A 72,089-nucleotide genomic window follows, 5' to 3' on the forward strand; every position below is an offset into this window, starting at 1 on the left:
TGGTTACTGCAGGTTGTAGGCTTGTCGGAAGAGGTAGGTCTTCAGGGGATTAAGGCTATAATTTAGAGCATCATTCCCCTGATGATGCCAGTTTTATGAAACATATTATGAAGGCTATGAGCTGTCAATATAATACTTTTATAAACAGCTCATAGCCTCACTGACATGTTTCACCCTATCGGCATCATCAGGGGACGTAGACTATAATTTACAGTCTCATTCCCCTTGATGATGCCAGTTTTATGAAACATATTGGGAAGGCTATGAGCTGTCAATATAATACTGTTATAAACAGCTCATAGCATTACCGATATGTTTTGCCTTACCGGCATCATCAGGGGAGCGAGGCTATAATTTAGAGCCTCATTCCCTTGATGATGCCAGTATTATGAAACATATTGGGAAGGCTATGATCTGTCAATATCATACTGTTACAAACAACTCTTAGGCTCACTGATATGTTTCACCCTACTGGCATCATCAGGGGACCGAGACTATAATTTAGATCCTCATTTCCCTGATGATGCCAGTATTTTGAAACATATTGGGAAGGCGCTGTCAATATCATACTGTTACAAACAGCTCATAGCCTCACAAAAATGTTTCGCCTTACCGGCATCATCAGAGGACCGAGGGTATAATTTAGATCCTAGTTCCCTTGATGATGCCAGTATTGTGAAACAGATCAGGAAGCCTATGAGCTGTGAATATCATACTGTCACAAACAGCTCATAGCCCTACATGCGCTAACATCGGTTTAATCCACGGGTTTCAGTACTGATATGTTATTTAGGCCTATGATATACGGTATATTGGGTACAAAATTTACTGTGAACTAGCAGGATTTCTCATGGTACACCAAGGTACATATATGATTCCTCTTTCTCCAAAATGCATAGAACTGAACAATCTTGATCCTTATATTCCACTGCTTTTTTTCTGAAAACCATCCTTGGGGATGTACACGACTGATTAATTAACATAACTACTTATCATTCTAGATACTTCTGTTAAATTCTGTAAAAAATGGGCTTTTGTTGGCATATGGCATGAAAACCAACACCCATGAAATTCCTTCCTGAAATTAAAGAAATCTTACACTGATACTTTTACACCCACACATCACGCGCCGGTTGCCAATACAATCAAACTGTAGGGAATTAATTACAGGCGCTCATCCACTGCTCAAAAGAACAAGAACCTATTAATGCACAGGGACTAAAATACGACAAAAGACAGAAAATGAGAAAAGTAGACCAATAAGTAAATATATAATCCGACGATGTGGATCTATGAAATGTGTTTACATATTTTAATAGCATTTTATAGACATTATCATCACTGTCCCCATTGGGGCTCACAATCTACATTCCCTATCAGTATGAAATTGGAATGTGAGAGGAAACCGGAGAAACCCATGCAAACACGGGGAGAACATACAAACTCCTTGCAGATGTTGTCCTTGGTGGGATTTGAACCCAGGATCTCAGTGCTGCAAGGCTGCAGCGCTAATCACTGAGCCACCGTGTTACCCTTAAATTAAAAAAAAACCTTTTATAAGAACAATTATGTAGTAAACATTAATAGCTGACTAATGCATAAGGTAAATGAGAATTACCAAAAGATAAATGATAAATTTGGAAAAAAATAGAGGGTCTCTTCCATCTTGAGCACCCGATTTAGGTGAAGGTGTCATAAGTGAAATCCTGCTTGGTAGCCAGATGAAGCAACACCTTTAAGGGAGCTTTCCAATCTTAGGCTGGTTTCACATTTGCGTTTTTTTTCGCAGTAATTTAGCGCTAAATAGCGCATGCGTTTTTTTTTCCTATACTTTGCATGGGATGCGCTTATGTGCGCATACACACGCGTTTGTATGCGTTTTACCGCGCATGCGTTTTTTTGCGGTATGCGCTCGGGCACACAAAATGCAACTTGTTGCATTTTTTGTGCGTCCGATTTGCCTCAAAAAAACGCATGCGCGCGCAATGCGTTTTTTTACAGCAAGACACCCAATATAAGTCTATGGGTGCGCATATGTGCGCATTGGCATGCTTATGTATGCATTTTTTTTGCACATGCGTTTTTTTTTGTTAACCATGGAATTTAGGGGTTTGGGTTAGAGTTAGGGTTAGTTAAGGGGGTTTAGGGTTATTGTTAGGGTCAGGGTTAGGGTTAGGGTTAGGGTCAGGGTTAGGGTTAAGTATGGTTTGGTTAAGGGTTAGGGTCAGGGTTAGGGTTAGGGTTAGGGTCAGGGTTAGGGTTAGGGTTAAGTATGGTTTGGTTAAGGGTTAGGGTCAGGGTTAGGGTTAGGGTCAGGGTTAGGGTCAGGGTTAGGGTTAAGTATGGTTTGGTTAAGGGTTAGGGTCAGGGTTAGGGTTAGGGTCAGGGTTAGGGTTAGGGTTAAGTATGGTTTGGTTAAGGGTTAGGGTTAGGGTCAGGGTTAGGGTTAGGGTTAGGGTCAGGGTTAGGGTTAGGGTTAAGGTTAGTTAGGGTTTGGGTTAGGGTTAAGTATGGTTTGGTTAAGGGTTAGGGTCAGGGTTAGGGTTAAGTATGGTTTGGTTAAGGGTTAGGGTCAGGGTTAGGGTTAGGGTTAGGGTCAGGGTTAGGGTTAAGTATGGTTTGGTTAAGGGTTAGGGTCAGGGTTAGGGTTAGGGTTAGGGTCAGGGTTAGGGTTAGGGTTAAGGTTAGTTAGGGTTTGGGTTAGGGTTAAGTATGGTTTGGTTAAGGGTTAGGGTTAGGGTTAGGGTCAGGGTTAGGGTCAGGGTTAGGGTTAGTAAAGTCATGGTTTGGGTTAGTGTGAGGGGCCACCTAATGTTGGAAAAAAACGCAAACGCGGTAAAAACGCACTAAAAACGCATACAAACGCATAAAAACGCTGCGTTTTTTTCATGCATGCTCATAAAAATGCTTGAAAAAAACGCAGCAGTTGTATGCTTTTGTATGCGTTTTTCAATGCGTTTTTTTGCGGGAAAAACGCGCTGCAAAAAAAAGCAAGTGTGAAGAGGTTAAAACAAGTTATTATCACCTATCCACAGGTTAAATAATAACGTGTTGGGCAGTAGAGGTCCAACCCCTGGGACCCACATCCATCAAGAGGAGGGGGGACATTTATCTCCATTAGAATGTGGATTCACTTATGCCCCATTCGTTCCCGATGGGGCTGTTGAGTACTTCACTCGACTTTTTTCGCTAGCCCCATAGAGAATGAATGGCGGGTGTGCATCCAACCTGCTGCACTATTTTATAATGGAGGTATAAGTTCCCCGTTGGAAATAAAACTTCCCCGATTTGCAGATCGGTAGGAACCTCCCCGATCAGCAATTATCACCTATCCTTTGGATTGGTAATGCCTTGTGTTAACTGGACAACTGGTTTACTTATTTTTCATTATCTCTTACTTCTCTGTGCAGAACCTTTGTTTTGATGCCAATACAGCTTGCTATGGATGGGATTATCAATGTGAAAGGCTAAAGTTTCAGGATTGTTCTCTCTTCTCACTGCTCTTTGCAGCTGCCTTTAAGCCCTGTTGTCACGGGGACATAGTGAAAGAGAGGGACCAGAAGATCGCGGCGTCTACACGAACTCTTGCACTTATTAGAACTGCTTCACCATCCTATTAAAACAGTGCACATTTGCTTGCTGCCATGGCAAGGGTTCATCAGTTCAGTTGATCTCCTGGAGTTCTCCATTCCGAGTTGTCTCAGCTGTTCTGTGTTGACCACTCCTTTCTGGGATATACAGTATGCTCATCACTGGCAATTGGGAGTTGCCAGTGATAGTTCTACTTCCTTGTTTGGTGACGAAGGAGAAAGTTCCGTGTTTGGAGTTGGCGGTGGGAGAGTTTTTCTGGAGATTGCTGCGAGGAGTTTATTTGGTTGTTTTTCCTTATTCTCTCACATTTGATTTCCCCTTCCTATACCTCTTCTGTTTCCCACTCCATTGTTTTGTGAGTGTATTTGTATGATTGAAGTTTTGTTTTATCCCTATCAGTTACCCTGTCTGTCTGGTTAGTGTTTTTCTGTACACTTCAGCCCCTCATCTTCCTGACTGGGGTAGGGATCAGATAAGGGTTAAGTTAGGAACATAAATAGGTACGAGAACCCGGCATCTTCACCTTCAGGAGTAATCTGGGGGACAGGGACAGACTAGGGTGCCCCTAGCTTGAGGGATCGAGTAGGTGCCCACAGTCCCTTGACACTAAGTGACACCTGTATTACAATCTGTAAGAAGGTGCTAAAAGTACTCCTGGTCTGTATGGTTATTTTGTTTGCTACTGATTCATAGAATCATAGAATCGTAGAGTTGGAAGGGACCTCCTGGGCCATCTGGTCCAACGCCCTGCTCAAAGCAGGATTCGCTAAATAATCCCAGTCAGATGTCTGTCCAGCCTCTGTTTGAAGACTTCCATTGAAGGAGAACTCACCACTTCTCGTGTCAGCTTGTTCCACTCATTGATCACTCTAACTGTCAAAAAGTTTTTTCTAATATCTAATCTGTGTCTTAACTCTCTGCTGCCCAGCATGTGAAACACAATTCCTACAAAGACAGCAAGGGATGAGAAGAGCAGGGAGCAATGGACATAAGAGGTGTATCATGTGTAACATCATGGACCACATGTGAGAGGAAGAAGGGAGAAAAGTAGGTGTTTAGAAGACAGAAACTCCCCTTTAAAAGATTTATCTTGCTGATATTTCTTTTTAAATACTATAAAAAAAATGTGTTAAGCCGCACGCGCCCCAATGATTTCCTGCTTTTCCTGTTCCAAAACTTCCAGGTTCCCTGTCGCTCTCTTTTTCCTGGTCCTTCTTCCTTCCACACAGAAAAATGGAAAAAAAAAACTAAAAACTATGTGAGTTGGGTTGCCTCAGTGGCCATTGAGTCGTTGTTTTCGTAGAATTCTCCAAGTCAGCCAACTTGAAAATTTGGCAACTATTCCCATATAGCAGCCACCACACCTTATGGGGCTAAATTTGATTTATTAAAGTCCATGGATGGCAACAAGAACAAACAAATCAATCTTGGAACTAATCAAGCCAGATATGTCACCTGAAGCAAGGATCACCGAGCTACGACTTGCCTACATTAGACACATCATACGAAAAGAGCAATCATTGGAGAAGGACATCATGGTCAGAAGAAAAGAAGCAACAACACGAAGAGGAAGACCAGCAACCCGATGGCTTGACACTATCGAGATTATGGCAGAGAAGACCCTGCTGGACCTATCTAGGCTTGCACAAGATGGATCTTCCTACAGATCTTTCATCCATCCAGTCGCCATGACTCAAGATCGAGCCAAAGGCTATTAAGTAAAGAACTGCAGGGGTCCATACGGTGCAGCCATAATACGAACCCCATAATGTGCTGTATTAGGTAAAATGCTCTACGGCTTCAATCAAGATTCACGCTGCAGCACTAATAAATCTACTATGTAAATTGAGAACCTCATTAATTCCTCTTTAATTTCATTAGTCGAGCAGACCCCGGTATTCATCATCCTTCCCTCTTTACTATACAGACAGCACATAATCTTGAACATCGCGGCATGAATATGACGGATGAGACTCCATTAAAATGTAATCTTGGAAAATTGGTTCCAAGCCGTTTCCAATCATAAAGCAAAGCAACGATCAAAGGCCGCCAATTATTTAAGTATCCCTCGTACGTTGCACCCTATTCCACCGTCATGTAGAGGACTCTTTATCCTATAAGAGAAGTAACCTGGCCTCAATATGTTGCATTTTAGTGCCGATGAGACATAACACTAAATCACGGCACTATAAAGGAAGGGTAATGCGTATGATAGCGGGACATGTCTGTATGGCTTGCATGGCTTATTATAATTTACAGAGAGAGCTCGTTTCTATAGGACATGATTTATTTATTGGCTCAGCAAATGTAAGCGTTCCAGAGACCATTTGTTTTCCTGGCAAATCCTAAGTAAAATATATTATCCAAGGTCTGAATCTAAATAATTTTGCTAATGCTCCGATGTGTTTGGGCATCAGGCAGGGTCACAGACGCAGCACGTTCCACCACAGTCACTTCTGTGCAGAAATCCCTTACCGAGGGGCTCATATATTGGCCGAGCACTTACTCATCCTGCCATTTAACTGTTTGGTCGGTGCATGGTCGTAATGGTAGGTTCACACTGCGTTCGTTCAGACATCTTTATGAGACAACCTTTTCCCATGTGTCCTCTTGGGGTATATAGATGTCATAAAGGGGGGACTGTTATGAATGGGTCACCAAGGAGGAGAGCGCAATAGGCTATGCCACCAGAACACCAGAGAGGTTGGTCGCTCAGCGGATGGCAGACCCCTGATCTTAACAACACAACTAGCAGCAGCCGTGGAGTGTTCCTACGTTGTCCTAGACGCCTCATCACAGCCAGAGGACTAACTAAGCCTAAAGACAAAAAGGTGAAATCTAAACTGCCCCGGAGCAGATCCCCAAAGGAATAGACCGCCCCCAAACATATATTGTCAGTGAGACAAGATGAAGCACAAACACAGACAGAAAATAGACTGAGCAAATGATGGGGCCCAAACTGACTAGATAGGACAGGACAGAAAAGGCACTGTCTGCAGTCACATAAAAACCCTAATAATTCCAACACGACTGATGTACAAAAATACTGAGGTTTGGACAACCTCGCCCCCACTATATCAGCACTCAGGTGTGAACTGGCGGCTAGCAACAGGCTAATACAGCAGGGGAATGAACAAACAAACACAAGATACAAAAATACAGGGCAGGAGCCAGCAGCCCCAGGGGGAGCAAGCTGAATCCTGACAGCAAGGCAAAAACAGATGCAAAGGGTTTAGCAAATGACACTTAGCTGAAAAAATGCAGGATGCCTATGAAGCTCTTGAGTTTGGGTCAGGAGAACTGAGGCCGATCGGGACATCACATTCCATAGTAGAATCGTGAATGTCAGAGGTATGAAATGGGCCACCGGGGTTCTATGTGGTGAGTCAACTCCTTTATGTTTGGTGAGATTGTACATATACAGTACGGTCTGTTTGCATGTCGTATTGAAAAGTAATTGTGCTTTTCAATACAGGAGAGACTGTGGCACACGTGTCCTTCCACACCATGAAGAAATCCATGGAAAGTTATTACCCGAGAGCTGTGCCATGGCATACGATTGGCCAGTGATGCTCTATGGGAATGATCTTATTAATGAGCTCCGTTCATGGGTCATATCATAATTCAGGGAAGGACAGGGTTGCAGCTCGGGGGTGTAGAGGAAGTAGTTGCACCTGAGCCATGGTGTCTGGGAATTAGGTGAGGGGAAAATTTGTCCCATATGAACTGTTTCATTAAAATTACCGCATGTTCCTTAGTGGGGTTGTCCTGGCTTTAAGAACTTAAAGGAGTACTTTAAAACATAATATAAACATAGTATAAATTATTATTATTATTATTACTATTATTATTTATTTATATAGCACCATTGATTCCATGGTTCTGTACATGAGAAGGAGTTACATACAAATTACAGATATCACTTACAGTAAACAAACTAACAATGATAGACTGATACAGAGGGGAGAGAGGACCCTGCCCTTACGGGCTTACATGCTACAGGATGGTGGGGAAGGAGACAGTAGGTTGGGGGGTTGCAGTAGTTCCGGTGTGGATTGAGGTGATATCACCGGTAGTAACATAGCAACATAGTTATTAAGGTTGAAGGAAGACTTTAAGTCCATCTAGTTCAACCCATATCCTATCCTAACTTGCCCTAACATGTTGATCCAGAGGAAGGCAAAAAAAACCCATGTGGCAAACAGTAAGCTTCACATTGGGGAAAAAAATTTCTTCCCGACTCCACATACAGCAATCAGACTAGCTCCCTGGATCAACGCAATATTAAGGAAACTAGTGTACAGTGGGGAAAAAAAGTATTTAGTCAGTCAGCAATAGTGCAAGTTCCACCACTTAAAAAGATGAGAGGCGTCTGTAATTTACATCATAGGTAGACCTCAACTATGGGAGATAAACTGAGAAAAAAAAATCCAGAAAATCACATTGTCTGTTTTTTTTTTCATTTTATTTGCATATTATGGTGGAAAATAAGTATTTGGTCAGAAACAAGCAATCAAGATTTCTGGCTCTCACAGACCTGTAACTTCTTCTTTAAGAGTCTCCTCTTTCCTCCACTCATTACCTGTAGTAATGGCACCTGTTTAAACTTGTTATCAGTATAAAAAGACACCTGTGCACACCCTCAAACAGTCTGACTCCAAACTCCACTATGGTGAAGACCAAAGAGCTGTCAAAGGACACCAGAAACAAAATTGTAGCCCTGCACCAGGCTGGGAAGACTGAATCTGCAATAGCCAACCAGCTTGGAGTGAAGAAATCAACTGTGGGAGCAATAATTAGAAAATGGAAGACATACAAGACCACTGATAATCTCCCTCGATCTGGTGCTCCACGCAAAATCCCACCCCGTGGGGTCAGAATGATCACAAGAACGGTGAGCAAAAATCCCAGAACCACGCGGGGGGACCTAGTGAATGAACTGCAGAGAGCTGGGACCAATGTAACAAGGCCTACCATAAGTAACACACTACGCCACCATGGACTCAGATCCTGCAGTGCCAGACGTGTCCCACTGCTTAAGCCTGTACATGTCCGGGCCCGTCTGAAGTTTGCTAGAGAGCATTTGGATGATCCAGAGGAGTTTTGGGAGAATGTCCTATGGTCTGATGAAACCAAACTGGAACTGTTTGGTAGAAACACAACTTGTCGTGTTTGGAGGAAAAAGAATACTGAGTTGCATCCATCAAACACCATACCTACTGTAAAGCATGGTGGTGGAAACATCATGCTTTGGGGCTGTTTCTCTGCAAAGGGGCCAGGACGACTGATCCGGGTACATGAAAGAATGAATGGGGCCATGTATCGTGAGATTTTGAGTGCAAACCTCCTTCCATCAGCAAGGGCATTGAAGATGAAACGTGGCTGGGTCTTTCAACATGACAATGATCCAAAGCACACCGCCAGGGCAACGAAGGAGTGGCTTCGTAAGAAGCATTTCAAGGTCCTGGAGTGGCCTAGCCAGTCTCCAGATCTCAACCCTATAGAAAACCTTTGGAGGGAGTTGAAAGTCCGTGTTGCCAAGCGAAAAGCCAAAAACATCACTGCTCTAGAGGAGATCTGCATGGAGGAATGGGCCAACATACCAACAACAGTGTGTGGCAACCTTGTGAAGACTTACAGAAAACGTTTGACCTCTGTCATTGCCAGCAAAGGATATATCACAAAGTATTGAGATGAAATTTTGTTTCTGACCAAATACTTATTTTCCACCATAATATGCAAATAAAATGAAAAAAAAACAGACAATGTGATTTTCTGGATTTTTTTTTCTCAGTTTGTCTCCCATAGTTGAGGTCTACCTATGATGTAAATTACAGACGCCTCTCATCTTTTTAAGTGGTGGAACTTGCACTATTGCTGACTGACTAAATACTTTTTTTCCCCACTGTATATACCCTGTAATATTATACTTTTGAAGAAAGGTATCCGGTCCCTTCTTAAATTTTAGTAGGGAATCACTCATTACAACATCATATGGCAGAGAGTTCCATAGTCTCACTGCTCTTACAGTAAAGAATCTGCGTCTGTTAGTATGCTTAAACCTTCTTTCCTCAAGACGTAGAGGATGCCCCCTTGTCCCCGTCACAGGTCTAATAGTAAAAAGATCATTAGAGAGGTCTTGGTATTGTCCACGCATATATTTATACATTGTAATAAGATCACCCCTAAGCCTTCGATTCTCCAAACTAAATAACCCCAAGTGTAATAACCTGTCTTGGTATTGCAGACCCCCTAGTTCCCTAATAACCTTGGTTGCTCTTCTCTTCACCCACTCCAGTTCAGCTATGTCTTTCTTATACACCGGAGACCAGAACTGTACACAGTATTCTAAGTGTGGTCGCACTAGTGACTTATATAGAGGTAAAATTATGTTCTCCTCATGAGCATCTATGCCTCTTTTAATGCATCCCATTATTTTATTTGCTTTTGCAGCAGCTGTCTGACACTGGCCACTAAATGTGAGTTTGTCGTCCACCCATACACCCAGGTCTTTTTCAGTGACAGTTTTGCCTAGTGTTTTACAATTAAGCACATAATAATACATCTTATTCGTTCTACCCAAGTGCATGACCTTACATTTATCCCCATTAAAGCTCATTTGCCATTTATCAGCCCAAGCTTCTAGTTTACATAAATCCTCCTGTAATATAAAATTGTCCTCCTCTGTATTGATTACCCTGCAGAGTTTAGTGTCATCTGCAAATATTGAAATTCTACTCTCTATGCCCCTTACAAGGTCATTAATAAATATGTTAAAAAGAAGCGGGCCCAAAACTGACCCATGTGGTACCCCACTGCTAACCGTGACCCAGTCCAAGTGTGCTCCATAAATAACCACCCTTTGTTTCCTATTCCTGAGCCAGCTCTTAACCCACCTACACATATTTTCCCCTATTCCCATTGTTCTCATTTTATGTATCAACCTTTTGTGTGGCACCGTATCAAAAGCTTTTGAAAAGTCCATGTACACCACGTCCACTGCATTCCCTTGGTCCAGTCCTGAACTTACCTCTTCATAAAAGCTTATCAGATTAGTCTGACAGGAACGGTCCCTTGTAAACCCATGTTGATATTGGGTCATGAGGTTATTCTTCTCCAGATACTCCAGTATAGTATCTATTAGAAAACCCTCCAGGATTTTACCCACAGTTGAGGTTAAACTTAATGGCCTATAATTTCCAAGTTCAGTTTTTGTCCCCTTTTTTGAATATTGGCACCACATTTGCTATACGCCAGTCCTGTGGTACAGACCCTGTTATTATGGAATCTTTAAAGATTAAAAATAATGGTCTATCTATGACTGTGCTTAATTCCTGCAGTACTCGGGGGTGTATCCCACCCGGGCCCGGGGATTTGTCAATTTTAGTGATTTGTAGACGCCGCCGTACTTCCTGCTGGGTTAAGCAGGTGACATTTAATGGAGAATTTTTTATCTCTGATCATGTTATCCGTCATGGGATTTTCTTGTGTAAATACTGTTGAAAAAAAGTCATTTAGCATATTGGCTTTTCCCTCATCCTCATCCACCATTTCACCCAGACTATTTTTAAGGGGGCCAACACTATCATTTTTTAGCTTCTTACTATTTATGTAGCTAAAGAATATTTTGGGATTATTTTTACTTTCTCTGGCAATGAGTCTCTCTGTCTCAATCTTTGCTGCCTTGATTTGCTTTTAACAGAATTTAATTAATTTTCTGTATTTATTTAATGCCTCATCACTACCTACTTGCTTTAATTCTCTAAATGCTTTATTTTTATCTCTTATTGCGCCCCTTACAGCTCTATTTAGCCATAGTGGTTTCCTCCTATTTCTCGCATGTTTATTCCCATACGGTATATATTGTGCACAGGTCCTATTCAGGATGCTAATAAACGTCTCCCATTTTCTTTGTGTATTTTTATGTCTCAGGATATCGTCCCAGTTAATTGCACCAAGATCATCTCTCATCCGTTGGAAATTTGCCTTCCTGAAGTTTAGTGTCCTTGTAACCCCTCTACTACACATCTTATTAAAGGATACATGAAAACTTATTAATTTGTGATCACTATTACCCAAGTGACCCTCAACCCTTACATTTGATATGCGGTCTGGTGAGAGAGAAGGAGGTAGCGGGGTCATTGAAGGCTGTAGGCTTTCTTGAAAAAGTGGGCTTAAATGAGCCCAGGGTGGTGGAAAAATAACATAAATCAATATTTACCTGACCAGCACTGCTCCTCCATACTCCTCATGTTGCCCCCCGGTGGTCTCCTGACTTTTTTTTCAGCAGGAGGTGTTACATGACCAATGGAGCTAAACAGTAGCCTTTGCTTTCTATCTGTTCAGGGAGATCAATGGTGTCACAAGGAGGTTTTTGCAAACATTGCCGACTGCCATGGAAGCGTCAGGATCTGGGAATAGGTGGGCATTGTCGTAAAGACTTGTAGCTTGTAGACAGGTTGCGAAGAGTTAAAGCTCTGCTGGGTTAGCATGTTAGTACTCCTTGGTCACATGCTAGGAGAGAACCAGTCATATCTTCTCTCCCACTATATATGTGTGCTGGACAAATCAGGTAGTGCCAATCGTAGCTTGTCTTAATCTGGTCTGGAGAGGTGGACATACTCAGGCATCTTTGGTGGTTGCTCTGATTGTTGGGTGAGGTTTTTGGTGAGAACCTTTTCTTTCCCCTTTGTTGTTTCATGTAGTTTATTTTCCTCTCATCCTTCTATTCTTGTACCTCAGTGTTTATTCCTGTACGAGTTCTGTGTCTGTTTTCCTCTGTCTGTCTTCTCAGTGTTTTCACTCTTTTCTTTCTTCCCTTTTCTTCCCTGGGTGGAGTGAGGGGATCAGATTAGTATGGTGCAAGAGTTGAGCGAGGTACGTGACCCAGGCATCCCCACCATCAGGGGTAATTCTGGGGACTGGGATAGCCTTTCTGCACCCTTTCTTCCCTGGGTGGGGTGAGGAAATCAGATTAGTACAGTGCAACAGTTGAGCGAGGTATGCGACCCAGGCATCCCCACTATCAGGGGTAATCCTGGGACCAGGGATAATATACGGCCCCTTTAGCTCAAGGGACTAAAATAGGGTCCACAGTCCTAGCTGCCCTACAGTTACATCATGAGAAATTGGTACTGATTGGCTGCAGTGGTTACATGATGCCCCGCCAATAGAAGCAACAAAGAAACCATTGGGATACGTGGTGCAGAAAAAAGTGACGTACTGGTTTGGTAGGTATCAACCAACCTGATCCAACTTAGAATATGTTTTAAAAAAAAGTAGACGACAGCTCCTTTAAGAAAGTGTAAAACGCAAAAGTAATAAATATATATATATATATATATATATATATAGCAAAACAAATTGAAAAAATGAAATAATAACAGTAATATGGATATAATGATGAGATTCGTCCTTTCTGATATAGAAAGTACCAAATTCAATGTTAAAGTAAAAGCCATTTTTATGTTTCCTCAATAGAACAAGGTCAAAGAGATTAGATAGATAAAAAGAGCCAGAAATACAAAAAAAAAAGTTCTATGAAAAGGGGAAAAATGAGCTGATTAAATATTTAGCAAGAGGAGGGAATCCATCCGAGGTAAAGTGCAATAGTGATGGATTGCATGAAGAAAGTCTAGCAGTTAGCACTAAAATACGTTACACATGCTATCCAATTACCACCTTATTGATGTGACACCCATTAGTGCTTGACGCGATAATTTCCTAAAAAAAAAAAATATATCCAACCCTACGAGCATGCAAAGTGATCCAGCAAGTAAATGTAGCCAGTAGCCACCATAATTAAAGCCTGGTACGCTTCTCGTCACTTCCTGCAGAGGTAATATGTCCAGGAGGAAACGCTTCGATGCAACGTTCCAGGTAATGTTCCATTACAAACCTCAAAAAATCTGCTCCCGTCATTATGTACAATTAGCACCTCGGCTTCTAATGGGGCTGTTTAATCCTATAGGCCGTGGCGGCAGTGCGGCCGCTAAGTGCATTTCTTAGCAATTATGCAATGAAATGCTTTTAACAATGGTCTAAACTGGACGTAAAAAGTAAAGGCGTGGTCAACGTTTAACTCATTTCCTTCCGGGGGTATGATGGATTAATTAACCCCTATAAGAATGAGCATCTGTGGCCGTTGATCTCCGTAAGGATAAGAAAATGTATTATTTTTTATTTTATTGTTCATTTTTTTCTAATTTTTTTTTTTTAGGAAGTTTTAATTGACGTTTTTATCGATCGATGGGAAGTTTTGCTACTTTTTTTTTTTAAATCAAGTCAATGAACAACAATAAAGGGGATGTGCAGGATCCAGGATGCTTTTATGTGGGCAGATACAGCAAATCGTCTATCCCTTACTATTTATTATGATCGTTCGTGGTATCAGGCTCCTCAGAACCAGAAATCATAATTTGGCACATCTCCCAAGGATATTTAAAGAAGTTTGCAGCTAAGAAAGCAAAGGATCCAAGACAATCCATTTTTGATTGACCCTTTCTGCTCTCCTTCCATACATTATTTAATTCAGGTTCGTTAATACCATAATATTGGACCTCAAGATGGCACCATGAGACATAAGAAAGAGAAAACTGCGGACTAAATTTCATCTTTGGAAGGTTACGTTGTTTGCTGGTCAACAGTTCCATTCCTTGCAAAGTGTAAAAACATATGAAATTTAGAATCGGGTAAATCCAGCCCTCCAAGAATCTAGTACCACTTAACCATCAGGACCCCCAGGATTTAGGCTTCATGGACTGTTTTGGTTTTGTTCAGGCTCACCTGGTAAAATGGATCCTTTATGCCTCAGGTCCAGATGGGCACACGGACTCTCGATGTTGGTGCAGCAAACAGTAAAGACTTGGCACACTCAGGATAAAGTGGAACCCAGCAGAGATGGAAGCAAGCGGAAGCACAGTGTGTTCAGAGGGTGGAGTACACTAAATGAAAGTCTTCAAACTCAATCCTAAGACGCATATGTGTGTCCTAGTGGGCCTTAAATAGGATTAGGAACATGATGTCACTGAGCCACGCCAAACAACCTGCAAAACCCCACGTGGAGCGCAACAGAGGGCAGCGGACTGAGGTGAAGGAAGCAGAGCTCAGGAAAACCGGAACAGATGTGTAGCAGGTTTGATGCCTGTCATTTTTGCTCTAGAAGAATTACTGTATATCACAGCAGGACCAGTTAGTCCTTCCTGACAGTTAGGGCGCCGTCACACATAGCGACTCACCAGCGATCCCGACAACAATATCAACATGTCAGGATCGCTGGTGAGTCGCTACATAATCGCTGGTGAGCTGTCACACAGGCAGCTTCACCAGTGATCAGCACCAGCGACGCCGAGCGTGCGGCGTCGCTGTGTACTTTAGTTACCAGCGCGCTGATGCAGGGAGCTGGTAACTAAGGTACACATCGGGTTTCTAAGGGGCGTGCGTCTCTTAGAAACCCGATGTGTACCTTGGTTACCAGCTCCCTGCATCAGCGCGCTGGTAACTAAGGTACACATCGGGTTTCTAGGCACAGCGCGCCCCCTTAGAGACCCGATGTGTACCTTAGTTACCAGCTCCTGCTCGCTGGTCTCCCACCTGTCACACGCAGCGATGCGTGCTGACCAGCGGGAGACCAGCGACCAAAAAAATGTTCAGGGCTTTCCATCAACGATCAGCGATACCGGTAGGGGGGCCGGTCGCTGATCGCTGTCACACACAGCGATCTCGCTGTTGCGTCACAAAACTAGTGACTCAGCAGCGATCTTGCTAGCGAGATCGCTATGTGTGACGGGGCCCTAAGTCCATGCTCACACTATCAGTATTTTGTCAGTATTTCACATCAGTATTTGTAAGCCAAAACCAGGAGTGGGTGATAAATACAGAAGTGGTGACGGGTTTCTATTATACTTTTCCTCTGATTGTTCCACTCCTGGTTTTAACTTACAAATACTGATGTAAAATACTGATCAAATACTGAACATGTGAACGTGGCCTTATAGTGAGGGAACCTGTATTCTGATTGATCAGGCACCAGCTCCTGCATACTCCTATGTTATACTCTGAAATGCTGCAGCGTCGACTAGTCCAAGAGGTGTATCCATGCCCGGCTCCCGGTGTATGTCGGCCCTTGGGAGACTCAGTCCCTATGGACCTCTCTTCCCTTTCAATTGTCCTCCCTCTTCTTCCTAAGAGCTATCACTTTTTTTACTTTTTAGTTAGTAGACTTGTATTAGGGCACATTTTTTAGTCGTACAATCTGCTGTTTTTTGCATTCAAACAACTTTCTGATCTCTTTTTATCCCATGTCTTCGGAGCGATTGTGCCATTTTGATTTATTTTTAATTCTGACTTTTGCCTTATGGATACATTCATCATGTGGGATAAAAAATGATGATTTTTTTTTACTGTGGACAGTTGCACACGAAGCAATAACTATGCAATTTTATTTTCTCTTTTAGATTACATTTCCGTTTGGACTTCATAGGTGGTAGACACGGGGGCGTTCAGGAGGATCATTGACACCCTGCAATCATGTTGAAAGGTGGGTTGACTGAATGGACTCGAAAGGGACACCCTCCCCCAATTTCAACCTATTAAATGCTGCTGTCACAACTAAAAGCGACATCTAAGAGGTTTAACCGCAGCGTTCAGATTTCAGGGTCTAACGCTATTGGAACCCATAATGATCAGGTGTAATCAGCAGTTATTTCCGCTACAGCACCCCCAGAGGTGCAAAGAAGTACTGCACAGTGATCATTGAGATGAATGAGCACATCATATAATTAGTGGACATGCTGGATCACTTTTCTTTTTTTTATCTTGTGGCATTTGTTGCAATTTTTTAATGTTTTTGGCTCCAAATTCTTTGAAATGGCGCACACAGTTCATGAATTTTGAGCAAAGTTTAAAAAAAAAGTTTCGACTTTTTAGTATAAAAAGTTACATGTCACAAAATGGCACAAAAATTACATTAAAAAATGGGAATTACTGGATGTGATGAAGCAGAGGTGAGAAAACGACTACAGGCATAAAAGAGGTGTAGTTCACAATCAGAAGGAAGCACAGGAGACTCAACGATAAGGAACAGATCTGTTCTAAAACAGAATTGGACCAGCAGTGTAGCACAACTAACTCGATAAAGTAGTAGAGCTGAATCTGTATTGGAGTCCAATGCAGTGCTAGATGCGTAATGGTGGAGTTGACTCCGAGATATAGCAGAGGTTAGTTTGTCACAGAGTCCAGTGCAGAGATTGAGGTTTAACAGTAGAGTTAACTCAGCAATTACAGAGCTGAGATTGTTACAGTGCTCAGTGTAAGACTGACAGCTGTATGGAAGAGTGGACTCAGCAATATAGCAGAGCTGAGGTTGTAACAGAGTCCCATGCATAGTTGACAGAGGTATGGCAAATTTCAGTGATATGACAGAGCTTTATTTGTTACAGAGTGCAGTGCAGAGCTGGGGTTTTTAGTGTTGAGCTTTTCAATGGCTCGAGGAGCAGAGGGAGTCTATGGTAGCGGAAGGCAGCCAACTACCTGAATACTCAGGCAGAGAATGGCCCCCTGAGTCAGAATGGTGCCAGAGGTGCACACTGGCAACAGAGAGAGATGGTGGCAGGTGGAGGATTTGCTACCCAGCGCTGGATCCAGGAGAGGTGAGTAAGAAAGTTTTGAACATATGTAGCAAGGTAGAAAATGGTTTAATTGCATGATACATAATATATCCAAATGCGGACAAGGCACAGCTCTGACATAAATCACATAACGACATGCTATATGTCTGGCCGCTTAAACAGTGAAGTGAGAATTTATGATCACAGGGAGGGATAAGTAATTAATGATTTAGCCATCATTAACACCGCTCTCAATGGTCTGTGTCATTTCTTTATCATAGCTGTGAGGGTGATTGACACTTTTATTAGTTAATTGCACATCATTTACAGTTCCGCTTCCTGAAGCTGGACACTCAGAGCTGCTTGCTAAATTTACACTCTGGTCCCTCAGGTATCATTTACAGCGACCTTCAGACAGTGCCCCATGGGAAATATATGTAAATAAAATCAAGACAAAAAACATAAAAGTCAATATGGTAAAAATGACATCTGTGCGTGTGCCTGAGAACAGCTCAAAAATAATGCAATGCCCAAAATTTCCCAAATCTACAAATAAGACAATCTCTCTGTATCCATCATTCCATTTGTGACAAGTCTGTTTGATCTTCACTCGCCTGATAGGTGTTTTTTTTTTATTCGCCTCTATGGCTGGTTAGGCTTTCCAGATATTTTCACCCTCATTCAATTTTGATAAAAGTATATCTGTATCTATCTATCTATCTATCTATCTATCTATCTATCTATCTACCTATTATTTATCTATTATCTATCTATCATCAATTATCTATCTATCTATATATCAATTTGTCTATTTCTTTTTTTATTGCACAAACCCTTTTTAAAACATTTGAATGTTATAAAGGTGTTTCCCTTATCTGTAAATAAGAGCAAAAAGCCAGTGCAAAAAAAGAACTTGGCGTGGCGCCCCTGAGGGTTCAGTCGCCACAGAGGTACTGCATCTCACCCAGAGGTGTGGTACCCCACTCTCAGGTAAGGAGGGAGCACTACCCAGGACTCTAACACCTGCACCCAACGCAGACTATTGCAACAAGGCACCCTGCACCTACCCTAAGGGAGGATAGTCTCTTCCCAGGTTGGGTAGTAAAGGGTGTTGGGGGAGTGGGTGGAGATGGTAGGAAAAGGGGAGGAGCTTAGAGAGCAGGACAGAGAGTGGAAGGAAAGTGGAGAGATGTGTTATGGAGCAGCTCCTTGTGAGAAGGAGCTGCAGAAAGGAGACCAGATTGAAAGAAACTCCCAGAAGAGGGAAGGAGTCCTAGGGGAACGGATAGTGAACATTCCACTCATGGGGCCCGATCCAGTATTGGAGGGACCAGGTCGCAGTGGGGTACCAGCCCCCGAGCCTAGTGGAGAAATCACCAGACTCAGCTAAGAAGCCGGAGGCAGGGGCATCTCTAGGTGCTTCAGTCACAGCCACAGTTATCTTCTCCTAAAGGCAGCCATATAGGAGCAAGGGGACGCAGAGAGGACGTCACCCAACAAGGTCCGCGGCTGCTGGTTTGGGACACTGACTATGAGGTGTTGAGCAGGAAGGGAGGAAAGCCAGCGCAGTGGGATGGCCAAGAAAGGCACATACAGAAAGGAGTCCTGGAAGAGTGTATCCTAATCTACCTGGGAGTTTGCTGGACCCCTCACCTGGAGGACATGGCACCAAGCGGGCATCTGTGCACACCAGAACTGTGAGTAAAGCTTTAGAAACTGCACCCAGCTGTGTCCTCTGAGCATTCCTGTGTCACCTACCCTGCACCACATTCACCAACCTCACCTTTAACATCATCATCCAAACTGCCCTGGGATCCTGGAATACAGCTCTACCTGTGGAGGGCTAAACCATCTCTGCTGCTCTTTCACCATCCCAGAGGATCTGCATAGCAGCGTCGGTCCCCTGACCGAATACCACAGGTGGCATCACGAACACTTTATTATAAATTTTATTTCCTTGTAAATATCCCTTTAATTGGACGCCCAGGGCCACGGACCGGGTCACTGCCGCTGTGACATTTCCCCTTTAAGAAGCGGCCCAGTACCGAGTATCCCCACTGCCCTGGCGGGCGATCCATTGGCATAACACGTTTTCAGTGGAGCCAGTACATCTAAAAGACATAATGCATGGTGTGAAAGACAGCTTTTTTACTTAAATTCTTAAATTGTGCCAGAATTCCTGCGCATGTAGCTTAGTAGATCTCTCCCAATGTACTGTTACCTTCCATCTGGCTGGTAAATTATAGCATTTAGCAAAAAAAATCATTGAATCGATGTAGGAGAGTGGGTCCAGGAAAGAGGACCAACGGTGTGCCTGGGCCGGAACTAGGAGGGCTGTCACCTGTGTTCCCGGGGGGTACAATTTCAGGCCAAGGCCGACCTGTAACCAGGCCAAAAGGGGGCGGGTCGATGATAGAGTGAGGGACACACAACAGGAGAAGCTGGGTGGGAAGAGGGTCTGCACATAGATGGGAGGAGCCGAGTAAGTCCCTCCCTTCAACAGTGAGTCAGCACATTGGTCAGAGGAGCATGAACGCCCGACCTGACAAGACGTACAGCCCAGACTGCGTGACCAGACCAGAGGCCTCCTCGAGACCCGCTGCAGAGCGAGGCCCATGGTGTACCCCTGAGCGCGGCACCCCCAATGCATTGGACAGAATTTCCCCACGGGTATCCCGCCCGGGGCAACTGGCCCCGATAGACTCGGGGAAAAGCACCGCGACTGCGGGTCCCTCCCTGGGATCCGCGAGCTCTTCTGTGGTGCTCCTCACAGCGGCTACGAACCCCTCCCTGGGATCTGTGGGCTCCTCCATGCCGCTTCTCACCACGCCTGCAGCTCCCTCCCCAGGATCCGCGGGCCTCGCTGCTCCGCTCTCCATTGCGGGAGCCCCGTCCTCAGGAACGCTACGTGGGGCCTGTATACACCTCGCGCCATCGGAGCGCAAGGACTTCCTGACCCTCTGGCAACGCTTCCTCGGCTGGGCACGGTGACTAAGGCATTGCCAGAACAGTTCCCGGAACCACCTCTGCAGGACGTCAGAGACCGATAAGTGACTCGCTGTTGTTCATTCCGCTGTCACCATGGCCGCATAACGGTCACTTACCGCCCCATGTTAGTTATCCTGTTTGGAGTTTGTATCTTTGTATTTTGCCTCCCTGTGTGAAGAATTTGTTGTCAACTTTATTATATATATATTCATATAAAACTACAGTTCAACCCTTGCTCTACCTCCTGCTCGTCGTTGCATCCCGCGTACCTGCTAGTTACCACATCTACAGCATGCCATTCCATACAATGGTGGAAATGAGCAAATTGATTCACAGGACCTGATCCTGCGCCATATGAATATTCCGTGAGCGCTGGCCAAGAGCCCGGAGAATCACCTCCTACCTACAAAATGCCCGGATCATTGCTTCATAAACCAGCCTGGCACAACGTCACTGTTACAGCGCGATACACAAGATGTCGCACCATACCGGCTAATCAAAAGAGGATGCGGGGATGTCGGGTGGTAGGAGGCGGTTCCCAGGACTCCTATCCATCGCTCATGGAATACTGACCCGGCCGTAGAGCCGAGGACCTGAGGAATTATATGCTCATCGTTTGTATCCAGTAAAAGCATTAACTGAGAAATTCATCAGTGTTGATCAACAGTCCTCTGGTAAGGTGCACCATACTGTGCACATCTCTTAATAAATTAGGGACTTTTTTTCGGACTACCAGTACTCCAGAATCAGAAATGGGTACATATTTTACGCCATTCTCTGGCATAACTTAGTGAATCTTTCAGGCTCCTTCTCAACAAATTCTGCCAACTTATTAGAAACCACACGTTTTGCAAATAACTTGTATATAGCAGTTTTTTTTTGAGTAAAGTGTCCGGTGACGTCATCCCTAAACATATACAGAACTTTTCCTTTACAATGTGGCCACCGTATAGCACTTCTCGGACGTATAACATTTATCAGGAACATATATGATAAATTAAGGCAATCAATATGAAAAGACCCTTAGATGAGGAGCTGTGTTAGAGGTTTCGGGGCCCACAACAGGGACCCTTCTTTTGAGTAGAAGATGTTCAATTTTTTTAAAGAGGTATTCCCATCTCAGACATTTATGCCTCATCTAATGGATTCACTTTAAATGTGTAGTATATACAAATCCAACCATCACGTTGCTTTTGTAAGAATGTCGACCAGACCGCGGGTACCTGCATGCCGAGTCCGGAACTAAAAAGGCTGCATCCTCTGTTTCTGGGGGGAAGCCTGAGAGAGGCGGACCTTCACCTGTTGCCGGGGGGGAAGCCTGAGTGAACCGGACCGACCTCTGAACCCAAGAGGGTAGGGAGAGCCTAAAAGCCACTAGAAAAGACATCGCACCTGCTGTGGCCGGTGCTATTAAGTTCCCAGCAGGAGCTGCAGTGTTAGGACTTCTTGATACGCTTGCTACCGAATTGCCGTTATTTGAACCATTGCACTTCTCTTTGCCATTTATACTGCTTAACTCTTTACCTCCCTGCATGGAGTTTTCCCTTGTAAATAAACCTGTTAACCCTTGCTCTGTCTCCTGTCCATCACTGCATCCCGCATTCCTGCGATTTCTACACTTTCAGTGGAATTCCATGCAAATAGATTGGAAATTCCAACATCTCCACTGACAGCGGCGTATGATGGGGCCCTGTTCTCGAGATGGATGTAGATCCCATTGTTAGGACCCACATTTTACTGTACATTTATGGCATATCCTGTGGATAGACTCATAGAAATTGAGAAGTTGTAGCAAATTACTAAAACAGGCTATTCCCAAGATCATAAGTTATGTCGTGTCCATAGGATAGGAGATATAGAATCATAGAATCGTAGAGTTGGAAGGGACCTCCTGGGCCATCTGGTCCAACTCCCTCCTCAATTCAGGATTCGCTAAACCATCTCAGACAGATGTCTGTCCAGCCTCTGTTTGAAGACTTCTATTGAATGAGAACTCACCACCTCTCATGGCAGCCTGTTCCACTCATTGATAACTCTAACAGTCAAAAAGTTTTTTCTAATATCTAATCTGTGTCTCCTTCCATTCAGTTTCATTCCGTTGCTTCTAGTCTTTCCTGGTGTAAATGAGAATAAAGATGATCCTTCTACAATGTGACAGTGAGATATTTGTAGACAGCTATTAAGTCTCCTCTCAGTCTTCTCTTTTGCAAGCTAAACATTCCCAAATAATGCAACCTTTCCTCATAAGACAGGGTTTGCAGACCGGTCACCATTCTGGTCGCTCTTTTCTGAACTTGCTCCAGTTTGTTGATGTCTTTTTTTAAAACGTGGCGCCCAGAACTGGACACAGTATTCCAGATGAGGTCTGACCAAAGAGGAGTAGAGGGCAATAATGACTTCACGTGATCTAGACTGTATGCTTCTGTTAATACATCCTAGAATTGCATTTGCCTTTTTTTACAGCTGCATCACACTGTTGACTCATATTCAGTCTGTGATCTATTAGTATACCCAAGTCTTTTTCACATGTGCTGTTGCTTAGGCCTATTCCTCCCATTCTGTATATGCTTTTTTCATTTTTATTGCCCAGATGTAGTACTTTGAATTTTTCCCTGTTAAAAGCCATTCTGTTAGTTGCTGCCCACTGCTCCAGTTTATTTGTCTTTTTGAATCCTCTCTCTCTCTTCTCTAGTATTAGCTATCCCTCCTAGCTTTGTGTCATCAGCAAATTTAATCAGTTTACCCTCAATTCCTTCATCTAAATCATTGATAAAGGTGTTGGACAATACAGGGCCCAGGACAGAGCCCTGTGGTACCCCACTTGAGACATTCTTCCAACTGGATGTGCAGCCATTTACAACCACTCTTTGGGTCCTATCACTAAGCCAGTTTTGAATCCACCTAACAGTTGCCTTGTCCATTCTAAACTTAGACATTTTTTCAATAACGATTGTGTGAGATGCTTTGCTGAAGTCAAGATATACTATATCTACAGCATTTCCCTGATTCACCCAATCAGTGATTCTGTCATAGCAGAAAATTAAGTTTGTCTGACAAGACTTATTAGTTACAAACCCATGCTGACTCTGTTTAATCACTTTATTCTTATCCAGGTACTTACATACATGTTGTTTAATAATTTGTTCAAAGATCTTTCCTGGTATAGAAGTCAAACTCACCGGCCTATAGTTGCATGGGTCCACCTTCTTCCCCTTTTTGAAGATAGGAACAACATTTGCTCTTCTCCAGTCTTCTGGGACTTGTCCTGTTCTCCAAGAATTTTCAAAGATTATGGAGAGGGGTTCAAAAATTTCTTCTGCTATCTCCTTCGGTACTCTGGGATGTAATTCATCTGAACCTGGAGACTTGAATTCATTTAGGTTAGCTAAGTGTTTCCTCACTATCTTTCTGTTTATAGATATCCTGGATTCTTCTATTCCCTTAATAGGACAGTGAAGAACAGTTGATGTTACCTTTCCTTTCTGAGAGAAAACAGATGCAAAATAGGAATTTAAAAGTTTGGCTGTTGTGAACATTTTCTGGTCTGCCTCTGGTTTCTGGTGAGGGAGCTGGTTGTGCTGACAGAGGAGTTGTGAGTTTTCTTTCCGGGCTCCTTCTGGTGGTGGCAGGAGGTAGTGAAGCTGATCTAATTAACAGAGACCTGATAATGAGGAAGAGGAGTGGACATCTGGAGTCTCAGACTGGATTTAAGACAGCCGACTCCCTATTCCCATGCTGGTGATTTTTTCCTGCCTCCTGAGGTCTTAGTTTCCAGCTCAGTTTCTGCCTTCTCAAGCTAAGTTGTTCTCTGCTTATGTTCACATTTGATTTGGTTTGGTCTATTCAGTTTTTTGTGTGGTCAGCCAGCCCCGGCTGGGGCTGTGCTGAATTTCCACTCTTATGTCATTGTATGTGCTAGTTTGCTTTTTGTCCCTTATTAGATTGGCCTCTTTTTGCTCTGTTCTCAGAATATGCCAGAGTGCTGATATAGTGGGAGAAGTCTAGTGACTTCAGGGTATTTTTTGCTATCAGAAGGGTTGGACATTTTTGCAGGGTATTTTGGCATGATTGCAGACAGTATCTTTCCTTTCCTGTCCTTTCTAGTTAGTGTGGGCCCCATCGTTTGCTCAGCCTATTTTCCTACCTGTGTTTGTGCTTTCATCTTGTCTCACCGTCAATACATGTGTGGGGGCTGTCTATTCCTTTGGGGTCTGCTCTGGGGCAGTTTAGATTTCCCCTTTTCTTGCTTTAGGCTTATTTAGTCCTCCGGCTGTGACGAGGCATCTAGAATCATCGTAGGCACGCTCCACGGCTACTGCTAGTTGTGTGGATAGGATAAGGGGTCTGCAATCCGCGTAGTTACCAACCTCTCTGGTTTTCTGTGACTTAGCTTGTTCTTGTTTACCTCCTCGGTGACCCATTCATAACATTCGGCCTTCTCAACATCCTGTCTTACCATTTCATCATTGTCATCCTGTAAAAATCCTATAGCATCTTTAACTTTTCTTTTACTTTTGACATATCCCCAAAATCCTTTATTATTACTTTTGACATCTCTTGCAAGCCTCCATTCATTGTCAGCTTTAGATAATCTGATTTGTGCCTTGCAGGTTCTGGAGACAGCGCTATATTCTTCTTTAGATATGCCTCCCTCTTTCCATTTTATAAACCTTTCTTCCTTTTTAGCATTTGCTTAAGTTCTGTGTTCATCCATCCTGGTTTCCTTAAATGCTTCCTTTTCTTCCCTCTTTTCGGAATTGTCAACAATTGTGCTTTGAGAATTTCATTTTTCAAGATTTCCCATCCTTCCTGGACATTTTTGTCCTTAAAGATATCCAGCCATTGGATCCCTCCAATTCTCTTTCTAAATCCCTTAAAATCTGCCTTTCTGAAATCTAACCTTGACGTCTGAGTCTTCACAGGTCTTCCTCATCTAGTTATCCAAAATTCTAAAATAGCATGGTTGCTACCTCCTAGAGTCCCAGCCACTTTTACCTCCTCAACCATTTCCTCCCTGTTTATAAGGATTAGATCCAAGGTAGCAGTTCCCCTTGTTTTCTCCCATACCTTACTGATTACTGGGGGCCCGACTCCTGGGACTTCGTGGAATGCTGTTCTCACTATATCAGGCAGCAGAAGTCAAACAATGTGAACCTCCGCTCTATTCAGTGTTCAGTAAGTTATCCTAAGGATAGAGGATAACCTAATATCTAAGTGATAACCTATGAAAGTGGACCTGTCCCCAGGTAAAAAAAAGTGTCCAGTTTTTACTCTTATTTTATTCTGCTCCCCTAAGTACTCTCTTTGCTTTTTAATCTACCACACGATTCCAGAGATATGGGCCTTTTTATTTAGAGCTAATAGTTATGATTCTTTCCTCAGGGGCGTGGCTTACAGAGTAATTATGCAGATCAGACCAAAGACACACCCATGAGGAATCATCTGAGCCACAAGACCCATATCTCTGGAAAAGTATGGCGGATTTAAAAAAATCTCAACACAGCGTTTTCAATGGAGCAGCGGGGGGGGGGGGGGGGAGCAAAAAGTGGCCAATTCTGACAGGTCCTGTTTAGCCACTGTTTTACTTATTTTAAGGGTAAGTGCTTCTTTACATGCATGGCTTTAATATCTGGACTACAAAGCTAGTTCCCTATCTTTGAAATCTATGTAAGTCTGTTTAATAGAGAATATCTGCTGATCAGGTCCCGGTTATCTGTGGAAAGACGTCTTACTGTCTCGTCCGGGTTCACTGTGAAATATTCGGTTATGATTTCAGAGCAATTGATATAAATTGCTTTAATCTGGGCCCATAAACTGACGTCTCGTAAAGTTGATGCTTCAGACAGAATCTTACACAGTGTAAGTCTCTGTGAGGCCATTCATCTCCCGGCTTTGATTAGCGTCACGATAATGAATCTGTGCCACACATGTGTATGATGAGGGATGGTTTATTTTCTCTGCTCTGGTTACAAGTAGCAATATTGCAGTACTACATGAAGGACATCGAGGCACGATAAAGGCTAAATTTATTAAAACTGTACACCAGTAAAACGTTTTTTTTTTACCCATTGCAACCAATCACAGCACAGCTTTCATTTCTTAAACTGATCTGGAAAACTGAAAGATGCAGCCTTACATCACCAAGCGCAATACCGAGAGTCGGATGTAGTGGTGTAAATCCGTAACCACTGGACTCTGAAGGAGACATGTTCTGTGCAGTGATGGATCACTTTTCTCTGATGGAGGAGTCTGGGTTTGGTGATTCCAGAAGAACGTTACCCCCTGACTGCATTTCGCCCGCTCTACAGATGGTGGAGGAGGGATAATACTATGGACTTGATAGCAGGAACTCTTAGTTCCAGCGAAGGGAAATCAGAAGACATTGTGGACAATTGGAGCTTCCAGCTTTGTGGGAACAGTTTGGGGAAGGCCCTCTTCTGTTCCCCATGGCTGTGCCCGCTGCACAAGTTCCAAACAGACATGGTTGACGAAGCTTGGTTCTGGAATGACACGATCGTTCATGAAAAGTCCGGACCTCAACTCCATCCAACACCTTTTCAATTAAATAGACCAGAGATAGTGATTCGGGGTAGACGACCAACTAATGGACATCCTAAGAGAACATTGAGTTCAGAAGGAAGAGCACGTTGAATTAACAGCAATATCGATATACCAGACACTCACGTTGCCTTCTATCATGGTGGCATTTGGGTTTTCGTGACCTAAACATCAATGACCTCCTGGAGTGAAGCATCCAGGGGCGTATCTAGGGGGGGCAGCCGGGGCAGTTGCCCCGGGCGCAGCCGGCAGGGGGCCCAGTCCGGGCCGCCTAATGCAGCGGTCCGCAGTGTCCTCCCTGGCGGCTGCGTTCTGCCGCCCCCCCGGCCTGGGAGTCGGTGGTTCTCTGTGTCAGCTGTCAAGCTGACAGCTGGCGCAGAGAAGGTGCGGCATGCCGGCTCCCAGGGAGCAATTGTACTGGCGTCTGTATAGACGCCAGAACAATTGCAGCTCTGACCGCCGGGCCAGAGCGACGTCAACAGCGTGACATATCATGTGATCACGCTGCTGACGTCACTCCCCGGCGCCCAGAGCGAACGCTCAGCGCTGGTGGTAAGTGTGCTCCAATGTGGAGCTGAAGAAACCACCGGCGATGGGGGTTAATGAGTGGGGATGGGGTTAATGAGTGGAGATGAGGTTAATATGGGGATGGGGATTAATGAGTGGGGGGGTTAATGAGTGGGGATGGGGTTAATGTGTAGTGGGGTTAATAAGTGGGGATGGGGGTTACTGTGTGGGGGGTAAAGAGTGGGGATGGGGTTAATGAGTGGGTATGGGGGTTAATGTGTGGGGGGTTAATGAGTGGGGATGGGGGTTAATGTGTGGGGGATTTGGAGTGGGGGGTACATAATGTGTGGGGGGGATTTGGGAGTATGGACGGGGGGGTTAATGAGTGGGGATGGAATTAATGAGTGGGGATGGGGGTTATTGTTTGGGGGGGGTTAATGAGTAGGGATGGGGTTAATATGTGGGGGATTTGGAGTGGGGGGTACGTAATGTGTGGGGGGGGATTTGGGAGTGGGGATGGGGGTTATTTAATGTGTGGGGGGGATTTGGGAGTGGGGATGGAGGTTATTTAATGTGTGGGGGATTTGGAGTGGGGGGTACATAATGTGTGGAGGGGATTTGGGTGTGGGGATGGGGGGTTATTTAATGTGTGTGAGGGATTTGGAGTGTGGATGGGGGTTATTTAATGTGTGGGGGATTTGGAGTGTTGATGGGGGGTTATTTAATGTGTGTGAAGGATTTGGAGTGGGGATGGGGGGATTTAATGTGTGTGGGGACATTTGAGGACACAGTATGTATGAGGAAACAGTATGGGGGTTGGGTGCAGACAATATGGGGAGCGAACGGGTTGATGTATGTGGACACAGTATGGGGAGTCAGGGGTATGTGTGAGCAGACAGTATAGAGAGTGAGGGGGTAAATATATGAGGAGACAGTATGGTGAACAGAGGGATGTTAGAGGAGACAGTATGAGGAAGGAGGGGAATAGTGTGAGGTGACAGTATATTGCAGATATTTGTATTTAGGGGCATTATAATGACACTTCTATCTTTAAGGGCGTCGTGTGGAGATTTGCTGCAGAAGACCGGAGAAGATGGAAGTCTGCAGAGACGGCTGTGGATGAGAAAACTCATCATGGGGTTTGGACAAGAAGAAGAAAAGGAGAACGACTCCAGAGACGCCATCTATAAGGTACCTGGATGTAAATGTTATTTGTGATACTGACTAATTCTCATGTTTTTATTTGTTAGGAACATTAAAGGGGTTGTCCAGGTTTGTACGGAGTCTGCAGTCATTCTATGTGACTGCAGACTTCTGAATTCTCACAGTGCTCACTGAACGCTGTCAGGATTCTCTCGTGCCGGTAATTTACATTCAATGAGAATGAACAGAGCGAGGCCGGGCACGTCTAGTCGGAATGTGGCCAGAAGTATATAAATCACATGCTTGTGCTGACATGACTGTACATCGGCAAGGGAGAATGCTAAAAGTGTGCAGTGCATTCGTTGTGAGAATTCAGAAGCTGCAATGTCAGGACTCAGCTCTGCAGGTTCCAGTAGTCATCACACGGACACTTCACTCATATGCGATTTTCATACTTGACAAAGAGCTTCTCTTCCTGCTTACAGTTTTTTACTGAACATTGAGAGCATTAGGGAGAGCAGCTCGTGGGTACATGGCTAAGTGTGCAAGTCGCATATGTACTTGGTGTGGGGGGGGGGCGCCGAACCAAATTCTTGCCCCGGGTGCCAGGAAGCCTAGATACGCCTCTGGAAGTATCCGTTACCTCTGTACTTCTTACAGCTACGGTCTTGCAAATGTCCACATGAAAGTTGACAGCAGCGTCCATGGCGAATATAACGTCTCGTGATTATGTCAGTAACGTAATATACGAGCTGCAGAAATTGACGTAAAATGTTTATTTTTCTCGCATCGTCGATCAGTCATCATTGGTAAATGCATAAAATCCTCTTAATGCTCAGCGCTCGGCTACTCTCAGCTCTTGGCCAGGCTGATCTATAAGATGCACTTATCATTAATACAGTAACTACATGTCTTTAAGACGTCCCCGAAGATTTCTAAAGAACCCCCCTGGGATCACGTCCTCACCAGGGAAGATCCTTAAAATCGCTCTCGGCTCTTCTTCATCAATAGCACAATAGTTAAAGTATATTTAATTAAAGATGACGAACACCGTACAAGGCTTTCAATGATGAATGGGCTCCGAGAGGCAATATATACAGAATAAGTCAGCGAATAAAGGGTTGAGTAAGAAACACGGAGCAATTTCTAATGATGTCATTATGAAATATGGCTGCTTGCTGCTAGAAACAGCACCACTCCTGTCTGGTGGCTGCGTGTGGAATTGCAGCTTTCAAATAAATATGGAAGGGCTGCAATACCAGACACAGACTATGGGCTCTCTCACACGAGCATATAAATCGGACGGATGCATCGCAGGAGATCATCGCAATCCCCTCGCACCAATGTTATGCAATGAGGCAGCGCTCATCTGTGAGTTTTTCTTCAGCTCTAATCGGACAGAGGGAAAAATCTGCAGAATGGAGGCGAATATAGGATGAGACTCGCCGATGGGTGCAAGAAAAAAAAGGACGGCACACGGACCATGTGCATGCCGCCTTATTTTATATGCAAACCCAAAATTTCATCAACTAAGTACAGTAAATTCACAACCAGAACACTTACAATAGAAAGATAGATAATAGATAGATACAGGCCCGGATTGATAATCTGGCGAACCGGGCAGATTCCCGGTGGGCCGGCGGCTCTGAACTACAAAATGGGCTGCTGGCCCTTTAAGGCTGAGTGCAGACGGAGTTTTGAGCCCTGCGGATTTTTCCGTGCAGAATGGAAGAAAACCGCAGGTCAAATGACCTGCATTTTTCCTGCGGATTTCTTCCATTTTTCACGCGGTTTTCATGCGGTTTTTGTGCGGTTTTCCATTGCGGTTTTCCCCCTGCGGATTTGGTAACAGGGGAGATAGAAAACCGCACAAAAGAAGTAACATGCTGCGGATTTTGTACCGCAGGAAAACCGCGCGGAAAAATGCGCAGCGTCTGCACAGCGTTTTTTTTTTCCATTCATTTTAAAGGTACTGTACATCACAATGCGGATATGCAACGTTTCTGCGCGGTAAAATCCGCTGCGGAAACGCTGCAAATCTGCATCGTGTGCACATGGCCTAAAACTTCTGACTAGGCTCTGTGTGCGCTCGCGCTCCTGTTGGTGCACGCGCTGATAAGGGCCGCAGCGGCCCGCGTCAGTGCGTGAGCGCGGCCGCGGCCTCTTCAGTGCGGGCGAGCAGGAGAGTGCGCGCACACAGGGCCCAGGTCAGAAATTTGAAAGGGCCGCCTGGGCGCGCACAGGACGCCTCTCTGCTCTCCTCCAAGGGCGTCGCTATGAAAGCTCTGGGGCTGGTGTCCTCCTGTGCAGCTCTGAGGGAGAGCCAGCAGCAATCAAGATGAAATCAGCATAAGGTCAGCATAGGTGGCTGCTCCCAGGGAGAGATAAGCTCCTGTCAGCAGCTGCCCCTGCTCTCATCTACTAGTATCCCGGTAGAGCTGCTGTCAGCAGGAGAAGCTGAAAAGCTGCAGGTGGACACCAGCCTCCCCTGCACCACAGAGGAGAGTGTGTGAGGCTGTGTGTGTATGTATGTGTGTGTGTGGCTGTGTGTGTATGTATGTGTGTGTGGCTGTGTGTGTGAGCTGTATGTGTGTGGCTGTGTGTGTATGTATGTGTGTGTGGCTGTGTGTGTATGTGTGTGTGTGTGGCTGTGTGTGTATGTGTGTGTGTGTGGCTGTGTGATTGAGCTGTATGTGTGTGGCTGTGTGTGTATGTATGTGTGTGTGGCTGTGTGTGTATGTGTGTGTGTATGTGGCTGTGTGTGTATGTATGTGTGTGTGGCTGTGTGTGTGAGCTGTATGTGTGTGGCTGTGTGTGTATGTGTGTGTGTATGTGGCTGTGTGTGTATGTATGTGTGAGGCTGTGTGTGTGTATGTGTGGGTATGTGGCTGTGTGTGTATGTATGTGTGAGGCTGTGTGTGTGTATGTATGTGTGTGTGGCTGTGTGTGTATGTATGTGTGTGTGGCTGTGTGTGTGAGCTGTATGTGTGTGGCTGTGTGTGTATGTGTGTGTGTATGTGGCTGTGTGTGTGTATGGATGTGTGTGTATGTATGTGTGTGTGGCTGTGTGTCATGAACTCATTTTCTGCTCCACCAGTTGAGAGTTCCCCTTCCATTCTCCCTCTGGTGGTGACAGGAGGTAGTGCGGTTGGTTTAAGTGGTAGTGATCTGCACCTGATGAGGAAGATAACGATTGGATCTCTGGAGTATCAGACTGGATATAAGACAGCCGACGCCCTATCCTGGTGCTGGTTATTCAGTCTGCTTCTCAGGTCCTGGACTTCAGCTCTCTCCAGTCTTCTCAAGTTAAGTTTGTTTTTTGCTAATGTTCACACTTGCACTTGTTGGTCAATTCAGTTTTTGTGTAATCAGCCTGCCCCTGCTGGGGCTATGCTGAATTTCCACTCCTATTAATCAGTATTTGCCAATCTGCTGTTTGTTCCTTATTAGATTGGCCTCTTTTTTGCTCTGTCTCAGAATATTTCAGAGTGCTGATATACAATAGGTTCAGAAGTCTAGTGACTTCAGGGTTAATTTTGCTATCAGAAGTGTTGGACAATATTTTTGTAGGTTTTTTTTGGCAGATTGCAGACAGTGTCTTTCCTTTCCTGTCCTTTTTAGTTAGCCGGGCCCAATCGTTTGCTCAGCCTTTTTTCCTTCCTTTGTTTGTATTTTCATCTTGTTTCACCGTCAATACATGTGGGGGGCTGTCTTTCCTTTGGGGTCTGCTCTGGGGCAGTTAGTTTTCCTCTTTTCCTGCTTTAGGCTTATGTAGCTCTCCGGTTGTGACAAGGCGTCTAGGACCATCGTAGGAACGCTCCACGACTGCTGCTAGTTGTGCGGTTAAGATCAGGGATCTGCAATCTGCATAGTTACCAACTTCTCTGGTTTTCTGAGACTTAGCTTGTTGTCTTTTTTTCCTCCTTGGTTACCCATTCATAACAGCTGTGTGTGTGTATGTATGTGTGTGTGGCTGTGTGTGTATGTATGTGTGTGTGGCTGTGTGTGTGTGAGCTGTGTGTGTGTGTGGCTGTGTGTGTATGTGCCTGTGTGTGTGACTGTGTGTGTGTGTGGCTGTGTGTGTGAGCTGTGTGTGTGTGTGTGGCTGTGTGTGTGGCTGTGTATGTGGCTGTGTGTGTGACTGTGTGTGGCTGTGTGTGTGTATGTATGTGTGTGTGTGTGGCTGTGTGTGTGTATGTGTGTGTGGCTGTGTGTATGTGTGTGTATGTGGGTGTGTGTGTGTGGCTGTGTGTGTGTGTATGTGGATGTGTGTGTATGTATGTGTATGTGGCTGTATATGTGAGCTGTGTGTGTGTGTGGCTGTGTTTGTGAGCTGTGTGTGTGGCTGTGTGTGTGAGCTGTGTGTGTGTGATACGTGTGAGTTGTTTAATACGTGTGTGTGTGAGCTAAAGGAAAAGTTGGCATAACTTGCCAGTGTTCTATGATTTGGGTGATGACATTCATTGTATGTAGGCTGGTGAATTTTTTTGTGCCAGGGCTGCTTTTTGGTCTCAGTCCGGCGATAGATAGATAGATATGGGTCGCCCAGGGCAGCGGGGGTTACTCGGTACCGGGCCGGTGTCAAGGCGGGAATGTGTCACAGCAGCAGTGACCCGGTCCGTGGCCCTGGGCACCCAATATCAATGGTGGCGATCTTAATGGTGTTAGAGTTAGTTAGAATAGTTCGTGAGTCGTGACGCCACCCGTGGTGTTTGGCAAGTAAGATGTTGAGCCAACGCTGCATGCAGATCCGCTGGGACTGTTGGTGTGGTGCAGCAAAGATGGTGTAGCTCCCCACAGGTGGAGCTGTAGTCCCAGGGCAGTGTAGGTGCAATGGATGAGGAGAGGTGCCGGATGGTATAGATGTTGTTACCCAGGTGTAGCGGTGCTGGAATAACTGGAGGACACCAGGGTGTGCGGTTCCAAGGCTTCACTCACTGTTTAAAATATAAAAAATAACCTTTAATTAATTACTTTAAAAACATATATTAAACACAGAGATACAAAACGAATCTAACCATGTGCCAAAGTGCAATTGTGCAGTGCTCTATTAAAAACAAATGATATTGGTCTTAACTTTACATGTGAGGCTAGTGCCAACAGACTACCCTTCCTGGACATAGTCATCAAGAGGGGAGGGAACGACCGTATAGTCACAGAAACGTATAGGAAACCTACCTCTACAAACTCCCTTCTAAGATGGGAATCTAGTCATCCAGTCCCCTTGAAAAAAGGTATTCCTAAAGGCCAGTACCTACGCAAGAAAAGGAATTGTACAGATCAGAGAGATTTTAAGAGACAAGCAGATGACCTTAGATCTCGTTTTCATGAACGAGGATACCCAGACGATATTCTCAAAGGGGCCTATAAGACTACAGTAGAGAAGGAAAGAAAAGAACTACTTATACCTAAACAGCAAACCAATGAAGATAATACCGTAAGGTTCATCACCACTTTTTCCAATGGGTCAAATGAGCTAAGAGCCATTATGGACCGACATTGGCCTATATTACGTATGGACAATGATCTTGGAGGCTTGATTTCGGACAATCCACAAATCACCTTTAGAAGGGGCCGTTCCTTAAAGGATAGGTTGGTCCGCAGCCATTATACCCAGAAAACTTCATATAGCTCAACATGGCTAGGCACACAGCCGAAGGGCTGCTTTAGATGTGGTAGCTGCAAATATTGCACCTCTATTCAACAGAGCAAGGAATTTCAGAGTAATGTCACAGGAAAGATCTACCCTATTGGTCAATTTATTAACTGTAGATCAATAGGAGTGGTATATAAGATCACCTGCAGATGTGGCCTTGAATACGTTGGCAAGACCAAGAGGGAGCTGAGGGTCAGGGTAGGTGAACACCACAGAGACATAATTCATAAACGGGATACACCGGTAGCTACCCATGTCAATCAAAGACACAAGGGGGATGTGAAGGCTGTCAGTTTCATGGGCATAGAAAAGGTCCCCCAAAATCCAAGAGGAGGGGATTGGGACAAACGTATACTCCAAAGAGAAACTTATTGGATTTTTTCCCTACAATCTATATATCCCAAAGGATTGAATGAAACACTATCCTTTTCTTCCTTCTTGTAGGGAGTTTTTAATAGGGCTATCTAGTTTAGGGAGAGCCGCCGAGGAGTGGGGGCGCCACTTGCGCAGGAATTTAGGGTGCCATCCTCCGCGTGAGGCAGGGAACAGCTAGCTAGGGACCTATAGGGCCAGATTTAGCGGGCACTCTATCTATAATTCCTACAGACATATGGAGGTTGGTGGTATCCTGCTATATGCATGCAACAAAATTATTTTCCAGATTGAGTTAAAATAAATGTCATTATTACATGTGTTTTTTAGTTGCTATTCTGAGTCTTTTTTCTGCTTTTTTTTTTCCCCAGAAAAAGCTGCTAACCCCCAGCTTGAAGCTGTTAGGTGGCCCCACTGAACTATCCTGTGTGTGGAATGCAGGTGTGGAGAGTGGTCAGGAGTTCCCACCTTACCTGGATGGTGGGGCACTACACCTTAGGAGAAGGTGCAGTACCTCTGTGGCGACTGAAGCCTCAGGGGCGCCACAGATAGACAGATAGATGGATAGAAAATAAATGATAGATAGATGGATAGATACAGGAGGCTGCATTATACTCTATGAGGGGGGTGCATTATACCCTATGAGAGGGCAGCATTATACCCTATGAGGAGGCAGCATTATACCCTATGAGGAGGCAGCATTATACACTATGAGGGGGGCAGCATTATACCCTATGAGGGGGGCAGCATTATACCCTATGAGGGGGGCAGCATTATACCCTATGAGGGGGGCAGCATTATACCCTATGAGGGGGGCAGCATTATACTCTATGAGGGGGGTGCATTATACCCTATGAGAGGGCAGCATTATACCCTATGAGGAGGCAGCATTATACCCTATGAGGAGGCAGCATTATACACTATGAGGGGGGCAGCATTATACCCTATGAGGGGGGCAGCATTATACCCTATGAGGGGGGCAGCATTATACCCTATGAGGGGGGCAGCATTATACCCTATGAGGGGGGCAGCATTATACCCTATGAGGGGGCAGCATTATACCCTATGAGGGGGCAGCATTATACCCTATGAGGAGGCAGCATTGTACCCTATGAGGAGGCAGCATTGTACCCTATGAGGGGGCAGCATTATACCCTATAAGTAGGCAGCATTATACCCTATGAGGGGAGTGCATTATACCCTATGAGGGGGGTGCATTATACCCTATGAGCGGGGGCAGCATTATACACTATGAGGGGGCAGCATTACACCCTATGAGGGGGCAGCATTACACCCTATGAGGGGGCAGCATTACACCCTATGAGGGGGCAGCATTACACCCTATGAGGGGGGTGCATTATACCCTATGAGGGGGGTGCATTATACACTATGAGGGGGGTGCATTATACCCTATGAGGGGGCAGCATTATACCCTATGAGGAGGCAGCATTATACCCCATGAGGAGACAGCATTATACCCTAGGAGGCTATGAGGGGGGTGCATTATACCCTATGAGGGGGCAGCATTATACCCTATGAGGGGGGTGCATTATACCCTATGAGAGGGCAGCATTATACCCTATGAGGAGGCAGCATTATACCCTATGAGGGGGGTGTATTATACCCTATGAGGGGGTGCATTATACCCTATGAGGGGGGTGCATTATACCCTATGAGGGGATGCATTATACCCTGTGAGGAGGCAGCATTATACACTATGAGGAGGCAGCATTATACCCTATGAGGGGGGTGCATTATACCCTATGAGGGGGGCAGCATTATACCCTATGAGGGGGTCAGCATTATACACTATGAGGAGGCAGCATTATACCCTATGAGGGGATGCATTATACCCTATGAGGAGGCAGCATTATACCCTATGAGGGGATGCATTATACCCTATGAGGAGGCAGCATTATACACTATGAGGGGGGTGCATTATACCCTATGAGGGGGTGCATTATACCCTATGAGGGGGCAGCATTATACACTATGAGGAGGCAGCATTATACCCTATGAGGGGGGTGCATTATACCCTATGAGGGGGTGCATTATACCCTATGAGGAGGCATTATACCCTATGAGGGGGGCAGCATTATACCCTATGAGGGGGGCAGCATTATACCCTATGAGGGGGGGGTGCATTATACCCTATGAGGGGGGGTGCATTATACCCTATGAGGGGGGGTGCATTATACCCTATGAGGGGGCAGCATTATACCCTATGAGGGGGCAGCATTATACCCTATGAGGGGGGTGCATTATACACTATGAGGAGGCAGCATTATACCCTATGAGGGGGGTGCATTATACCCTATGAGGGGGTGCATTATACCCTATGAGGGGGGCAGCATTATACCCTATGAGGGGGGCAGCATTATACCCTATGAGGGGGGCAGCATTATACCCTATGAGGGGGCAGCATTATACCCTATGAGGGGGTGCATTATACCCTATGAGGAGGCAGCATTATACCCTATGAGGGGGCAGCATTATACCCTATGAGGGGGCAGCATTATACCCTATGAGGGGGCAGCATTATACCCTATGAGGGGGCAGCATTATACCCTATGAGGGGGGCAGCATTATACCCTATGAGGGAGCAGCATTATACCCTATGAGGAGGCAGCATTATACCCTATGAGGGGGCAGCATTATACCCTATGAGGGGGCAGCATTATACCCTATGAGGGAGCAGCATTATACCCTATAAGGAGGCAGCATTGTACCCTATGAGGGGGGCAGCATTATACCCTATGAGGAGGCAGCATTATACCCTATGAGGGGGGCAGCATTATACCCTATGAGGGGGCAGCATTATACCCTATGAGGAGGCAGCATTGTACCCTATGAGGAGGAAGCATTGTACCCTATGAGGGGGCAGCATTATACCCTATAAGTAGGCAGCATTATACCCTATGAGGGGGGCAGCATTATACCCTATGAGGGGGCAGCATTATACCCTATGAGGGGGCAGCATTATACCCTATGAGGAGGCAGCATTATACCCTATGAGGGGAGTGCATTATACCCTATGAGGGGGGTGCATTATACCCTATGAGGGGGGCAGCATTATACCCTATGAGGGGGGCAGCATTATACCCTATGAGGGGGGCAGCATTATACCCTATGAGGGGGCAGCATTATACCCTATGAGGGGGGTGCATTATACCCTATGAGGGGGGCAGCATTATACCCTATGAGGGGGGCAGCATTATACCCTATGAGGGGGGCAGCATTATACCCTATGAGGGGGCAGCATTATACCCTATGAGGGGGCAGCATTATACCCTATAAGGGGGCAGCATTATACCCTATGAGGGGGGTGATCAGATCCGCTTGTCTCTTCTCAAGGATCAGCCTCAGAGAAAGTCTATGAGTTGGTCATGGATGATCACAGCTGAGGGATCCTTTCCCCATATTATCAGCCATCGTTGAGGATTTCAATTTCTCTTCTCTCTCCAATACCAATAAAAAATTCTGTAGTGAGGTTTTAAATAAAACTTTTTGAAATACCGTCATTTTCTGATGACACATTACCTTGAATTCAGTGACCTAAACTAAAAAGAGGAAAAAAGAATCCATCCAGGTAAGCAGGAGTAGACATCAGCCTTCCGCAAACACGGCTGCTTGGATGATGGGAAGACGGAGGTTATAAATTGAGCAACATTATATATATTGGATTGGAAATGTAACAGGGACAGACAATTATTGCCGTGTTTGGAACCTCTGCACTTTCCTATTACACTTCGCCATTAGCCCTGATGACTTTTAAATCCTCCCCTATACTTAAAGGGCTTTTATTGGCATCATTCAACGCTCGTTCCGTAATAGAACAATAGGCTTCACATTCTCAGATGCATTTTGTCAAATGTGTCTTCAGTGCACTCATCCTCCAGGAGATTGTAAAACGTCTCGCTGTACTGTAATGCTCTATGGCTTTTCATAGTCGGGATGTATATTACATTGTTTTTATGGTTTGTGGCATTTACAAGCTACTTCCCACATAATTATCCTCCTGCAGATTATTTACTGCCAATCTACAAGTTTACAAACTGATTTCTCCAACTTTTCTCTATGCGATGACTGGTTTAGACAATCCTGGCAATTTCGTCCTGTAACCACCACGCTCATTGGTGATCCCAGTATGGACTGTTATGTCTCATCTGGTGAGATGGATTCTCAAAGACCTTTGTCCAGGGATGGCACGGAGAGATGCTGCATCCTGGTGATCCAGATGGAACCAAAGAGACTGATGTGGCAGAACTGCAACTGGAGGATGTCACACGGCCACAGAGCTTAGTAGCCTAGCACTCTTAAAAGGGCTTCCTTGGATAGGTTTAGCATTTGCCACCATTATCAACCAGATCCCAGTGGGTCGTCCTGGTCTTCACCCTTTAACACAGATCTTGACTTACCCAGGGGTCTCTGGGTTGGGTCTACAAAGTATATGCTGGACGGTGGAGCGAGGCAGAGGAAGCTAGGTCAATACCTGGAGATCAGGGACAGGAAAAGAATCATCAAGCAAAAAGATAGTCTACACAAGGGTCGAGGTCAGCAACAGGAATCAAACAGGCGCTGAATAACCACAGTGAACCAGGGCAGGTATACACTATAACTGGCACCTCCCAGTATGCTGGGAGTTTAAGTAGGGTGTGGGATGTCCCATTGGCCACAGCAAGGATCTAATTATTCCATCTGGACAGGAAACAAAAACACATACTGCCAGACTGGATGACACTACAGGTTCCAGCAACACTAGCATCACTGGCTGGAATGAAAACACTGGCCAGAAATTCTTGTCCTCACGTCACCTACCTCACCTGTGCAACCTACGGAAACAGGTGCAGAAAAATGATAATCCATATCCTCATGGCACTAGAGCCCGGACAGGCGAGTACCATGGAGAGCAGACTCCCTGCATCCTGTGCCCATTAGCCTTGCCACCGGCAATGCCCGATGAAAGCCATCAGAGCTACTGAGTAGTTATACCTGGCAGCAAATGCCAAAGGTGCACATCATGTGCATGGACAATATTATTAGCATATATAACAGTTAAAAAAGTGAACTTCCTCTATCGTCATTTTCACCATTTTTTGCTGTGTTTTTACAATAGCTCATTTTCGGGTCGAGAGAGGCAAAAATACTGAAGCCAACAAATTATAAAAATGTTTTTATGTCTACAGTGGAATTTGTTAAGATGTGCCAGAATTTTTGTTAAAAAAAAGCATCAAACGTTGGTACACACACTATCTGCTCAAACATTTTTTACTCTGTTTTTTTTTTTGTTTTATGCTACTTGCAACACTTTCATCAATATACAGTAGGAGGAACTTAGTGAGGTGTGATGAACCGTGACCTGGGAGATTTAGTAGAAGTTATGTCAGAAACTGGCATAAATTTTAACGGAAATCTACACTACATTACTGATCCTGAGTTACCTCCTGTATTATACTCCAGAGCTGCACTCACTATTCTGCCGGTGCAGTCACTGTGTGCATACATTACTGATCCTGAGTTACATCCTGTATTATACCCCAGAGCTGCACTCATTATTCTGCTGGTGCAGTCACTGTGTACATACATTACATTACTGATCCTGAGTTACATCCTGTATTATACTCCAGAGCTGCACTCACTATTCTGCCGGTGCAGTCACTGTGTATATACATTACATTACTGATCCTGAGTTAGATGCTATATTATACTCCAGAGCTGCACTCACTATTCTGCTGGTGCAGTCACTGTGTACATGCATTACATTACTGATCCTGAGTTACATCCTGTATTATACCCCAGAGCTGCAGTCACTATTCTGCTGGTGCAGTCACTGTGTACATACATTACATTACTGATCCTGAGTTACATCCTGTATTATACTCCAGAGCTGCACTCACTATTCTGCTGGTGCAGTCACTGTGTGCATACATTACATTACAGATCCTGAGTTACATCCTGTATTATACTCCAGAGCTGCACTCACTATTCTGCTGGTGCAGTCACTGTGTACATACTGTACTTTACATTACTGATCCTGTACTCATCCTGAGTTGCATCCTGCATTATTCTCCAGAGCTGCACTCACTATTCTGCTGGTGCAGTCACTCTGTACATACATTACATTACTGATCCTGAGGTGCATCCTGCATTATTCTCCAGCGCTGCACTCACTCTTCTGCTGGTGCAGTCACTGTGTGCATACATTACATTACTGATACTGTACTGATCCTGAGTTACATCCTGTATTATACGCCAGAGCTGCACTCACTATTCTGCTGCTGCAGTCACTGTCTACATACATTACATTACTGATTCTGAGTTACATCCTGCATTATACCCCAGAGCTGCACTCACTATTCTGCTGCTGCAGTCACTGTGTACATACATTACATTACTGATTCTGAGTTACATCCTGTATTATACTCCAGAGCTGCACTCACTATTCTGCTGGTGCAGTCACTGTGTACATACATTACATTACTGATTCTGCACTGATCCTGAGTTACATCCTGTATTATACTCCACAGCTGCACTCACTATTCTGCTGGTGCAAATGTGGTGCCCCCAGGAGTATGGTTTCCACAGTGGCCTTGCTTCCCTCCAGGAGGGAGTGATGTCATGCCTGGGAGCAGTGAAAGGATCTCTTTATCAGGTAGTTGGAGCACACAACACAGTTCCTACTACAGGCCAGCAGAGGGAGCTCTGAACCTAACTGCAGAGGAACTGCTCTCTGTGGTCAGGAATAGGAAGTTAGTTAGTTGGAGTGTAGACAGGGAAGAGTGTGGACGTGTGGAGACAAGCTGGGGACTGGAGCTAGAGCAGAGCTCGTCCCCAAGCTGAAACGCATTGACCGGACGCCTGAGTCCAAGGCTGTGTGGATACTAAAGGTCCCACAGCAGAAACCGGAAGAACAAGAGGCTGTAAATGCTCTGTTCCCAACTGAGACTCGATGACACAGCAGCACGTGTGTGAGCCAGAGAGAGAGGGCTACAGCTGCCTGTCATGCGAGTGGAGTTCTAAGTAACAGACAAAAAGAGGAACTTTTGTGGAGTTCAGAACCGCAAGTACTTCAGAATAGCGCTAGGAAGGAGACCTCACAACCCATCTGCATAGAAAGGTTCCCAAATTTCTTCCAGGCTGATCAACTCCCGTAGTATCTGTAATCTGAATCCTGGACTGTACCTACAAAGCACAGTAAAAGGTCAAAGAAACTGCACTCTGTTGTGTCCTTTGAATCCTTCCTGCATCACCTTCTCAGCACTGCTACATCTCTTGCTACCTAGTACTTCCCCATCTATTCCTCAACATCATTCTCATCTGCCCTGGGACTCAGCTCTGCCTGTGAAGAGCTATTCCACCTCTGCTGCATCACACCATCTGTCCCAGAGGATCTGCTCTGCAGCGCTAGTCCCTTCTGATCAGATACCACAGGTTGCATCACAAACTCTTATCTTCATCATCCCCTGTAAATACACGCCTTTCATTGGAAGCCCAGGGCCATGGACCGGGTCACCACCATTGTGACACTGCCCTTTTAAGAAGCGGCCTGGTACAGAGTACCCCACTTGCACCCCACTTGCCCTGGCGGGCGCTCCACAGTCACTGTGTACATGCATTACTGATCCTGTACTGATCCTGAGTTACATCCTGTATTATACCCCAGAGCAGCACTTACTATTCTGCTGGTGCAGTCACTGTGTACATACATTACATTACTGATCCTGAGTTACATCCTGCATTATACTCCAGAGCTGCACTCACTATTCTGCTGGTGCTGTCACTGTGTACATACATTACATTACTGATCCTGAGTTACATCCTGCATTATACTCCAGAGCTGCACTCACTATTCTGCTGGTGCAGTCACTGTGTACATACATTACATTACTGATCCTGAGTTACATCCTGCATTATACTCCAGAGCTGCACTCACTATTCTGCTGGCGCAGTCACTGTGTACATACATTACATTACAGATCATGAGTTACATCCTGTATTATACTCCAGAGCTGCACTCACTATTCTGCTGGTGCAGTCACTGTGTACATACATTACATTACTGATCCTGAGTTACATCCTGCATTATACTCCAGAGCTGCACTCACTATTCTGCTGGCGCAGTCACTGTGTACATACATTACATTACTGATCCTGAGTTACATCCTGTATTATACTCCAGAGCTGCACTCACTATTCTGCTGGTGCAGTCACTGTGTACATACATTACATTACTGATCCTGAGTTACCTCCTGTATTATACCCCAGAGCAGCACTCACTATTCTGCTGGTGCAGTCACTGTGTACATACATTAGATTACTGATCCTGAGTTACATCCTGCATTATACTCCAGAGCTGCACTCACTATTCTGCTGCTGCAGTCACTCTGTACATACATTACATTACTGATCCTGAGTTCCATGCTGTATTATACCCCAGAGCAGCACTTACTATTCTGCTGGTGCAGTCACTGTGTACATACATTACATTACTGATCCTGAGTTACATCTTGCATTATACTCCAGAGCTGCACTCACTATTCTGCTGGTGCAGTCACTGTGTACATTACATTACATTACTGATCCTGAGTTACATCCTGTATTATACCCCAGAGCTGCACTCACTATTCTGCTGGTGCAGTCACTGTGTGCATACATTACATTACTGATCCTGAGTTACATCCTGTATTATACCCCAGAGCTGCAATCACTATTCTGCTGGTGCAGTCACTGTGTACATACATTACTGATCCTGAATTACATCCTGTATTATACTCCAGAGCTGCACTCACTATTCTGCTGGTGCAGTCACTGTGTACATACATTACATTACTGATCCTGAGTTACATCTTGCATTATACTCCAGAGCTGCACTCACTATTCTGCTGGTGCAGTCACTGTGTACATACATTACATTACTGATCCTGAGTTACCTCCTGTATTATACCCCAGAGATGCACTCACTATTCTGCTGGTGCAGTCACTGTGTACATACATTACATTACTGATCCTGAGTTACATCTTGCATTATACTCCAGAGCTGCACTCACTATTCTGCTGGTGCAGTCACTGTGTACATACATTACATTACTGATCCTGAGTTACATCTTGCATTATACTCCAGAGCTGCACTCACTATTCTGCTGGTGCAGTCACTGTGTACATACATTACATTACTGATCCTGAGTTACATCCTGTATTATACCCCGGAGCTGCAATCACTATTCTGCTGGTGCAGTCACTGTGTACATACATTACTGATCCTGAGTTACATCCTGTATTATACCCCAGAGCTGCACTCACTATTCTGCTGGTGCAGTCACTGTGTACATACATTACATTACTGACCCGGAGTTACATCCTGTATTATACTCCAGAGCTGCACTCACTGTTCTGCTGGTGCAGTCACTGTGTACATACATTACATTACTGATCCTGAGTTACATCCTGTATTATACCCCAGAGCTGCACTCACTATTCTGCTGGTGCAGTCACTGTGTGCATACATTACATTACTGATCCTGAGTTACATCCTGTATTATACCCCAGAGCTGCAATCACTATTCTGCTGGTGCAGTCACTGTGTACATACATTACTGATCCTGAATTACATCCTGTATTATACTCCAGAGCTGCACTCACTATTCTGCTGGTGCAGTCACTGTGTACATACATTACATTACTGATCCTGAGTTACATCTTGCATTATACTCCAGAGCTGCACTCACTATTCTGCTGGTGCAGTCACTGTGTACATACATTACATTACTGATCCTGAGTTACATCCTGTATTATACCCCAGGGCTGCGCTCACTATTCTGCTGGTGCAGTCACTGTGTACATACATTACATTACTGATCCTGAGTTACCTCCTGTATTATACCCCAGAGATGCACTCACTATTCTGCTGGTGCAGTCACTGTGTACATACATTACATTACTGATCCTGAGTTACATCTTGCATTATACTCCAGAGCTGCACTCACTATTCTGCTGGTGCAGTCACTGTGTACATACATTACATTACTGATCCTGAGTTACATCCTGTATTATACCCCAGAGCTGCACTCACTATTCTGCTGGTGCAGTCACTGTGTACATACATTACATTACTGATCCTGAGTTACATCCTGTATTATACCCCAGGGCTGCGCTCACTATTCTGCTGGTGCAGTCACTGTGTACATTATATTACATTACTGATCCTGAGTTACCTCCTGTATTATACCCCAGAGATGCACTCACTATTCTGCTGGTGCAGTCACTGTGTACATACATTACTGATCCTGAGTTACATCCTGTATTATACCCCAGGGCTGCGCTCACTATTCTGCTGGTGCAGTCACTGTGTACATTATATTACATTACTGATCCTGAGTTACATCCTGTATTATACCCCAGAGCTGCACTCACTATTCTGCTGGTGCAGTCACTGTGTACATACATTACTGATCCTGAGTTACATCCTGTATTATACCCCAGAGCTGCACTCACTATTCTGCTGGTGCAGTCACTGTGTACATACATTACTGATCCTGGGTTACATCCTGTATTATACCCCAGAGCTGCACTCACTATTCTGCTGGTGCAGTCACTGTGTACATACATTACATTACTGATCCTGTACTGATCTTACATCATGTATTATACTCCAGAGCTGCATTTACACTTTCACTGGTTGTCATTGGAAATAATAAACAATGCATGCTTGTAGATTAGCTGAGAATCTACTTTATTGCAGTTGGTTTTGCGGTAAAGGATCTGTACTGTGTATAAAATCCTTCAAATTATTCAAATCAGGCAGTGTACAAGTAGGGAATATTGAGAGATTTCTTCTCTGAAGGCTGCAAAATTGTGACTGCAACTCTATTTACAAATATACAGATTTGATTATGCTTTTTTTACTTACAATAATTTGTGTCATTTAATTTTACCAGAAACGCTGTTCCAGCAGTTCAACAGATTGTATAGCCCCGACCTGCAAATAACAAAACCCAGCCAGAAACACTGGAGATATTCCTCAGAGGCTTTGCGGTGAGCACCTCTTAAACTTTGCCATATGACATGTCAGTCCTGAAGACCCCACTGTCTTTTGTAGAATAATGTTGTGCCCATGCTCTGTGCTACGTGCAGAGGTCTCTGTGCAGGGAGGGCGGAGGGAACGAGCGCTCACCTAGTCTAAACCAAGGAAACTGTTCACTCTTATGGGATTTCTTTATATATATTTTTACTTACTACCTTTATTTATTTTTAGAGTAAATATTTAATTGTATTAGTTGTTAATGTTTAGATCACCTTGAACCTCTGTAGTTTGATACTGCGCTAGTTCCGTCCCCTCCAGCCTTTCATCTCGCTGTGTTATACTGCTCCTACAACAGCGGCCAATATTCGCATCCACTTGAAAAGTCGTAACTTATTCTGAACAGTCACGTTCTTTGTGCAAGTTTAGGAAAATATGGTTTCTGTCAGCAGATTTATCGTTTGCATTTCCCAGTGGATGAAATTCTCAACTTGGGAAATCCATAAGCGTTTTACATTTCAGGACATTCTGTGCTCACTAAAAAAAAAATATTCTGAGAGGACATAACCGTGAAGAATTTATGGTGCGTTCAACAACTTGGTCGAACATAATGTAAAATTAAAGTAAGGAAAACTGAAAGGACGAATATTGTGGGCAACATCTAAATCTCGTTTAGGTTACAGAAATTCAGAGGAAATTCAACATCGTGCCCTCGCTCATGGGCAAACGTGCCTGGAGGCATGGCAGCTGCTATGGGTATAAGGGGAACCGATTCCACTCAGGGGTAACACACAAATAATGACGACTATGGACCATAGGATAAGGGAAATGGAATGGCACTGGATGCAAGAATTACTTTGGAGCCCCATGGTTACCCCTGGTGGGGGTAGTATCCCTGAATTTCATGTACTGTGACACCACTATGTGCATTGTCCATGTACTGTGACATTACAATGTGCATTATCCATGCATTTTGGCATTGCATGTGTGCTATTTTTGTGCTATGAGTGTGTATTATCCCTGTACTGTGACATCACTGTGTGCATTATTCCACTCCTGTGACAGCACAATGTATTAACCCTGTACTGTGACATTTCAGTGTGCATTATCCATGTATTTTGACAGCATTTATACTGTATATTATCCCAGTACTGTGATATCACCGTATGCATTATCCTTATATTTTGAGATTACATCTGTATTGGCACTTTATTGTGACGTTGTTGTGTGCATTATCCCACAACTGCAGTGTCACTGTGTGTATTATCTTTGTAGTTTGACATCACGTGTATTATCCCTGTGACATTAATTGTGTGTTATCGCTCTATGAAGACATTACTGTGTGCATTATCCCTCTACTGAGACATCGCTGTGTGCATTATCTCTCTTTTGAGACTTTGCTCTGTGCATTATTCCTCTGCCATGACATCGCTGCATGCAATATCCATCTACCATGATATAACTGTGTTCATTATCACTCTCCTCTGACACGACGGTGTGCCTTATTGCTCTATTTTGATATTACTGTGTACATTATCCATTCATTTTGACATCACTTCTGTATTATTCCTGTTCTGTTGCATCACAGTGAGCATAATTTTAATACTGTGGCATCACTGTATGAATTATCACTGTACTGTGACATCACTGTATATATGATCATTGTATTGAGATATTACTGTGTGCATTATTTTTACACTGTGGAATCACTTATCCCTTATCCCTGTACTGGGATTTCAGTGCATAAGGGGGTCCAAAACAATAAGTTTTTTAAATTTCAGAGTTTTGGGGGGCAGCGTTGCACCCCTCGTAGCAATTTAAGATACTTGAGGGCTTAGTGGAGAAAAATCGATCTACAACATAAAACGACATGATGCAAATTAAAGATCTGCGCTCCAGGTCAGTTCCTGAATGGATTCTGTCTGATTTTTTGGGGGCATCCGCGTAAAGATTAGATTTAATAAAATCTCATCCACTTTGCTGCTGCTGTAATATGCTGCTAATTTTCCACCCAGGGAATCTGCAGCGTATCCGCACCATGTGAACTTACCCTTAAAGCAAAAAAGCACAATAATGGGATCTGTGTAGAAATGATTTCATATTTGTCCATTTCTAGCCACGATTGTCGAAATTCCCATACTGTTCTGAAACTGAGGTTATGTGAGGTAATTCTGCCACCGCAGGAAGCTCACCAATCTATGGGGTGCATTACAAGGACTTTTTACTATGCATTTAAAGTAAAGGAATGTGACGGGAATGCAAAGAGAAGCAGATCACACATGTGTCATGTACGGCCCTAACACTCGGCGCTGCTATTCCTGATCTGTGACTTTTACAAGCTAAAAAGCATTTCCCATAAAATCCCAATAAATACAAGTTATAGAGCCAGTCAGAACACTCAGTGATTGCACCATCGCTGATCTCTGGAACTATTTACTTGGATGAGCTAAAGTTGCAATACCAAACACAGCCCATGGACAATAGGGGCGCTGTTTTTGCAGAAAAAATATGGGCACTTATTACAGAGGCGTATCTAGGCTCTCTGGCACCCGGGGCAAGAATTCGGCTCGGTGCCCCCCCCCCCCCCCCCAGTACATATGCGACTTGCACACTTAGCCATGTACCCACGGGCTGCTCCTCCTAATGCTCTCAATGCTCAGTAAAAAACTGAGAGAAGCAGGAAGAGAAGCTCGTTGTCACAGGACCATAAGTATGAAAATCGCATATGAGTGAAGTGTCCATGTGATGACTACTGGAACCGGCAGCGCTGAATCCTGACATTGCAGCTTCTGAATTCTCACAACGAATGCACTGCACACTTTTAGGATTCTCCCTTGCCGATGTACAGTCATGTCAGCACAAGTATGTGATTTATATACTTCTGGCCACATTCCGACTAGACGTGCCCGGCCTCACTCCGTTCACTTTCATTGAGTGAGGCCACACGTGTCTAGTCAGCATGTGACCGCATGTATGTAAATTACCGGCACGAGAGAATCCTAACAGCGTTCAATGAGCACTGTGAGAATTCAGACGTCTGCAGTCACAAAGAATGTCAGCAGACTCCGTACAAACCTGGACAACACCTGTAATGTTCCTAACAAATAAAAACATGAGAATGTCAGTATCACAAATAACATTTACATCCAAGTACCTTATAGATGACGTCGTCTCTGCAGTCAGTCACCTTTTCTTCTAGACCTCATGATGAGTTTTCTCATCCACATCTCGTCTCTGCAGACTTCCATCTTCTCCGGTCTTCTGCAGCAAATCTCCACACGATGCCCTTAAAGATAGAAGTGTCATTATAATGCTCCTGAATAAAAATATCTGCAATATACTGTCCCCTCACACTATTCCCCTCCCTCCTCATACTGTCTCCTCATATATTTACCCCCTCACTCTCTATACTGTCTGCTCACACATATCCCCGACTCCCCACACTGTGTCCACTCACATTAACCCATTCGCTCCCCATACTGTCTGCACCAATCCCCCATACTGTTTCCTCATACATACTCTTTATTTTGTGTCCTCAAATCTCCCCACACATTAAATCCCCCCATCCCCAATCCCCCACATACATTAAGTACCCCCATCCCCATTCCCCCCACACATTAACCCAATCCCCACTCATTAACCCCCATCAGCACTCCAAATACCCCCACACATTAACCCCAACCCCACTCATTAACGCCCCCATACATTAACCCCCATCCCCATACATTAACCCCCGCACACATTAACCCAATCCCCACTCATTAACCCCATCACCACTCAAAATCCCCCCACACATTAAATAACCATCTGCACTCCAAATACCCCCACACATTAACCCCCATCCCCATTGATTAACCCCCACACACATTAACCCCAACCCCACTCATTAACGCCCCCATACATTAACCCCCATCCCCATACATTAACCCCCGTACACATTAACCCAATCCCCACTCATTAACCCCATCACCACTCCAAATCCCCCCACACATTAAATAACCATCTGCACTCCAAATACCCCCACACATTAACCCCATCCCCATTGATTAACCCCCACACACATTAACCCCCATCCCCACTCATTAACGCCCCCACACATTAATCCCCATCCCCATTCATTAACCCCCGCACACATTAACCCAATCCCCACTCATTAACCCCCGCACACATTAACCCAATCCCCACTCATTAACCCCCATCACATTAAATAACCCCCATCTCCACTCCAAATCCCCCCACACATTAACCCCATGGCATCCCCACTCATTAACCCCCATCCCCACTCTAAATACCCCCACACATTAACCCCATGGCATCCCCACTCATTAACCCCCATCCCCACTCTAAATACCCCCACACATTAACCGCCATCCCCTCTACAAATCCCCCCCCATCTCCACTCATTAACTCCCCCTCATCTCCCATCTTCGGTGGTTCTTCAGCTCCACAGTGGAGCACACTTACCACCAGCGTTTGGTTTGGGCGCCGGGGAGTGACGTCAGCAGCGTGATCACATGACATGATCACGCTGCTGACGTCGCTCTGGCCCGGCGGTCAGAGCTTCAATTGTACAGGCGTCTGTATAGACGCCAGTACAATTGCTCCCTGGGAGGCGGCACGGCCTCCTTCTCTGCGCCGGCTGTCAGCTTGACAGCTGACACAGAGAACCGCCGACTCTCAGGCGGGAGGCGGCAGAACGCAGCCGCCAGGGAGGACACTGCGGACCGCTGCATTAGGCGGCCCGACTGTGCCCCCCTGCTGGCTGCGCCCGGGGCAACTGGCCCGGCTGCCCCCCCCTAGATACGCCACTGACTTATTATTAACATAGACAGAACCCTTTAAATCATTTTCCAATCTCCTAAGTGATGGGATGTTAGTAGAATATACTACAATCACTTTATGATCAGTGGGTGTCCAGCATCTTGGACCCCAACTAATCCTGAGAATGAAGGGTCCACAGTTCTGGTGTAGTTCTGCATCTACTTCTCCCCACACATACAGTTGAAACCAGAAGTTTCCATCCACTATATAAAAAGACACATCTGCATGTTTTTCTCAATATCTTACATGAAATCAGAATAAACCTTTCCCATTTTAGGTCAGTTAGGATTACCATAATTATTAATATTTGCCAAATGCCAGAATAATGAGAGAGAGAGAATGTTTTAAGGCATTTTTATTACTTACTGCAAAGTCATAAGTTTCCATCCATTTCATTAGTATTTGATACCATTGCCCTTAACCTGAATGACTTGGGTCAAACGTTTGAGATATCTTTCCACAAGCTTCTCACCATAGCTGGTCAGAATTTGGCCCCATTACTCCTGACAAAACTGGTGTAACTGATCCAGGTTTGTAGGTGGCCTTGCCCGCATCGGCCTTTTCAACTTTGTCCATACATTTTCAAAAGGATTGCTGTCAGGGCGTTGTGATGGCCACTCCAAAACATTGACTTTGTTATTTTTAAGCCACTTTGTCATCATTTTGGCAGTATATTTCAGGTCATTGTCCCTTTGGAAGACTCATTTCTGCCCAAGCTTTAACTTCCTGGCTGATGTCTTGAGATGTTGCTTCAGTATTGCCACATAATCTTCTTTCTCATGATGCCATCCATTTTGTGAAGTGCATCAGTCCCTCCTGCAGCAAAACAACCCCACAACATTATGCTGCCACCCCCATGTCTCACAGTTGGGATGGTGTTCTTAGGCTTCCAAGCTTCTCCCTTTTTCCTCCAAATGTAATGATGTTCATTATGCCCAAAAAGTTAAATTTTAGTTTCATCATACCACAGGACATGTCTCCAAAAATTAAGGTCTTTGTTTCTGTGTACATTTGCAAACATTAATCTGGCTTTTTTATGTATCTTTTGGAGCAACGGCTTCTTCCTGGCAGAGTGGCCTTTCAGCCCATGTTCATTCAGTACTTGTTTCACTGTGAATATTGATACAATCTTACCAGCTTCCACCATCATCTTCACAAGGTCTTTTGCTTTTCTCCTTGGGTTGATATACATATGTCAGACCAAAGCACGTTCATCTCTGGGACACAGAACTCGTCTTCTTCCTGAGCGGTATGATGGCTGGTATCTTGAAATTGTACCCAAGGATGAGCCAGACTTGTGCAAGTCCACAATTCTCTTCCTGATATCTTGGTTGATTTCTTGAGACTTTCCCATGATGCTACACAAAGAAGCAGTGCGCTTCAGGTGTATATTAAAATACATCCACAGGTGTGTCTGTTATTAACTCAGATGTTGCCAAAAAACCAAATCAGAAGCTTCCAAACACATGACATCATATAGGCAGTCCAGAATTGTTTAAAGGCATAGTAATCTTAGTGTATGTAAACTTTTGACTTTGCAGTAAGTAATAAAAATGACTTAAAACATTCTCTGTCTCTCATTATTCCAGCACTTGGCAATTAATTAATTATGGTAATCCTAATTGACCTAAAACGGGAAAGATTTATTCTAATTTCATGTCAGATATTGAGAAAAACATGCAGATGTGTCTTTTTATATAGTATATGTAAAATTCTTGTTTCATCTGTAAGTAGGTGGTCTCTTGCACTGGAACAAGATCATGCTGTGATTCCTTCACAGCCTAGTGGCCTAAAGCTGCTGTGTAGGTGAAAAATGTGTAGGAGTTCGGACCCCTACTGATCATGCAATTGGGTCGCCCCCACACCCAGGGCAGCGGGGTACCTGGTACCGGGCCGGTGTCAGGGGGAATGTGTCACAGCAGCAGTGACCCGGTCCGTGGCCCCTGGGCACCCAATATCAATGGCGGTGATGTTAATGGCGTAATAGTTCGTGACGCCACCCGTGATGTTTGGCAAGTAAGATGTTGAGCCAACGCTGCGTGCAGATCCGCTGGGACTGATGGTGTGGTGCAGCAAAGATGGTGTAGCTCCCCACAGGTGGAGCTGTAGTCCCAGGGCAGTGTAGGTGCAATGGACGAGGAGAGGCGCAGAATGGTATAGAGGCTGGTACCCAGATGTAGCGGTGCTGGAGGTGTTAGCGACGAATGAATGGAGGACACCAGGGCTTGTAGTTTCAAAGCTTTACTCACAGTTCATGGTACCAACTGGTGCCCGCCTCCGTGCCGTGTGCTCCGGGGTAGAGACTCAATCAACCTCCCGGGCAAGTCAGGGTTCTCCTCTCCAACACTCCGCCAACATGTGCCTTTCCTGAACGACTCCTCTATTGCGCCTTTTAGTGTGAAGAACTCCAGTACTGTAGTTCTCTGGATTTCCTCCTGTCAGATGTTCCTAGAACCTTACTTGTATGACAGACAGCTGTAGCCTCTATCGGGGACTCCCTTCTCAGAAGTCCTGGCTCTCTATTCAGTTGCTGTTGTGTCCCAAGTCTTTGATGGGAGTAGTGCATTTACAGCCAACTACTCCACCGGTGTCTGCTGCAGAACCATAAGCGTCCATACAACCTCGGGGACCGGGCCCCGGCCTTGCGCTGAGAACCTATAGGCAGGGTTCCTCTTCCAACCCACAACTCCTCTCTGTTCTCCTACTCCTTCGTTCCGCACTGTTCCTTCTCTCTCTTATGGAAGCTGAGGTTGCAGGTCTACGTCTTTCTCCTCTTCTCTTTCCCGTGCCAGCTGGCTCAGATCACTGAGGCAGCTGCATCACTCTTTCTAAACTAAACTCAAACTGAACTCAAAACTAACTTCAGAACTGAACTTCTCTCGCCTGACCTCCCGTCAGACTGACCTTCTGTCAGACTGACCTACAATTCTACACTTTTCCTCTCTTTTATACTAACTCCACCCACCTCCCAGCACATCTCATGTTACGAAGCAGGGTTCCACGAAGGGTGTTCTGCTACCCCCAGCCTGAAGCTGCTAGGTGGACCTACTGAACTATCCTGTGTGTGGGATGCAGGTGTTGGAGTGTGGAAAGGAGTTCCCAACTTACCTAGGCGGTGGGGCACTACACCTTAGGAGAAGGTGCAGTACCTCTGTGGCGACTGAGCCTCAGGGGAACCACACAATCACATTAGGAAAAAATCCCTTTAATATGTTTGCAATCAACTAAGAAGATGGAAAGATGGATATAGGCTAAATCATCAGAACTAATAAGGATTCTCCTATGCTAGACCTTTTTAGTCCTATAATTGTTGGAGATTCTTATAATGGATCAATCTAAATTCTCTGGTCCTCAAATGAGTTAATCCAGATTCTCAAGTTCTCTGGTAGGCCAATTTAGAATCTCGAGTCCTCTGCTGGGCCAGTCCAGATTCTCGAGTTTTTGGTTGGTCAATCCAGACTCTCAAGTCCTTTGGTGGATCAATCTAGATTCGCAAGTCTTCTGGTGGGCCAATTTAGATTATTAGGTCCTCTCTTGGTCCAATGCAGATTTTCAAATTACTCTGGTGTGCCCCACTACAGTACAGTCTCAAGTCCTTTCTTGAGCTAATCCAGATTATCAAGTCCTCTGGTGGGCTAGTCTAGATTATCGAGTCCTGTGTCGGTTCAGTCTACATTTTCAAGTCTATTGACCAATCTATATTCTTGAGCCCTCTGTTGGTTCAGTCAAGATTCTATAGCCCTCAGTGAGACTAATCTAGAGTCTTAATTCCTAAAGTGGGCCAATAAAGAAAATATAGCTCTTTAATAGGCTAATTTAGCACATTTTTTTCCTACTGTAAGCAAATTCTTGACCATCTCATACACTAGTGGGATAGTCTGAACTCTAGTCTAGCTGTTGGGCCAATATGGATTCTCTGGGCCTCTGCTGGACCACATCAGATCCTCTAGTCCACTGGTGGATAAATTTAAATCTTCTAGTAAGCCACTTAGGATCCATAAGTTTTCTAGTTTGATTGTCTCACTTTCACAGGCTTGTAATACATAGCATTTATGGTTGACAAGATATTTTTGTCATTCTGTTAGTCTAAATTTGTGTTTCTTAACTCGAGTTCTCAAGATCACCCAACCGGTTATGATTTGAGCATACCCTATACAAAGAACACATGGCAATTTCTCACATATTATTGACAATAATAACATAAACTGTGCAATACTAAGGAAACACAAAATGTATAACTTGGTGATGTTTGTGGGTTGGAATTGAAAAATATTGGTCTAACTGGGAGTACAGATGTAGCAATAGCACCCATAAATCTTTCGCCAAAGGTCCCCTACCATATAAAAAGAATCCAACATGGCACTTGGCAAGTGTGATGCTCAGTCACAGATATTTAAGTTTCTCTGCTGTCCATTCTAGAGGTTTTCTCTTCCAACTTAGATTTATCAGAAATCAATACATCTCAAAGCTGGTAAAGAAAGAAACGGATATAATGTTTTATACATAAATGTAGATCTTGAGAAATACAGATGAATCATTTTTGTTCTTTGGCATTTCCCTTGAATTATCTAAATTTGTTCTTGGGTTTTAAACGATCATTGTTATTTCATGTCTTCAATTATTAAATGAAGTAACTGAAGCAACGTGATCTTGCCAACCCAAGACATTCCACTGACCATCTATGATGCGGGAAGAAAAAAGAATGACAGAGCCATGGTATTGATCCACTGGGGAAAAAAGGGAAAGATTGGCTCTGCCTTATTAACCCTTCCAGTGGGAGAGTCTGATCCCTCTCAGTTCCTTTTTTTTTTCTCTTCTGGAGGTCATGATCTTTCTTTGTTTCTCAGGTCAGGTTTCGGTCTGACAAGTGGTAATTGATTCCCCTGCTAGATAGGCTGGTGGTAAGTGCAGGATAAAGTTACAGTGAAAACAAATAGCACTTCACAGTTCTGACCTTTCCTCTTGCAGCTTTTGTTGTGGTTGCACTTGAAGCCTGTTAGGTAAGATTTCTGCGAGTCCACAGCTTTAACATGACAGTGGCTTACATGTGCCTGGCCAGGCTGTGTGCCACGTGTCTGTTCAGACAGTAGGACAGTACTAAAAATCATGTCAACCTTTTCTAGCTCTAATTAAAGAAACCTGGATGATAAATAAACATGACAGAAGAAGAATCGACACCTTTTGAAATGTGGTGCTGGAGAAGGATGTTATCAATACCAAGGGTGGCAAGAAGGAACAAATCAATCTTGGAACAAATCAAGTCAGACTTGTTGCTCGAAGCAAGGATCACCAAGCTACGACTTACCTACATTGGACATATCATACAAAGAGAGCAATGACTGGAGAAGGACATCATGATCAGAAGAATAGAAGGAACAAGGCAAAGAGGAAGACCAGAAACCCAATAGCTTGATACTGTAAAAATAAGAGCTGCGAAGAACCTGATGGACTTGTCTAAGCTTGCACAAGATTGATCCATCTATGGAGCATTTATTCATCAAGTTGACATGGCTCGAAACCGAGCCGAAAGCCATTAAATAATAAATATGATTGTCTTCCTTTGTAACATAAGACATAAAGCAGATTATGGCCAATAGCTGAAAAAACAACATTTTTTGATGTCCTACTTAACAGGAGATGCCCTGGCATAGCTCAAACCCTTATGGGAAAAAGGGGCTCCTATCACCTGGAACCTGCAGGTCTTCCTGGAGGCCTCCTGTAAGGTTGTGACGAGCTGAACCCAGAATTTTTTGAAAAACTTTCTTTCCCAGCTTCCAGTAGCAGACCAGACAGATGACGCCTGTGTGAAAACCATCCCGTCTGGCCCTGTGATTTGAAACACCGCCCATTCCCCAGACTGTTGAGGCAGCTCCCCATGTAGAGTCCGTGCAGGTAGACCATGCTTGGCTGGCTGAGAAGAAGCCAGAACTGAGTTGTGAGATGGGATTGCAGTATCGCTGCGGTTGTGCGGAACATCCTTACAGTCTTTGTCCAGTGAATTCTAAACAAACCTTCAAAACCTTGGGCCAGTGCGAGAGGCTGCCGTTGGCGGGAGTATTCCCTCTCCACAAATGGTTGTGACTGTATCCATGGCAAGTGAAGGCATCGGTTTGGCGGGAGAGTTTGTGCTACAAGCCGTGAAGAGTCGGTGGCAGATTCCCATCTGATAGCTCCAGGATTCAATGAGGGTGTTTTGAGAGTGTTGTCAAGTTTAGGATGAGCCCTACTCAGAAACAATCAAGTAATGTCTGAACAACTTGACCTCCAGATTGGAGCGTTATACACAGAGAAGATTGCCTTCAATATGCTGTCTGGTATTCACATAGGTTGTCCGAACCTAAGAACTCAAGTGCCCGTTCTAGTCTGGAGAACCCGTGTGGTGCTTCTTCGTTGGAGATTGCCGAGTCGCAAGAGGTGTCTAGTCCCCATATGTCCAGGTCAGTCAGCAGTGATGCCATCTTTTCCGTCAGGTCTGCTAGTCACTGAGCCGCTGTGTTCTGATGTCTCCAAAGAAAGGGAAGCGGAGGTGATGACCCTACACAGTCCCAGTGATTGTATCAATAATCTGCCCCCAGGAACCTCCACACCTCATGGATGTTTCGTCTTGGAGACCAGACTGAAGAGGGACCCAGGGAGGTATCTTCAACTTCTAGGTGTTCTGGTGAAAAGAAGGTCAAGGAGGTGACATCTGCCAAGTCTCTGCTATCCAACAAACCAGGCGGAAGAATTCCAGTCAGTCCTTAAATCCTCCGGGGTGGTAGCTGATCTCAACAAATGGAGAGAGCTTTCCCAATGCCCAGTTCCTGGTACTACACCCGCTTCATCATATGCTGAGGGAGGCTTGATGAAGAGAAACATCCTAGTCATGAAAATGATGAGATAAGTCACTTTACTTCTAGTGGACAGAAGAAATCGTGGACCTCAGAGAAGTCGTGGGAGCCCGTGAAAAGGTGTCGGCCTCCAACTTATCTGCACAGTGTCCGTGTGGCCTTGAAGAAGAGGGGGGCAAAAGGGGGAAAATGTAGCTCCATGGTTGGCACCCCTGCATGGCGGTGCGCCATGTGTGTGCTCGCGCTCCCCTACTTTTAAAGGGGCAGTGCGTACATATTGCTAAATGCACTTAACCTGTTGGTGAGATGCTGTGAGGCTCTGAGCCATGTTCCTGTTCTGTTTGACTTTGCCCTTACTTTTGCCCTTATCAAAGATGGAGTAAGTAGCTTCACAAGGGGCCATCTTGTTCCTGTTTGACTTTGCCCTTACTTTTGCCCTTATCAAAGATGGAGTAAGTAGCTTCACAAGGGGCCATCTTGTTCCTGTTTGACTCTTCCTGTTTCCTGCCTGCTGTGTACAAAAGGGACTCAGCACATTATACCTGTGCTTGTGTATCTGGATCTTCACCTGCTGCCAAGCTTGGAGAACTTGCATTGTGCCTGCTTCTTCTATACCTCGGGATTCCCCGTTTGTTACTTACCTGCCATCCTGCCTGACCGCCTCTCCTGTCCGGATCTGCTCTGCTTCATTCATCTCTGCGGCCTGCTCTCCGCTTGAAGCCTGGTCCAGGCTCAGGACTTTAGGACTGTGTGCTCCCAGACCTCAGACTCTCGCCAGTTGGTTCGTACAGACTCTACCTGTTGCCAGAACTTATATCTGCTTACTGTGTAATACTGAAGCCTGCTTCCTGCAATACCCCTGAACTATCTTTGCATAGTACTGTGACCTGTTGCTACAATACAATACTGAACCTTTGAACAAATACTGTGTCTGTCTTCTCTGACCCATGCTACCGAGTTCCATAGAACCTATAGTACCAATTTGACAGGATACACAAGCCAATAATATGGAGCTCGCTGGGTCAGATTCTGTGGAAGTACGCCTTAAAAAGATATGCACATTTATCTCAGGACTTCAAGGGGAGCTTCAGGCTACCAAAACAAAATTGTCGGCACTAGAGACTCAAGCTAACCATAATGCTACCATAGCCGATACGTCCATTCAGGCGTTAGCTACTCATCTCTCAAAACTAGAGACTACAGTTTCAGCCCCAGCCGCAACCCCACCTTCGATTCCAGCTTTCCCTAAACTCCCGCCATTCAGGTTCGGTGGCGAAAGAGAAAAGTTCCGAGGGTTCCTAAATCAGTGCCAGCTGTATTTTGCTGCGCATGCGGCTCAGTTTCCAACAGGACGAGACAAGGTGTTAGCTATGATAATGCTGTTAACCAACAAGGCTCTTGCTTGGGCAAATCCCCTGATTGAAACTAATGATGTCTGTTTGAATTCTTTAAATGACTTTATTTCCGCAATGTGTCAGATGTTCGATGACCCCAACCGAAGTGCCACAGCAGAAACCGCATTGCTGGCCCTCCATCAGGGAAAGCGTCCTGTCGTAGAATACGCGATGGAATTTCGGAGGTGGGTGTTGGATACCACATGGTGCGACTCAGCAAAATACGCAGTGTTTAGGAGGGGGTTATCTGCCGCAATTAAAGACGAATTGGCTAGAGGCGAGTCACCCACTGCCCTGGGAGACTTCATAAACCATTGCATTCGTATTGATATTCGTCTTGCAGAACGCCGGCAAGAGAGATGGGCAGATGCTAACCGCAGTAATTTTTTAACCTTGCCGTCTCCCTCCAGGGAAGCTCAGAACAAGTCTTTCCTCCCGGTTGAGTCAGAACCTATGCAGGTCGATGCAGTCCGGAGAAGTCCTCCTGACCCACGCAAGGAGCACCGTTTTAGAGAAAATTTATGCTTCTATTGTGGAAAATCAGGTCACTATATTTCAAATTGTCCCGGTAAGAATCGCAAGACCACGGCTGCGGTAATCGAATGTGACTTTTCGGATGTATCTTCAGTAGTTTCCCACTCAAACCCTCCTAGGAAGGAAATAGTCGACTGGAATCACGACTTCTCCGACTGTACTTCAGAAATATTCTCACCGGTGAATGCAGCCATCTCATCAGTAAGTTCCACTACTTCGACCTTGGACGGCTCAAGGAATGGAGGCATCTACTACAGGGAGCATCTCACCAGATTGTTGTATTTACGGATCATCGGAACCTCGAATTCATGAGATCGGCAAGGTGTCTAAAACCTAGACAGGCCCGATGGACTTTATTTCTTAATCAGTTTGACTTCATTGTTTCCTACAGGCCAGGCTCTCGTAATGGGAAGGCCGATGCACTATCTAGGATTCACTCAGGAAACGTAACTCCAGCATTACCTCCGAGGACTATACTCTCAGAAAGAAACTTCATAGGAGTGTTACACAATCAAGATCTATTAACAGGTATTAAGGAAGCCTACGCTGGAGACCCACTACTGATCCGACCCCCCCAATCAGGTAAACCTAACCTTGAAAAACAGACTTTGGTTTCAGGGGCAACGCCTGTATATTCCAGAAACGGTCAGACTAAGTGTACTAAAATTAATGCATGACTCAAAGATCGCCGGTCATAGAGGAGTCCAGAAGACTCAGGAATTCTTGTCTCGCTTCTTTTGGTGGCCGACCTACCGGAGAGACGTTCAGCATTACGTCTCGTCATGTGAGGTATGTGCAAGATCAAAGGTTCCCCGCTCCTCACCTACGGGACTGTTACAACCCCTCCCTATTCCATCTCGCCCTTGGGGGTCTGTTTCAATGGATTTCATTGTAGAATTGCCTACTTCTAAGGGGAAAAACACTATCCTAGTAGTGATCGACCGTTTGACCAAGGCTGCCCATTTCATTCCCTGTATCGGTCTTCCGACAGCCAAACAGACAGCGGACCTCATCGTACAAAATGTTTTTCGGCTACATGGAGTTCCTGACGAAGTGATATCAGATCGAGGGGTCCAATTTACCTAAAAATTTTGGCGAAGCTTCTGTGCCGCCCTGGACATCAAGGTAAATCTATCATCTGCTTTTCATCCGCAGTCTAACGGACAAACGGAACGGACTAATCAAACCTTGGAGCAGTTTTTACGTTGCTACGTATGCCACTTGTAAGATGATTGGGTAAACTTACTCCCGATGGCCGAATTTACATATAACAACTCGCAGAGTGCCTCCACCAAGCAGTCTCCTTTCTTCGCCAATAAGGGGTATCATCCCAGCATCCTCCCTCGACTCCCGATAGACACGTCTGTACCCGCAGCAGCTGACCGAATTACGTGTTTACAACAGAATTTAGAGTCTTTGAAACAAACGCTGGCTACAGCTCAAGAGAGATACAAGAGAGCTGCAGACAGGTTCCGTAAACCAGCACCAACATACAAGGTAGGAGACATGGTCTGGCTTTCGACAAGAAATTTGAAATTAAGGATTCCGACATCTAAGTTGGGACAGAAATATGTTGGCCCATACAAAATCGACAACATAGTGAGTCCTGTAGCCTGCCGTCTTAAGTTGCCTACATCTTTGAAAATACACCCTGTTTTTCATGTCTCCTTGCTTAAACCGGTAGTATCGAATCCTTTTCCTGGACGTACACCTGTTCCACCTGGTCCGGTTCTCATTGACGGGCAAGAAGAATTTATCGTGGAAGGGATCATCGACTCTCGGATCCATAGGGGGAAACTTCAGTACTTGGTGAAATGGCAGGGTTACCCATCGGAGGAGAATTCCTGGGAACCTCAGGAGAACATTCGAGCTCCCCATCTGATCCAACGGTTCCACAACCGATACCCCAATAAACCTGATCTAAGGTCGTCCGGAGGACATCCTTGAAGGAGGGAATAGTGTGAGGCTCTGAGCCATGTTCCTGTTCTGTTTGACTTTGCCCTTACTTTTGCCCTTATCAAAGATGGAGTAAGTAGCTTCACAAGGGGCCATCTTGTTCCTGTTTGACTTTGCCCTTACTTTTGCCCTTATCAAAGATGGAGTAAGTAGCTTCACAAGGGGCCATCTTGTTCCTGTTTGACTCTTCCTGTTTCCTGCCTGCTGTGTACAAAAGGGACTCAGCACATTATACCTGTGCTTGTGTATCTGGATCTTCACCTGCTGCCAAGCTTGGAGAACTCGCATTGTGCCTGCTTCTTCTATACCTCGGGATTCCCCGTTTGTTACTTACCTGCCGTCCTGCCTGACCGCCTCTCCTGTCCGGATCTGCTCTGCTTCATTCATCTCTGCGGCCTGCTCTCCGCTTGAAGCCTGGTCCAGGCTCAGGACTTTAGGACTGTGTGCTCCCGGACCTCAGACTCTCGCCAGTTGGTTCGTACAGACTCTACCTGTTGCCAGAACTTATATCTGCTTACTGTGTAATACTGAAGCCTGCTTCCTGCAATACCCCTGAACTATCTTTGCATAGTACTGTGACCTGTTGCTACAATACAATACTGAACCTTTGAACATATACTGTGTCTGTCTTCTCTGACCCATGCTACCGAGTTCCATAGAACCTATAGTACCAATTTGACAGATGCATTTATCCTAATGTTTACTCCTACTGTATGACTCAGCCAATTTCTGGGAATCATTCAGTATAAAAGATTCCATCTCCATTAGGGAGTTGCCAAGTTGTGGCCAGTGTTCTGAATTCCTGGTCCTGTTGTGGCCAGCGTCCTGAACACGAATCCCCGGTCCCAGTGCGGCCAGTGCCTGAATGTTGTCCTCTGGTCCCAGTATGGCCAGTCTCCTGCACGTGAATCCCTGGTACCAATGCGCCTAGAGCCTGAACCTCGTCCCCCTGATCCTGGTGCAGCCAGTGTCCTGTTCCCGAAGTCCCTGGTCCCAGTACAGCCAGTGCCTGAACATTGTCCCCAGTCTATCTGCGGCCAGTCCCTGATCCAGTATCCTAGACTTATGTGTCTGAACATAGCCCTAGTCAGAGAACCTGAGCTTCAGTACTGGGATCTGCTCAGGAGTGGTACCTGGCGCTGCCTGCAGCCCAGTCTGTCTCCACCATCAGGAGCTTCAGTGAACACCAGGTAGCCTCTTAGCTATGCCACTTCCCAAGCAGACCTGTCCACAAACCCACTTGAGCCACCGTTGGGTGTACCAATATAGAGGACCCAGCAGGAGGAACGGACCCCCTTCCGAACGAACTGAATACAGAATCCTCGTCTCAGAGCTTCCCCATCAGGGAGTTGGAAATATCTGAAAGATCATATGAGAGAAGCACTGGAGATGTCTGCTGTGCTGATGTACACAAGGATGAAATGGAGAGTGTGGCGTTTATTTGCAAGGAAGACATGGAATATGCTTTGAAGAAACTGGATAATGAAGTTTCGTTCTCATGTAGGTGATACCTCTTCCATTCATGTCTGTGTTGAAAGAAATGCTGATGAACTGTCCCCGAAAAGTGGAGAAGCATGAGCAGAAGCCTGTCGGGTCTGGCTAATTAAGAAGAGGAAGGAATGTGACAACACTGCATTAATTCTTAATTATTCCAGATGTATATTCAGTAGGTCCAGGAACATGCGCTATTGTACATATGAATCTGAACATTGACTCTTGTTGTAGTTTAAATTGATGTTTGATTTGTTGAATGGCTGCTGATTACCTACTGTATCAACCCCTACAGTTTTTTTGTTCTGCTATCATTCAGGGACTGTACAGATGATACCCTTGGGAATTTTTGGATATTGCGAAGGAGACCTGGGAAGCAGTGGTTACACCCCATCAGAGCTTCATCGAGCATGTGGCCCAGATGCAGGAGCGGATCGCAAAGGTGATGCCGATTGTGAAGGAGAGCCTCCTTCAAGCACAAAAGGCCCAGGCAATAGTTTACAATTGGGCAGTGAGACTGAGACAGTATAGCTCTGGAGACTGAGTGTGGGTGTTTATTCCCAAGGTGGAAAGTAAGTTCTTGGCCAAGTAGCAAGAGCCATATGAGGTGGTCGAAAAGTTGGTTGACATCAACTACAAGGTCCACCAACCAGGGAGAAGAAAGCCCTACCAATTGTACCACATTATCTTGTTAAAACCATGGCGAGATAGGGAACCGGTGGAAGCTACGTGCCTGGGGGCCAACCCTAAAGCCACGGTCGAGGATGTCACAGTGGCAGAGACACTGTCACTGGCCCAAAAGCAACAGTGCAGAGAGCCGCCTTCTGCAGAACAGAGACCTGTTTTTAGAATTGCCAGGTTGTATTCAGGTGCAGGTCGTGGAAATCCTGACGGAACCGCATGTAAGTGTGGCGCCCCCAGAGTATGGTCACCACAGTGGCATTGCCTTCCTCCAGGGAGGGTGATGTCAGGCTTGGAGGCAATGAAGTGTCTCTCTAACAGTTAACCATGTCATGCAACACAGTTCACACTTCAGGCCAGCAGAGGGATCTCTGAACCAGGATTTGGGGAGGAGTGCTCTCTGAGGGCCAGGAAGGGAAATTAGTTAGTGTGAGGAGGGCAACGTGTGTAGAGGTGTGGAGAGAAGCTGGAGGTCAAGCTGAGGATAGAGAGCTCCCTCCCATTGATAGCGCATGATCTGGAGCCTGGTCTCCATGGTTGTATGGATACTGAAGGTCCTGCAACAGAAACCAGAGAAATAGGAAGCTGTAAATGCTCTATTCCCAACTAAGACTCGGAGGCACAACAGTGACGGGTGAGGGGCAGGCCTTCGTGGGCGGAGCCAGCCGAGAAGCGTGAAAGGAGAAGAGCGCACGGGAAGTGAAAAGCTGAGGCCTACAGTTCCGGCGTCCCCTGATCCTGCCGAGGAGCAGCATCCGGTAAGCCAGCGCAACCCTGCGGCCTGGCCCACGTTAACTAGGGGGGAGAGAAAATGTCTGAGGACAATGCCAATGTAGCGGCGGACGCTCCCGCTAACCTCCCAGCACTGCCAGATGCAGGGTCCAGCACAGCTGTGGCTCCAACAGCGCCACTGAATCCGGCAGCCAGCACTGCCTCCAGGGCACCGCAAGAATCAGCGCCCACCGCAGCGGTCCCCATAATGCCGCTGTCCATGCCCTACATACCGGGAGTGGCCTGGCTACCGCAGTACTTGGGTGAGTCACATACCCTGAGTGAATTCAAAGAGAGACTGTGCAGTTTGTTTGAGGTGAATCCTCTATCTGAAAGCCAGAAGGTGAACATCCTGATCGGGCAGCTAACAGGTGCAGCACAGAGAGAAGTAAAAGCCTGGCAGGACACTGACAAAGAGACTGTTAAAAAGATTTTGGCCAAGCTAAGGAGCACCTTTGACACCCGCACTGCCGCTGAAATCAAGATGAGGTTCTTTGGATGTAAACAGAAAGTACAGGACAGTATAAGGGACTATGCTCTTAACCTGCAGGAGGCGCTGCGAGCTGTCAAGCAAATTGATCCTGACAGTGTGAAAGAGGAAGACAAACTGTTTAAAGAGCAGTTTATTGAAGGACTCCTATCCAGTACCCACAGAACGCAGCTGTGCATCATAACCCTACAAAGCCCTGACCTGGACTTTGCTGATTTCAAGGACAGGGCTATTCGGGTACTGCAGGAACCAACTGTCAGCCGTCCAGCGCTCCCTAGGCGCCAGCAATCACCTACCACCAGGAAGCAACATCCTTCCCTTCCATCCCTGTGGAGGCTGATGCACAGACTCTGGATAAAGATCCAACAGAAGAGATGCGTCTTCAGGTCCAGGAGTTGACCAAAGGTATGGCTGCACTTACTAAAACTGTGCAGTCCCTGCAGGTGTCCTCCAAGGAGAAGATCCAGCTTGCTTCCAGTCCAGAGGATGTCCCGTGGCTCCGGAAGAGGAGAACCCCGCCACTCCGAGGGAGGAACAACGACCGCTATGACCAGGACGGACGGCCCATCTGTCGTCGCTGCCACAAGGCAGGCTATCTTGCAAGATTCTGTCCTTTTAAATGAGTAACCCCTGGGGCAGAGGGCCAACCCCCAGGAGTAGGACCACAAGGCCCAAAGAACTGGCGAGCCAAGTATGTTGGAGGGAGACCGATCCTTCCAGTGGTGATTGACGGCATCCCCATGAACGCTTTACTGGACACTGGCTCCCAGGTGACCACTATGCCCTATTTCCTTTACAAGCGGTATTGGGCTGACTCTGAACTCACCCGCCCAACTGATGAACTAACAGTAGTTGCCAGTAATGGTCAGTCTTTACCACAAGTGGGATGTAAAGAAATTACTGTTAAAGTGGGGAGGGTGGAGTTAAAATCTCAAGGTCTGATAGTTGTGGATATTGATCGACGTGAATGTAATACCATGATGACTCTTGGTACAAATGTAATTGAAAATTGTCTTTCTGAGGTTATTGTCTTGTTGCAACAGGTGGCTGACACTGCTGGTTCCAGTGAACGAGTCCTGCAGAAGGAGATCAAGGCCCTGATGCAAAGACAGCAGGTAGAACTCTCTGGCGGAGAAATTGGCAGCGTCAGAGTGAGTGATGCTTTCCCCATTGCAATACCCCCCAGATGTGAAATGTTGATTTGGTGTCGGGCAGCTATAGGTCTCAGAGGAAAAGATTACCAGGCATTGGTAGAGCCAGTGTACTCTGATAGCAGGCCCACTGTCCTGACAGCCAGAGGGGTAGTTGATGTACGTAAAGGGAGAGTACCTGTACGCCTTTTGAATTGTGGGGAGGAGGAGGCCACAATACCTCGGTATGCCACAGTTGCTAAGCTGCTCACTGTCAGTAGTAATGCAATGCAGGCAGCAGAGCCCTTGGCCTCATCCGACCAGGTGGAGGACAATGGCTCTGTAAAGCAGCGGGAGGAGTGGTGCCAGCAACTGCAGGTGGGGACTGACTCTACACCTTCATACCAAAAAAATGGGGTTTACAGGGTGACCCAGGAGTATGAGAGGGTATTCAGTAAACACCCCCTAGATTTCGGGAAGGCAAAATGGGTTCAACATCATATCCCCACTGGAGATCATCCACCCATTAAAGAAAGGTACCGGCCTATACCCCCCACACAATACCAATGTGCTAAAGGTATGTTGAGAGAGATGAAGGAAGCTGGGGTGATCAGAGACAGCTGTAGCCCCTGGGCAGCTCCAATAGTTTTTGTAAAGAAAAAGGATGGTACTATGAGAATGTGTGTTGATTACAGGAAAATTAACAGCATTACACATAAAGATGCCTACCCATTACCCAGAATTGAAGAGTCATTAGCTGCACTTAAAACTGCTAACTACTTTTTAAACCTTAGATCTCACTAGTGGGTATTGGCAGGTTCCCGTGGCAGAGGCAGACAAGGAGAAAACCGCATTTACCACCCCAATGGGTCTCTGTGAGTTCAACTATGTGCCATTCGGGCTCTGCACTGCTCCAGGAACATTTCAACGGCTGATGGAGTGCTGCCTGGGGCACCTGAACTTTGAGACAGTCCTGTTGTACCTTGATGATGTCATTGTTTTCTCCAAGACTTATGAAGACCATCTGGAGCACCTGGCTGAGGTGTTTGAAGCCTTGTCCAACTTTGGCCTGAAGGTGAAGCCTTCCAAATGCCACCTCCTAAAGCCCAAGGTACAGTACCTCGGTCATGTAGTGAGTGCAGAAGATGTGGCACCAGATCCGGACAAAGTCACAGTCATCCGGGACTGGCAGAAGCCCAGCAACCTCCAGGAAGTACGCCAATTCCTCGGGTTGGTAGGCTACTACCGAAGGTTCATCAAAGGCTTCACTGAAATAGCCACTCCTATGCAAAATCTTCTGGTGGGGCAGTCCAAGAAAGCCAAACAGAAGAATTCCATATTTGAATGGACTGAGGAGTTGGAGAGGTCCTTCACCCGGCTGAAGATGGCTCTCACAGGAGATGAAGTTCTGGCCTACCCAGATTATGACCAGCCCTTTGTGTTGTATACTGATGCCAGCAACGTGGGACTTGGAGCAGTACTGTCGCAGGTACAGAATGGCAATGCATTCCAAAGCCAAATGCATGTCAGTGTGTCTGAGCCCTACCATCACTCTATCAAATTCTTTAATGGCTATTAACTAATCTGTGTAGTATCCACATAAAGCGTGGCTGAGTAAGCAGACAGATGTGCTCTGATTTACAGCAATATTTTTGTGTCCCTCACTTTCATGGTGTTTGTCGATAAATAAGACGTCTCGGGCTGCAGACTTTGTATCACTGTGTCTGGAGAAGATGACTTTTTACTTCCTTCTATTATTTTTCTTTTTTGGCCAAAAATATTGACTAAGCTAACGAGCTGTGAAATGGAAAACAAATGTGAGGACCCAGATGTTATTCCCCTCCCTCAGGTCATTGCTTGTAACTTTTTTTGTGAATTTTTTTTTTTTTGTTTTGATCCTGTCATAGTGTGGCGGTTTCACACTTATGACTTTTGGTTTAGTGGTAGACATTAAGAGCGTAGTGTCTGGGCCCGGTTGACCGAGGTCACACGTCTAGTGAGTCATGGACAGACTCTCCTTATTAAATTCCTAATTTATACAATGTCAACAGGCTGCGCGGAGATCTAGTGGAGTTTGCAGTTTAATTTTGGTAGAGAATCTGGAACTAGACCCCTTAACTCCTTAAGCATCAAACCTATTTTTACATATTTATGACTCCCCTTATTCCATCTATTTAACATCAGTAATCCTTCTATTACATTTCCATTGAAGGAATGTACACATCACACTGCTTATAGCCGGGGGCTCTTTGCTAACCCTTGGTCTACAGATGTCCTATTGTCCACCCCAGTTATGGAAACGCGAGGGAGGAGATTTTTATACAACAAGAACCCCCAATCTGCCACTGCTCCATTCATCATCTATGAGACTGGTAAACATGGCCAACAGCAATGGTAGTCCAATAGACAATGAATAGAGATCTGGGGCACATGCATTCCAAAGTCTCATTCTCAGGATTTGTTGAGGCCCCAGTAGTTGGATCCACAACTATCTAGTTATCACCTTTCCTGCAGATAGGTAACAATTTGCTCAATTGGGAAAAACTCTTTAAATTGATAGGATGGGACACTATTTGTACATCAGAAAGTTCCAAAATTCTTTGTATAATTCCCGAAGCTAAAACTGTGCTGTTAATGTGATGGACACAGAGGAACGAAACTTGTTACAAGACACCGCTCTGATTTTTATCATATAAATGTAACAAGCCATACATACACCTCTGTGAACATCGCATAACCATGAGACATGTCCCTTATCCAGTAAACAATGAGAGTTCTCATAGTATCAGAAAGCGTGGAAAAGGAAAAAAGGGGGAAGAGGGAGATGCAGCTGCAGCTTCTCTCTCTTTGCTGTGAGAGGGGAAGAGGAGCCAAAGTGATGATAGACCTGATTGACTCATTGTTATAAACCCATCAGTATGGGATACATGAGTAGCAGAAAACTAAGGTTAAAGCAAACCTTACACAAGGAAGTGGCTGGCGATGATGTCATCATGTGTCACTAGTCGTAATAGTGACCTCAATGGTTTGAAATGTCATGACTACAGCAATTCAGAAGATCAGAGACTAGCAGGAGACCATTTGGCAAGAGAGCAGAAGTGGGTGGGTAAAATATAACTCTTGACAGGAGATTCATGTTGCCCGAATCTTGTGGCGTAAAGAAAAGCCGACCAGGGACTATGGGTCTTGGGTGTCTAGTCCTAATCCAATCCCCGGTAAATTCTCCCCTTATACCTGACTGATCAGTTTCTATGCCAGAGTATAGAGAGACACTCTTCAGTGTAGCAGTCCCCAGGGAATGACCTTTGACTATTCAGCAATGACACATAGTCGCAGGTCGGCTTTTTTTTCTCTAAAATGCCACAGAATTCCAGAGTAAAACATACACATCTGCCATAATGCCGCCAGCGTCTGCATCCCCTGGTTCGGGGCCTTAATCTCCCTCCAGGTTCCCTTTAAATTTCGTATATATGTACATTTAATTCACATTTTTGGATGATAATCCAAAAATAATAGTTATTGAGAAGTGTAAGGACAAACAGTTGCTCTTTTGGGACATGAAGTTCTGCCGCTTGCCAAAGTTTTCTTACCCTGACCTGGAGATAGACAAGTGATATTTCACATGTAGTTATTGCTGCACCAGTCACGTATGGCAGAGGAAATGAAGCTCAGGTTCACGCCAGGTGACCACTCGCCCATCAGCCTTACTTTTGGAGCATGCAGTCTCAGCAATTTAGTGATGTCATTTATCAGGTATTTCTTTTATGCAAATCTTCACTTTTAAAGGAAGGATTATCCAAGGAGCTTGTCCGATAAAGGAAAAGCTGATGAAAAGAGTTACCGGAGAGCTGAGGGATGGAGCTGTGATGATGGATTTCGGATTCTTACGATCGAGTTATTATTTTGGGTTTTAAAAAAATATCAGAAAAATAAGTCACTTTGTCCAATCGGGGACTTTAGACAAATGTTATTACAGGGGGGCAGTGGGCTCACTTTTATAGTTTTTTTTTTAATGTTGCAGGTCCGACAATTTTTGACAATATTAAAATGTCTCGATAATTTCATGGGATCCATGAGTATGGCTAGCAATTTAAGAAAAAAACACTAACAGATGTAGTATTATATATAATTATATATATATATACAAATACTGTATATACATATATCCATCCAACAATGGGGCAGCACGGTGGCTCAGTGGTTAGCGCTGCAGCCTTGCAGCGCTGGGGTCCTGGGTTCGAATCCCACCAAGGACAACATCTGCAAGGAGTTTGTATGTTCTCCCCGTGTTTGCGTGGGTTTCCTCCGGGTACTCCGGTTTCCTCCCACACTTCAAAGACATACTGATAGGGAATTTAGATTGTGAGCCCCCATCGGGGACAGTGATGAAAATGTGTGCAAACTGTAAAGCGCTGCGGAATATGTTAGCGCTATATAAAAATAAAGATTATTATTATTAACAATGTAGACCAGCTCACTCCTGTGAACCACCTGGGACCTCAGCTGACCAGGTTAACTCCGTTGTGCCCGGATCTAGATGTGGGAGTCCATCCATACAAATGTGAACAACGACAAAGCAAAGTCCAGCAATAACGTGAGCAATCCAGGATGCTGTTAAAAAAAAATTTTCTCTTTCTTTTTATTCATAAATCCATTAAAATACAATGGTCCAAGCAGTTTAAAACAGCAATAACGCAGGAAAGTAGTGCAGATAGGACTACGCGTTTCAGCGGTAAAACCCGCCTTCTGGACCGTGAAGAAGGCGGGTTTTTCCGCTGAAACGCGTAGTCCTATCTGCACTACTTTCCTGCGTTATTGCTGTTTTGAACTGCTTGGACCATTGTATTTTAATGGATTTATGAATAAAAAGAAAGAGAAAAAAAATTTTTTAACAGCATCCTGGATTGCTCACGTTATTGCTGGACTTTGCTTTGTCGTTGTTCATATATATATATATATATATATATATATATATATATACTAAAAAAACATGGGACATGCACAAAAATGAACAGGTCAGTAAGACAATGTTCACACCATCCAAAGACGACACAGAAAAAACACACGGTATGACAAACGTGCATAAACACTGTGTTGTAAAATATATGTAACAGTAAGCAGCGAGTGCTAGTAAAATATGATAACAAAAACAGGGTATTTAGTTGATAAGTTTTTTGCACAGTATACCCTTCTCGGAGTATTCCTATTTAATGTATTTAAACCTGATCATGTGAACAATACCTACATGAGCAGGATTCAGAAAGGCGCTGCCCGGTATGGGCACGCTGGGCTAAATGGCTCTTTATGTGCATGTCCCACAAAAGAGAGGCGGGAATCTCCCAAAGCTTGTATTATGGCAAGAAAAAAGCAGCTAAGTAAAGAAAAACGAGTGGCCATCATTACTTTAAGAAATGAAGGTCAGTCGTCCGAAAAATTGGGAAAACTTTGAAAGTGTCCCCAAGTGCAGTGGCAAAAACCATCAAGCGCTACAAAGAAACTGGCTCACATGAGGACCGCCCCAGGAAAGGAAGACCAAGAGTTACCTCTGCTGCGGAGGATAAGTTCATCCGAGTCACCAGCCTCAGAAATCGCAGGTTAACAGCAGCTCGGATTAGAGACCTGGTCGTCGATGCCACACAGAGTTCTAGCAGCAGATACATCTCTACAACAACTGTTAAGAGGAGACTTTGTGCAGCAGGTCTTCATGGTAAAATAGCTGCCAGGAAACCACTGCTAAGGACAGGCAACAAGCAGAAGAGACTTGTTTGGGCTAAAGAACACAAGGAATGGACATTAGACCAGTGGAAATCTGTGCTTTGGTCTGATGAGTCCAAATTTGAGATCTTTGGTTCCAACCACCATGTCTTATTGCGACAGAAAAGGTGAACGGATGGGCTCTACATGCCTGGTTCCCACCGTGAAGCATGGAGGAGGAGGTGTGATGGTGTGGGGGTGCTTTGCTGGTGACACTGTTGGGGATTTATTCAAAATTGAAGGCATACTGAACCAGCATGGCTACCACAGCATCTTGCAGCGGCATGCTATTCCATCCGGTTTGCGTTTTGTTGGACCATCATTTATTTTTCAACAGGACAATGACCCCAAACACACCTCCAGGCTGTGTAAGGGCTATTTGACCAAGAAGCAGCGTGATGGGGTGCTACGCCAGATGACCTGGCCTCCACAGTCACGAGACCTGAACCCAATCGAGATGGTTTGGGGTGATCTGGATCGCAGAGTGAAGGCAAAAGGGCCAACAAGTGCTAAGCATTTCTGGGAACTCCTTCAAGACTGTTGGAAGACCATTTCCGGTGACTACCTCTTGAAGCTCGTCAAGAGAATGCCAAGAGTGTGCAAAGCAGTAATCAAAGCAAAAGGTGGCTACTTTGAAGAACCTAGAATATAAGACATATTTTCAGTTGTTTCACACTTTTTTGCTAATTATATAATTCCACATGTGTTAATTCATAGTTTTGATGCCTTCAGAGTGAATCTACAATTTTCATATTCATGAAAATAAAGAAAACTCTTTGAATGAGAAGGTGTGTCCAA

At 45.1% G+C, this 72,089-nt stretch overlaps 1 long non-coding RNA gene across 1 annotated transcript; it reads left to right on the forward strand.

The window, feature by feature from the left end:
• The first annotated feature begins 30,579 nt into the window (after positions 1–30,579).
• On the forward strand, positions 30,580–47,300 carry LOC141097453 (uncharacterized). Its single transcript, XR_012233962.1, has 3 exons — positions 30,580–30,748; positions 45,357–45,453; positions 46,116–47,300. It is a non-coding gene; the product is annotated as an uncharacterized lncRNA (long non-coding RNA).
• Positions 47,301–72,089: the final 24,789 nt, after the last annotated feature.

Source organism: Dendrobates tinctorius, unplaced genomic scaffold (assembly GCF_039654945.1).
Source record: "Dendrobates tinctorius isolate UK_male_01 unplaced genomic scaffold, ASM3965494v1 ptg000084l, whole genome shotgun sequence".
Lineage (NCBI taxonomy): Eukaryota > Metazoa > Chordata > Amphibia > Anura > Dendrobatidae > Dendrobates > Dendrobates tinctorius.